Source organism: Prunus dulcis, chromosome 5 (assembly GCF_902201215.1).
Source record: "Prunus dulcis chromosome 5, ALMONDv2, whole genome shotgun sequence".
Lineage (NCBI taxonomy): Eukaryota > Viridiplantae > Streptophyta > Magnoliopsida > Rosales > Rosaceae > Prunus > Prunus dulcis.
In genome coordinates, this window is record NC_047654.1 from 1,202,193 (window position 1) to 1,274,281 (window position 72,089).

General features: G+C 36.8%; 5 protein-coding genes across 5 annotated transcripts in view; all 5 read right to left on the reverse strand.

Moving 5' to 3' along the window:
- The window catches only part of LOC117628851 (protein MODIFYING WALL LIGNIN-1), a 1,996-nt gene extending 1,828 nt beyond the window's left edge, over positions 1 to 168 (reverse strand). The window contains exon 1 of the mRNA XM_034361389.1: positions 1 to 168. This exon is cut by the window's left edge and continues 200 nt beyond it. The gene's annotated coding sequence lies outside the window, so the exon portion shown is untranslated.
- Positions 169 to 7,731: 7,563 nt separating this feature from the next.
- LOC117629369 (CASP-like protein 2A1) lies at positions 7,732 to 10,155 on the reverse strand. Its single transcript, XM_034361926.1, has 3 exons — positions 9,741 to 10,155; positions 8,633 to 8,750; positions 7,732 to 8,221 (listed from the first exon to the last, which is right to left on the reverse strand). Exons 1-3 carry the CDS (start codon positions 9,992 to 9,994, stop codon positions 7,943 to 7,945), a joined length of 651 nt encoding a protein of 216 aa, XP_034217817.1. The 5' UTR covers positions 9,995 to 10,155; the 3' UTR covers positions 7,732 to 7,942.
- A 10,369-nt stretch (positions 10,156 to 20,524) lies between these two features.
- LOC117629386 (mitochondrial import inner membrane translocase subunit TIM17-2-like) lies at positions 20,525 to 21,545 on the reverse strand. The gene has a single exon (XM_034361954.1). The coding sequence runs from the start codon at positions 21,466 to 21,468 to the stop codon at positions 20,782 to 20,784; it is 687 nt and encodes a 228-aa protein (XP_034217845.1). The 5' UTR covers positions 21,469 to 21,545; the 3' UTR covers positions 20,525 to 20,781.
- A 13,929-nt stretch (positions 21,546 to 35,474) lies between these two features.
- Positions 35,475 to 42,535, reverse strand: LOC117626897 (long-chain-alcohol oxidase FAO4A). The gene is made up of 4 exons (XM_034358694.1): positions 42,443 to 42,535; positions 41,976 to 42,314; positions 41,419 to 41,688; positions 35,475 to 37,424 (listed from the first exon to the last, which is right to left on the reverse strand). Exons 2-4 carry the CDS (start codon positions 42,267 to 42,269, stop codon positions 35,562 to 35,564), a joined length of 2,427 nt encoding a protein of 808 aa, XP_034214585.1. The 5' UTR covers positions 42,270 to 42,314; positions 42,443 to 42,535; the 3' UTR covers positions 35,475 to 35,561.
- Positions 42,536 to 67,021: 24,486 nt separating this feature from the next.
- Positions 67,022 to 72,089, reverse strand: part of LOC117628718 — a 5,572-nt gene continuing 504 nt past the window's right edge. The window contains exons 2-5 of the mRNA XM_034361221.1: positions 71,916 to 71,993; positions 70,639 to 70,720; positions 69,427 to 69,569; positions 67,022 to 67,459 (exon numbers count right to left, since the gene is read on the reverse strand). Coding sequence (XP_034217112.1) covers positions 67,256 to 67,459; positions 69,427 to 69,569; positions 70,639 to 70,720; positions 71,916 to 71,993 — 507 coding nt within the window. The 3' untranslated portion in view covers positions 67,022 to 67,255. The remainder of the gene's footprint in view (positions 67,460 to 69,426; positions 69,570 to 70,638; positions 70,721 to 71,915; positions 71,994 to 72,089) is intronic.

Below are 72,089 nucleotides of genomic sequence, written 5' to 3' on the forward strand. Positions count from 1 at the left end.
ATTTTACTCAAAGTATTGAAAATATAATATTTGGTGGCGGTGATGGTGGGCTTTTGGGTTTAGGTGTAGACAGTAGGTAGGTACCAGTCTTCTTCCTCTCTAGTTGTTGTTGAGACTTTCTTCTCCCAAACAATTCTTCCATTGCTTTGGAGGTGGAGAGAGATACCATTCGGTTTACGTATTAGACGGTTTTGGAATATTGTGCCAAGCTTTGGATCAGACTATAAGCACCTAAATATCTATTTTAAAATTGGTGCTAGTCAACGGCTTCACTAATGAGATGCGCAACTCATTAGGGATTTGAAGAATCATACCAAGAAAATAGAGGACGGATTTAACGCGGCTTCAGACTTGGGATGTCTCTAAAAAGAAGTCATTGTTTTGGTAGATGTACGTAGGTTAGGTCATTTGGCTAAAGCAGTGCGTCCTTTTTTTACATTTGAGTTCAATCTCTCTTCCCATACATAAAGAATACGTGGGATGTCAATTTGTCAAGAAATAAAAAAACTGGCCTTTCCTTTTACTAATTACCAGATAATTTTTTGTGTTATTATTATTATTTACATTATTCCGAGTAAAAAAAAGAAATATTTGGTGTCTCTCTCACATTAGTATGGTATGGGATGGGGACCATTGTTTTAGAACCGCACTTCATTTGGATAAAGTAGAATTTTGTAATTAAAAGCATTGATTTACTACGGTTCCCACCCTCTGAGGATTCTTCGGTGTTCTTTCATAAGAGTGAGAGGTGCAACTTTTGATTTCAATTTTATTCGTTTAACCTTCAAGGGAAAGATTTGTGGATGCCATAAAGGAAGGATGGCTGGCGGGTGGGTGAGAGAAAGTGAGATATTGTAATATTTATTCTATGAAACCGTGGATTTTGAAAACTAATTAAGAAACAACTCATAATTTTCCTAAGAAAAGAAACAATTTATAATTGAAAGAGATGTCCCTTCCCTTTGTCTTTCAGGCGTAAGTGCTCCACATGCTTCATTTCAGAACCGAAATTTAAATGTTTGGGCCCAATTTTTAGAGCTGATTTAGATACGAAGGAAATTCATTGAGACTTTAAAAAATAATAATAATAATAATACAAGCAATAATCTAAAGAGAGGGTGTGTGTTTCTCACACACACTACTAAGCGTGTCATGAGAGTCTGAACTTGAGACCACTGGTATGCAAGTTGAGTTCATTTTCCACTGGACTAAACCCCGTTTGCAAATCCCTTGAGACTTTGATATGTGTAAATTTTAGAATTTTAAATAACAGATAAAACTAAAGGGGGTGTATTCAATTGAGATTTTAAAAGACTATTTAAAAATATAAAAAATCCAGCGAATTTAATCAGAATGTAATGACTTATAATATTTTATTGATAATTTTGTATAATCAAGATTTTTAACTTTTGGATTTTAAAGATTATATCATAAGATTTTATAAGATTTAAAAGGACCACATGGATTTATATCATAGAATTTATATCTGGGTCTGACTAAATAGGGCCATAGCCCAAACCAAAATTTGAAACTTTTTTTTAAACACATAGCCCGACAAATATAGTGAACCCAGAACAGGGGAGGCTGCTAGTTTTACCATCTTAACACTGGCCTACTTAGGGGTGGCATTTTAAACCGAAAAACCGAAAAACCGCAAAAACCAACCGATATTTTACCGCAATAAAACCGCAATCGCGGTAAACCGAACCGCAATCGCGGTATTAAGAACCGAACCGCATTTGCGGTTGCGGTTGCGGTATTTAATTTTCAAAATTTGCGGTTACCGCAAACCGCAAAGTATATACCAACACTTGAGTTTGTAACATTGGTGTATTGCATTTTTCCTTTTAGTTTGTAACTTTAATTAACTTTGAATTGGATTTTTCTTTTTGGCTGTAACTTTAATTCATTTTGCTTTTGGTTTGTAACTTTAAAGGCTTTGGAATTGGAATGCTTGAGAAGTTTAACTTTAATTGGAATGTTTGGAATTGTAACTTTAATTTTCTTAGGTTGTGAATGCTTGAGAATTGGAATCGATTGTGAATTTATATATGCTTGAGAAATTGAGGTTATGTATTTATTTATTTAGGTTGTAAATTTATATTTTTGTGAATGCTTGAGAATTTGCGGTTTTAAACCGCAAATTCACGGTAACCGACCGCATTTTTGCGGTTTACCGCAATGCGGTAAACCGCAAAAAGCGGTCAGTTTGCGGTTTCAAAAATCACCAAACCGCAAATAGTCGGTCGGTTTGCGGTTTGAGTAAAAATTCGCGGTTACCGAACCGCAACCACCCCTAGGCCTACTACACAGCTGGCAACTCCAGTCAAATAGTATAAAAGGAACTTGCTTGTGTTACCTTATGAACTGTAACTGTTATGAGATGTGGTTCTATACAAGTGGAGTTTCTGCCCTATGTTTTTTTCGATAGTAGTATTTTCTCTTCTATCCCCTACCCCCTTCTTTTTCTCTTCTATCCATGTTGACCGAGGCAACAAGAACAAAAAAAAAAAACGTATTCTCGTTGGTCATCTTGTGTGTGAATTTCTAGTCTTGTTCGTCTAATGGATAGTTTCATTGAATCTCAAAGATCAAAAAGCATGATGACATGTATAGAGTAATAATATGCTTTGGCTGAACTGTATGCTATTCCCCAGGAAAAAAAAGGGAAAAGGAAAGAAAAGACGAAAAGCTACTTCCCTTGAAATTCTCCCAAACTTCCTATGAGTAAACAACATGAATCATGGCTATGTGCAGAGAAGGTGAAGTGGGTTTGCAGGTAGAGTTGCAGAGATGGCTGGTGGCGGTGAAGCTTTGGGTGTTGAAGTTGGCTTTGAGAGAAGGCGAAGTGGATGAGCACAAAAAACAATCTCACGTGAAAAAAAAAAGTCTCATGGGTTAGGGTGGGATTTGAGATAGGGATACATCTCACTAAAAAGTCTCACACAATTTTGCATTTGAAAAAATCCTTCGAAAATAACAAGTTTTTGAATACCATAAGACTTTTTGTTACTTGTTTAAAGTCTTGATTGAATACCACAAGATTTTGACACTCTCTTTAAAAAATCATAATAGTCTTAATGGAAAATCACAAGACTTGTTTAGATTATTTAAAAGTCTTAATTGAATACCACAAGACTTATTTATCCCAAAATAATCTTTTAAAATCTCAATTGAATACACTCCCCCTAAGAATTTGTATGAATTTCTCTCTCCTCTGACATCTCTCTTATGCAATTTCTCGCTTATCCTATACTACCTCTCCTCATCCCTTCGCTTTCGAGGCTTTTAGCCATACGACATTTGCATAGCAAATACATAGGGATAGACTAATACAAATCCACCCTATTTTTCAGTCCCCATACGCCTATGTAATTGCGTATTTTTGGTATGCCTAAGGTCCAGGATCCTGGAAGATACATTGGTTTGCCAACAGTTTGGGGGAGAGCCAAGAGAAATGCATTATCCTCCATAAAAAGACCAGATTCTTGCCAAAGTTGACAGGTGGAAGCAACAACTTCTCTCACGAGAGGTTGAGAAGTGGGCTCAAACAGTGGTGGATCCAGGATTTTACCCGAAGGATCATAGTGTAAAAGTTCTCAAAAAAAAAATTAGGACAGAAATAACACTCTTATATTGATATTAATTGCTAAGAAAGTAGACAATCCAAATATTGGTAAAGGACCCCGTAGTGTAGTGGTTTAGAGCAATTGCTCCCCCACGAAAAGTTTTGGGTTCGAGTCCTAGCATATGTTTAGTGTGTGTAAAAAGGAGGAAACACAAATGATTTAATTGCACTTGACATACATTATCTGAAATTTTATCCACAAAAACAAATCACCATTTTTTGTCACATAAAATAAACAAAAAAGGAAAGATTATTTTTCGATCTGCATGAAAAAGAAGGATTAGAAAAGAAAAAGCAAAGCAATAAAATGAATGCAAAAACAACTCGAAAAGTAGAAGGTTAGAAAAGAACTTGGTCTTGCAAGGAGTTGACGAGTTCCTTCCCAAGAATTAAAAGAAGAGGTAAATAGAGAGAAGAATTTGAGGGTTTTTTTTTTGGGTGAAAGGAATTGGGGTAAGGGTTTGGGTGGATTCATAGTCGGGTAAAGAGGGGAGATGCTGTTGTGCTGTTTTTTTTTTTTTTTTTTTTAAAATTAAAAAAATTTAAAGCTTGGCTCAAAATGATGTAGTTTTGAGGTTAGGTCATTAAGGGGTCGTTTGGTACGGCGGACTGTCATGGACTGGACTAAATCCTGGGACTATCTCGGATTAGCTCGGATTGGCCTAAGCTGGATTAAGTACTGACCTATGTTTGGTGCTGTGTCGGACTAAGAAACTGGATTGTAAAAATTGTGAATACCTATGTTTGGTGCTGTGTCGGACTAAAAAATAATTATTTTAAAATTTAAAATTAATAATTTTTAAATAATTAATGTAATTTTTTTTTGTTATTATAATTACCAAATTAACATGTACATTTCTTTCCTCCAAACCAAAGGCTTTTTATTTGTTGTTAAAATTATAAATTCCACCGATTTTATGCATGATTTAATCTTTATTTGTATGCAAACATAAAGAATGTAATTAATTGAATCTTTACCATGTGATTCGGACTAAAAAATAATTATGTTATTAATTTATCTATTTTTCTGTTTTCAGTTTTTTTTTTTCCAGCCTTTTCTCTCTCTCTCTCTCTCTCTCTCTCTCTCTCTCTCTCTTTCTTCTTTTTGTTATTTTCTTCTTCTTTTTACCTTCCTATTTCATTCAAAACTATTTTTTTTTTTTCTACTTACCTTTCTTTTTCCACTGTGACCACCCCAAAAAAAACAAAAAAAATCTCTCTTTTTCCAACAAAAAAGCCCCCAAACCATTCAAAAACACTTTTTCTTTCTTTATCTCTCGAAACCACCATATTTCTCCATACTAACCCAAAACCTTCATCTCCTTGCTGCAGAAAAAATAAGGAAGCTTGCTTCGTTGGCCTCCCTAGTTCAATTGGCCTTTGGGCTAGCTAGATCTGCTTCCGCATCCCCTTCTATTGTTGGAGGTCTTTATTGGCAGAGGCTTGCTAGATGACAGAGCCAACTCATTGATTTGAGCTCTTTCTCTGTCTCTTGAATTCCACCAGGAAAACTTTTCCTCCTTCCCTTTCAATTTGGCCAATGGTTCAATCATATTATTGGATATTGAACTTTTTGGTTTTGTTGGTTTCCTGAGTTTATGTCTATATATCAATCTGCCTTTTGACTAGCCCAAGCCAACTTGGAACGGCAACTATTGCTAATTGAGACTCATCAACAAGTTTCGATTGGAACTGTAGTGGTGGGGTTTTGAATTTGATTCAAGCAGTTCGGACTCGCATGTTCAAAATAGCGCTCTCGCTATTTTGCGAACCACATTTTGGCATCGCTATTTTAGACAGGCGAGTCCGGGGCTTTTTACACTGATGGACTATGCAATCCCATTTAACTTAATCCCCTTCTTTACCAAACATGGGTTTTGAGTATTATATAGCACAGTCCAGTCCAGTGAGGCATAGTGAGGCATACCAAACATGCCCTAAACTTTATAAAAAAAAGAAAAAAAGAAAAAAAGGAACCTTGCGCGCAGCGCTGCGCAAGGCTTTGGCATTTGGGGACTTCCGTCGAGCAGGTTGTGCGCACATTTGGGGTCGTGCAGCTGCTAGCCAAGGGGTTGCCTGAGACCTCCACAACCCTTTTTTTTTTTTTGTCATCCAAGGGGTCGTGCAACCATTCTTGTCCCTTAGTGCATCTGCCACTAGGCTCAAACTCTTAAAGCTCAGTATTTTCCTAATACTATTTTTTTAAAGCTAAAAAGGGGGATGTGCTTCTTGGGTGTGGGCAAGCCTATTGCAAGGGAGAGATTTGATAAAGAACGAGGCTCTCTTGCAGGTTTCAAATGGCAGTCATGTGAAAAGGAGGTATGGAAGCTAGTTTAGAATTTAAAAGCTCCCCCAAAAATTCAAAACTTTCTCTGGAGAACCTTGAGGAGCTGTGTTGCTACAAAGGCTAATCTTTTCCGAAGAAAGATTGGGATTTCTCCAATGTGCCCCATGTGTGGTGATGAAAGCAAATTCCATATGCTGCTTCGATAGCAAAACAGTGTTATCCCTGTTTCATACAAGTTTTTCTGTCTCACTTGAGGCCCAAATTCCTTTATGTCCCTTCTTGCAAATGGTGTCCGTAAAAATTTATGTAGATGCTTCTCTGAAATATGAGCACCACAAGGCATGTATTGGAGTGGTATTACGTGATACTATAGGTGTTTTTGCTGCGGGCCTTGCTTGCTCTATTACTGCAGATTCCGCCATTGAAGTCGAGACTGTAGCTATTTTGGAAGGATGTAACTTTGATGTCTAGCAGGGGCACACCAAAGTAGTCATTAAATCTGATTCCAAGGAGGCCATGTCTTGTCTAAATTGTTCAATACCGCAGGGCAAGTGGCAGCTCTATCCAATTTTATGCAATATCAGAAATTCCTGATCTAACTTTCGGGAATGTAATTGGTCATGGGTCCCTAGGACTGCAAATTGGCAGCCGATCACATAACCAAGTTAGCATTGTCGAGGATGAGCCCCTCTATTTGGGTCAACCGACCCCATCCTCCTTGATTGGGATCTTGGACAAGGATGGTCTTCCATGCCCTTTGAATCGTAGCGCTTGAGGAATGCTAGGTGTGTTGGTGTAGATGGCTCAATACAAGTCATGATGTGTAAATTCTACATCAGAGAATACAATCTACAGTTCAAATATAGGTAGTCCACTCTTAATTGCACCGAGAATTTTTAAGTTAAAACCCCACACTTAGAGGCCAATTCTACCTAACCCAACCCAAGGATTGGAGCTAGGTGGTTAAGGTGGGAGTAATATCGGTGCATGGTTTGAACAGATAGTGAACTCCTATTGGGCCTGTTGGTACAACCAGATGAACTTTCGACGTCCTTTGCCCATCTATGGCAGCGTCTGTTTCTTTTCATTTATCTGCTGTTGTACTTTAACTTGTAGTTTGTGTGTCGTTTTATGTGGTGTATGTTTGCTTGTAGTCCCCTCTTAATCGGACTCCTTCTGTTGTTTGCTATAATAGTTATTGGAAGTAAGCAACAACTATTAATACTTCATTGGAAACCAAATTAAAACCAACAACTCATTACTCAAAGCCACCATAACTTTAACGCTTGTGTAATTTATATTTGTTATTTTCTGTTTGGTTGGTAGGAAAGTACATGAAAGGAAAATAAATTATTGGAAAGTGGACTTTTAACAGTGATACCCTCTTTTTGTATTTTGTTTTTTTCAATTATGGGTCGCCTGAGATAAGTAGTGCGCACCCAAAGATGAAGGGTTCTCTGTTTGAAAGATTCATATTCCTTTAACTTTGAGTTACCTCGGGTTCTTCCTGCTAGGAACCAACTCAATCGTTGGGAGCTGGGTGGAATAAGAGACACAGATAGGAACTGGAGGTCATAAGGTAATAGAGAAGATCAAGATAGAAGGGACAATCTGCAGGAACAAGAAAATCAAGGCCAGCAGACAATCAATCAGGTGGAAGTGAATGGCCTGGATAACAGAGGGGAAACACAAAGGATGATCTTTGAAATGGCCGGGTTATATGCCAGAAGATATGAAAGGCCAGTTCACATAAAATCCTACCCTTCTGCTCATATAGAGCAGATTACATTTCCAGCTAGGTTCAAAGATCTTTCACTTCGTTTAATGGAGAAGACAAATACGCTTCTACTTTGTAACATATAGGCAGATTTTTTGCTCAGTGTGTGGCCATTGAGAACAATCAATTGCTTCAAGCTCAGATTGTAACATTTTATTTTATTTTCATTTTATTTGATGAATTCATTCAGGAAAAGAAAAAGGAAAAACAGAAATTGATAGTAATATGAAGGAGAGAGTGGCGGTGGTGATCAAGCATGGAAGGTGGCGATCGGAATGCCTTTGATGGGGTTGGCCACAGGGTGAGGAGCATCATACTTGCTGAAGAGCTTGTAGGAGGAAATGAGAGAAATGAGTGCATAGCAAGCCACCACCACAAATGTAACGGCGACAGAAGCTGTGGCTTTGTGGCAGAATCCCCCAAAAGACCCACAAGCTGCGCTCCATGTCACGTCTGAATTGCCCTTGTATGCCAAGTACAGCACCTCCATTGACACAGCTCCAGCACCCAGAATTAGGTACGTCAGCACCTAAACAAAAAAAGAAAAATTAAAAAAGTAACATATTCTATTTTTATCAACAACAAAAAAGCAAAGAGAAATCATTTTTTTTCCTTTTTTTTTTTTTTTTGCATGTTTCACCACTTTAGTCTCGTAGTTTCAATTCTGTCAATTTTGATTCATGTAGTTTTAATACATTCGCAATTCAGGGACACATTACAAATTTTTATCCAAAATACCCCCAAGTCAGCCACGTAGTTATTCGGTCACATAATTGGATGTGTACAAGTTGCGAGAATATCAAACTACAGGGGTCAAATTGTTAGAATTGAAACCATATAAACAAAAGTGGAAAATCCGACAAACAACGAGGACCAAAAATGACTTATGACCAAAATAGTAATAAAAAAAGTTGAAGTTGGAATTCAAGGAATTAATTACATGATCTAGGAAGAAGAAAGCCCAGGCTTGGGACATGGTGGGGGAACGAGGCTTGGCTGCAATGATAGCGGTGAGAAGGGAGTATCCGGCACAAATGCCGTTGGCATTCACCAAGTACCTGCATTGCATGCATCATCCATATATACTATCTATACAATTAATTATTAAATTACACACTCCAACAAATTTTTCCTAAAATTCTAATTATGCTCTAATTTACATTAATTATGAGGGAGTTGTTACTGACACTCGAAAATAATTATCATGCATTCTTCTTTTTGGTCTTTATATATATATTATAAATAGATAAGGAACAAGTGTATGATAATTTTTTGAAGTGCGGCGGAACTCGGTAATTCTTAAAAATAAAACAAAATAAGGGCCTGTAATTTTTTAAACTCAAAAACAGAATTTGAGTCCAAAATAAAGAAAATCTGTTTGGTAGAACAACTAAAAAACACCCCAATTATTATATATATATATATATATATCTGTTTTTTCAGTTTTTTTTTTTAACAACTCACAAGTTTTCAAATTTTTAATATTTAAAAACAGTTTTCAAGTTGCATACCAAACAAGTTTTTGAATCTTAAAAATAGATTTAAGAACTCATTGTTTTAAAGAAAAATCAAAGTTTTTGAGTTCCCTATTTGAATAGGATACCAAACGCACTCTAAAATTCTCCTACTTTTTTCTCTTCTCCCACTACGATCTTGGTAACTTTTTCTTTTCTTAAAAAAAAAAACATGTCACATGAATATCATGTGTGTGAAATTTCTAGCAGTAATAATAGATTAGTATGGGGAGTGTATATATATATATATATATATATATATATATATATATGTTTTTGGTATAAAAAAAATGCATATATATATATATATTTGTTATTCATGATGTATATATATGTATATGTTTTGGCTTAGTCATATTAAAATCTAAACCCAGTATAATCTTCAGTTTAGAATCACTAATTTCATTCTACTAACTATTCGGCCGATCATCTGTATCTTTGTCACAGTGTGGACTTAAAGCTTTACAAATTTTGAGGTTTTTGTAACCACAACCCTTGTGATGAAATGGAGAGCATGAAGATATAATAACAAACCTGAAAGCTCCGATGTGGGAGTAGGAAAGAGAGCCAAAGTCAGTGGTCTGGGAGTCATGAAGCATCACCACAAGAGCCGCCACACAAGGACCAATTGGCAGCAGACGCAGCAAAGTCTCAGCTGTGCGGAAACTGCTACTGCTACTGCTGCTGCTTCCATCTTCGTCTCTCGGCCCCATCCCTATGACCTCCATTGAACTGCCTGCAGCTGCTACAGAACTTCCAAATTTCTCTTTCTTTTCTGGCATATTCATCTTCAGTTTGTTGCTTTGTTTTCCCCTTTTTGGAGCTTGAGGTTCTAAATATGATCTTCTACCGGAACTAGCTAGCTACTTAATAATGGAAACTTTAGTTAAGGAGGTGGGTGAGGAGCATTCAATGTCATTAAGGCACACCACGCATTCCCATGTTATAACTTTCTCTTACATATACCCACGAAATTTACATATACACACACATCCCAATTATAGGGATGATTTTGGCTCTAAATCTCATCTCGCACACTTCTCTATTACTTTAGCAATACAAAGAGACTAAATAGAATAAATGAACTTGTGAAAATTTAGGCCAATAAACCTAACTTCTTCTACTCAAGGTTGACCTTGAGATTTTGAGGATCATGTGCGAATTTTAAATTGAGGCCATCATATGATTTAACATGAAAATACAACTTTTTTATATATAAAATTTTTTCATGACATAATACAACAAAACAATAATTTTTTTAAAACTAAAATTCATCATCAATGATAACATGTTAAAGTAATGAGCACTAAAATCTTCGAAGAAGAAAACTTGTATAATCTAGTGGTATGGTGTGGGGTCTAAGATTAAAAGCTCACTGTCTAATTTTAGGGAGAAATTTTGATAAATTCAAAAAGAGAAGTGAGAAAAGATATCATTGAAGCACAGTAGTGAGATTTGAACCCCATGACAACAATGAAGTTCATAGTGCAACAAAAGAATTCCACTAGGGCCACAATTGTTTAACAATGAGCATGCACTCACATATATATCATATACACAATATACACGTAAAACAATTCAGGGATCCTGTACAGTGGCACTAGTTGCACCACATTAGGGTCGACCCTGCTTGTAATCTAGTGAAGCTACTCTTAATCAAAGAGCTACCATAACAAAAATTTTAAAAAATTAAATAGAAAAAATATGTAAAGGAATCACTAGAAACAAGTTTTGTTGAATTCTGATCATCTGGCGACGAGTTCTGGCTGAACTGAGAAACAATCCTGATTAAAATTTGTTACAACCAGGATTGAATATTAATCAGCGGGAAATCAATAGACATAAAACTAACCAACTAATTCATTAATTGGTTTGTTATTAATATTGTTATGATAAGGTTGGGACATTCCAACTTACGTATGATTTGGGTTTGGTACCCCGCTCACTAGTTTCCTAGCTTGTTTTCTTTTGGGCTTTTTCGGCCCCAGTGCTCCAAAAACAATCATCATTGTATTATAAAATAGAGAGAATGTGAGTGCACAACAAAATCTATGAGTGGAATTTTATTCACTCTTGTGATTTATCTATCCTAACTGAAACCTTCTAATTCTCAGCTTTTCTCTTCTATGGACTTGTTCCTCCTCCAAGGTATGCGAGTGCCATTTTATAGGCATTTAGTATGTGGCAGGTCCGTGAAAAAAGCAAGGGCTTTTCACATGTAAGCTCATAAATAGGGTTCAAAATATAGAAAATCTTAGGAAAAACACCTATTTGACTTTTCAAAAATCGGCTAAATACACCATACAACCCTTGAAACACCACCCTAAACCTTAAACCCTAAATCCTAAACCTCTGCCAAATTGAGAGTTGTTGGCACCCCTCATTCCTAACCAATCATGGGTCTTCATCTTGTATAGTCATCTTCTTTTGTTCAATCCTCTCATATGTGTTTTCACCTCACCTAGCCTTCACATGCTTCTTTGCTACTGTTCCAATTTTTTATTTTTATTTTTTCATCTTTGTATGCCGGATGGCCTTTCTTGATGTCTCAACTTCTCTATCTTTGAAACTTCATAACAGGTCTCTTTACTCCGTCAGCCTCGTCACCGCTCACCGAGCCGTTGCTTTCCTCTGCGAGCCTTGTCATCGCTCGCCAAGCCTTTCCTTTGACTGTTCTGCCGGTCTCTGTCTTTTTCGGCTGCTCTCTTGAGTTGCCTTTCCGCTTCTCAGTTTTGAGCACCCTTTCTCTATTTCTCTCTTCGCTCTATTTAGCTTTCTTTTATTTATATTTATCTCTTTTTTTTGTCTATGCCCAATGGCTGGTGTTTGATGTGTTCCTTCCCCACGCCATCTCTCCATCTTTGTCACTCTAGCCTTTCCCGTTGGGTGTTTATTATTTAATTTTCTATCTCCTTCCCTTTTATCCTTATGCTTATTTTTTTCTAGCTTTAGCCTTTTTTCAATATTCATCCCTTTCTCTATCTGTCTATTTCCTCACAGGCACCTTCCTTTGTCATTATTTTCCTTCAATCACAGCATTATTCTCTCCTTTTTTCGATTCTAGCACCTCACTTTCTTCCACTAGTTTCTTTTTAAAACTTGTCACAAGCAATTTCCCATGCTTTACTTTTTAAATATCTTTAGTTTCTTCCTCTTTGATCTACCAATGTGGTTTCCCATGCTATGCAGCCGAACTCTTTTCAAGTCCTCTCTATTTCTCATCTTTCTTTTACCAACCTTTCCATTTTGGGTGCTGCAACTTTATTTTTCGGTGCTGCTTTCTCCCAATCTCGACTCTCATACATTGTCAAATTTGAGGGGGAGTGAAGATAAGTTGTCTGTGCGATAATGGAAGTATTTGTCATTATAATTGTTTTTGACTACTATGTCCTTTGCTGGTGCCAGTACCGTTGCTCATCCCTGTTATGTCTCTTACTGGGGATAATGTTATTACTCCTGCCTATTATGACTCTTGCTGGGAACAGTGCTGATTACTGATGATGCATGTTATGTCCTTGCCTTTTTGCTTTTGCTGGTGCCAGTGCCTTGTATTGCGGTTGTTTGGTACCAGTATTGTTGCTCCTGCCTGTTATGGTGCCAGTATTGTTGCTTATGCCCTTGCTGGTGTGGTTCTGTTGTGGTCGATGCTGCCTTTGCTTGCTTCGCTTTCTGTTGATGGGTTCATTGTTGTTGTTGTTGTGGCCTTGCCCTTTGCCTTTGCTTCTGCCTTATCTACTGCCGTACTCACAGGGTTTCGATTTCTGTGTTCTGCCTAATCTACTGCTGTGCTCACAGAATTTCTGTGTTTTGCCATACCTACTGCCGTGCTCACAGAGTTTCTGTGTTCTGCCTTATCTACTGTCGTGCTCACAGAGTTTATGTGTTCTGCCTTACCTACTGCCGTGCTCACAGGGTTTCTGTGTTCTGCCTTACCTATTGTCGTGCTCACAGGGTTTTTGTGTTCTGCTATGTGCCCTATTTTTTACCATTTGCTCTTGTGTTTCTGCTGCGAACTTTGCTTTAGTTTGTCACTTGTTTCACTCATGGTTGACGAAAAGACCTTCTCTACAATTGGTGCTTCTCAAGTATAGTATTCTGTGACTCACTTGTCAAGTTGGGAGTGCGAAATATCTTTGCCCAACTTGAGGGGTAGTGTTGGCGAGTCCTTACTTAGTTAGGATTTTGGTTCCTTATTTTATTAGAATTTTGGTTACTTACCAGTTATTATTTAGTCCTATTGTAATAGAGATTTACTTCCTATTGTAATTTAGATATATTTCCTATTTTATTTAGGGTTAACACATCTTTGTGCTTGTATAAATACTTCCACATTGGAGAAGAATAATAATATGAGCATATCTGAATATTTGCCCTACTTTGTTTGACACTTGAAACACCAAAAAATTACAACAACGCTATCAATTGTTTTTTTAATTTCTAAAAATCATATTGCAAAGATACTAATGATATTTCACACATTATTCAAATTAAAAAAAAAATTACATCTAGCCCATTTTGGGTTTTTCTTTCTTCAATTTATAGATTTTAGGGTTTATATAAAAATGCAATACAAGAAATGAGTTTTATTATAAATTTCTTAAAAGACAATTAGATGAAAGGAAAGTCCAAGCCTTCCTTAAGTCTCTAAATCTCCTACATTAGTCTTCACCTTGTATTCAATAGCCTCCAGATTTGGTGTTGTGGGCCATCAATATTTATAATCAATAATGTTACGGCCCAACTTATATACCAACTTAATGATATCAACTGACGTGGCATCCGATATGGCAATCCATGTCATTTTTCACGTCATAATTTCATCACCCAAGTTTTAACATTTGACCATTGAAAAAGTTGACTTTTTATCAAAAATAGCCAAAATTTACCCCCTCCTCTACTTTCATAAATGTCAATTTATATAAAAACTTTCAAAAATAGCAAAAGCTCACTTAAAAATACTCAAATGCCCTCAAAACTAAAACCCACATCAATCTAAAAGGAAGCCTACATCTCTGTTTTCATTTTGATTTAAAAAAAAAAAAAAAAACAAAAAAAAAACAAAGTTTCAATCAATGTTATATCATTGGAGGACTGAACCACGAATATGATTTCCAACTTGTAAACTCCCCTTTGTTTTGATCAATGTTCAATCAATGTTTTAGTTTTGAGGGCATTTGAGTCTATTTATGTGAGTTTTTTGCTATTTTTGAATTTTTTTTTAAAACACTAACATTTATGAAAATAAGAGGTAGATTTTGACTATTTTTTAATTTATAAAAACTCGAAAACGTTTCAAACTTAACTTTCACATCTAGGTAGAACAAGACAAAATCCTAGCCGCACTCTAGTCCCATTTCTCCTTGCTGACAACCAATCACAAGGAAGTTGGGGGAGAGGGGGGAAGGTGGCCACTGCCCCTCCTCCCCTCTGCCCATCTTCCCTTCCTCTCCTCATCTCCCCTTCTTTTTCTCCCATATTTTCCTTTCCTCTTATCCCCTATTCTCCTCCCATTCCCCTCCCCAGATAGTCTAGATCTATTTGGATCTAGGTCTGTTTGTCTGTTTGTGTTGTTTGGTTGTTTTTGCAGTGTTCCAGGTGACTGGTGTTGTCTTTGTCTCGGTGGAGGCGACAGTAGTGACACTAGATTGTGTCTCTCATTGGGAGAGTTGTGATACTTGGTGGCTAATGTTTTGTCTATGTTTTAACGGCAGTGGTAGCAACAACGCTGATGATAGTTGTTGGGATGTGGTGCTCTTCTTTAATTTGTGCTGACCGAAGAACTATGTTTGGTCATATGACGTTTTCTTTGTCAGGTTTTGAGTTGAAGTGGAGTGTTTCTCAAGGGTCCTTTTACTGTTGTTTCTGTGTTCTTCCTCTGTGTTTTCTCCTGGTTTCTCCTGTGGTATGCCTTACAGTTTGTATGGCTGTCAAAGGACTATGATTTTGCTTATAGAAGGTTTCTTTTAACAATTGGGATGTTCTGCGGTCCTCTCATGTGGGTTTACTATCTGGGGTTTCTACAATCCTTTCATGTAAGTCTATTGTGTTGGTCTCTAGTTGTGGTTCTCGTCGGAGGTCTTTGTGTTAGTTTTTGTTTTTGACTTGTTTTTTTAATTGTAATGGTCCAAAGTGACCTAAATTGGACTTTCTTGTTAATCCATGACATGTGTGGTACCCTTTTCTCCCATAGGGTTTGTCCCATGAGATTGTCCTAGGAAGATTTTAACGAGGCTATTGTATCATGTTGGCCTTTATATGTCTATGGTTTTATGAATGAATTCTCCTTATAAAAAAAAAAAAGAAAAAAAAATTCACATCTAAGTACTAATACTATCGTCAAAATAACCCACCTCCGTCCCACCCAACCTTCAACTTTGGGACCGCTGCTGCAGCCACTCACTCCGGCCAGACCATCATCAGATTGAGAACTCTAAGTAAACAAAGCCTACTCTCATTATTGTGTAACTTCCCCCATGATTGACTCCCACATCCACAAAATATGCAGACTTTCAAAGTAAACAAGAGATCTCTTGGAATGTTGTTTGTTGGGGTTCTTCCCCCCTGGTTCATTATAAATTTTTTAAATTAAAAAAAAAAAAAAAAAAAAAAAAAAGGATCTCATGGAATACTGCCAAGAAAAGCTTTAAATTCTCCTATAATATTGTTAGGACCAATTCCACTTGAGCCTAATACTCTTTCCAACCTATTTACTATCACCTTAGTATTGCCTTAGCATCGCCTTAGCTATTCTCACACAAAATAACGACTTTGTCGTTTCCCCATTGCCAGTTGGCCACGATCAGGAAGTGTATAAACTCTATTTTTCATTTGCTTGGGAGGCATGAATGAAATACAGTTGAATTTCATTTTCTCTGTTTCTCTGTTTTCTGCAAGTTTCTTTTTTCAGATCTAAGGTTCTACCATTTGTTATCTAAAGCCTGTTTCATGCTATGGGGAGTGAAATTACCTGTAGGATGTCTATATATGCCCAGAAGGGGTTAAATAGGCTAATTCAAGTATTTTAGCAATAAATAGAAATCGACTTTCAAAGAAGGATTGATATGAGTTATCAATCCTGAAATGTGAAAAGTTTAAAATAAAAGAACACGCAGATATTTATTTTACATGGTAAAATCCCACTTCTGGGAAAAATCCACGGGACTTCTTAGTCAAGAACGAATCCACTATAGAATTGAGATTACAAGAAGTACTCACACACACTTATCCTAGACTCAATCTATATAATATTTACCGACTTCTTCATAATTCAACTTCTGTCACGGGATAATCTTTGACACTCCTTAAGTTGAACGCAATACTGGTCACGATTGCTTCAAGCTCACCAGAGGATAAACGCTACAAACGTCTTGATACCCTTAACCATATGAGACACCGACATGCATATGTATGCAATATAAATGATGAATGAATTTGATAAATCACCAAGCAACAGAAGTCCTTGATGACTTACCGAGAGAAAAATAAATAGAACAGCTTTCCAAAAACAATTCAATATGCTCTAAAAATTAATGCGTTGAAAAGCTTACTCTATGAAAAGAAGACACCTTGGTTTTATTCAAAACAGGTTCTCTCACTCAAGAGAAACCTACGTGACCACCAATCCAATTCACCAAAGACTTTCAACCTTATTCAACCACCACACAACAAAACCTGATGCAATATGGACACTAGTTAAAAACGTCAAACAGGAGACCACTCATACTATTCAAGCATGAATATTTCTTTTGATTCAATTTACATACTATGTGATGATGCCAGCTAATGCACGATGTGAGAAGCCTTCATGACTTTCTACTACAGCCAATCTTTTAAAACAATATCTACCTAACAAAGTGATTAGACCAATCAAGTAGGAAATAATATCAAGAGGTAAAATTTAATCCCATTAACAATAGAATTAACATAAAAATGCTTGAGTGAAAATAATTTCAACTAGGAATCCTATAATGAATGCATGATTATGTTATGATTTACCTGTTGTCAAGTTTCTCATATGGTCAGGTCATGGCTTGGAAGTATAGGTTTGAGAGAGTTGTGCCAAAACGTCCAGCAACAATTCCTCACAAACTAATTTTCAACCTATGCTAAAGTCTAGGAAATGCCAATACGAATTTCGTACTAACAGGGAGGAAAGGACAATCGACCACTTCCATGGAGGTCTTACCTATGTGTGAATCCCTAAAAATTTCTTACCATCAATCGACTAAGCTTCACAAATACAATGTGCAAAAATATAAATAATTAAGTTTTATTTATATATTAATTGTACACACAAGAATAATAGAATTGAGTTAACATATTGTTCCATTCTTGAAAGAGAATACAAATAAAATTGAGAAAATAATATTTCCCTAATGTGTCGTAGTTGATGGTGAGCCATATAGGGCCTCTCTCTTCTTTTTTTTTTTTCCTTCTTCTTCTTATTCAAAAACCTTTTGTCATAGGCAGCAAATAATTTCACCAAAGAAAAAAAAGCGCTGCAGACAAAAAGAAAAGACACCAGACCTTGCAAAAAAAAAATCAAAATCAAAATCAAAATCAAGGCAACTTCAAAATCATGAAAATTCCAAAGGCACAATTCCACCATGTTACCAGCATCATTCACCCATTTTGAAAATGAGTATCATTCACCCATTTTGAAAATGAGTTTTTGTTTAGTTTTTATGTAACAGTAATACTAAAGGAATCAAAAGTTTATATGAATACATCAATGATTATAGTCGGTGCGAACCTGACCGAGTTCAATTCCCCTTCCCTTTGCAAAATAATTATGATTGGCATATGTGCATACTAATTACACTATAAGTGAAGGGATATAATAAAAACTTTACAATTGGAGGTCTGAAATTCTTGAGACTAGATCAAGTGGCAAAAAGTTCAATTACCACAAACGCTAAGTTCCACAGATTTCTTTAGCTTCATAATGTGGCGGTTTTTCTTTGACTCTGCAATGGCAACACTTATCACGACAACTATCACGACAACAAAGAGGAACCTCTGGATGGGGCTAAACAGCTCCCAAGCCATGGCTTGCTCGGGGTTCAAGCCACCTTTAATGGCTCGAGCCGAGCTGGCCTCGTTGGCATTGACGAGCTGACCATCGAGGGAGACCCGTGCCGGCTCGTCGGAATACAATGTCCTTGAATATTTTTTTGAACTTATTTGTAGTTAGATTACGGATCACTTAGAATTCATTCTGCAAACACTCCATTTTGTTTACTGGGTACAACACACATTGACCTGCACCACGCTTCCCCCTTTCCCAAATCATATGGTTATTAAGGTACATAATGCATTTGAGAAAGTGAGAACCAAGATGGAAAAGAGATGCATTACAAGAACTCATGCGCAAGTGTCAAACTTAATATAGCCTCCATTTATTCTCTCCTCCAGACCAAACCGGTTATGAAGTTAGTAAAAAACAACTCAATCAGCTGGAAAACCACTTACATCATCCTCAAAGTTCTAGGAATAGCTTTCAAAGCCTGCAAGTAGTTCCTAGGACATTTCTTCAGACCCTGCAGCTGTACGAGAACAAGGAACAAAAAGTTCATGATCGGTTACGAACCACAAGAAGAAGTAATCCAAAGCGGGAATTATCATAATTCATAAAAGATAAAACCATCATCATCCCAGATGCATGAGAAAATGACTGAAAAGACTGCATCAATTCAGCAAAGACAAGGAAAGGATTACTCATAATAACAAATAAAGGATTTAAATAATAGAATTTAATCTTTCAGGATAGTTTAGAGAAGCATTAGCAAGACCCTACAAAGAAGAAGTTATCCAAGAGTAATCATAGTTGCAGACTTACTATAGCTCTTTCAGCAACCAGATGTCGGGGTAACTGCCTCAGGGTCCCTTCAATATCATTAGTTTATTCTTTTGCCACAGGAATCGGATTTTTTAATTTTTTTTGTAATAAAAGATAATGTTCCATAAAATAAATACTAATGCTGCACTACATCAACATGCTATAAATTACTTTATTTAGAAGTAATCAAGTACATAAAGAAAAGCAAAAGTAAACTCACAAGTCACAACACATGAAAACATTAAAAAGATATCCCCTTCTCTTGGATCAAGGATCACACTCAGAGTAGACTTCCACTCTTCTCTGAGTACTACAGCTCCAATGAGGTAAGTTCGCAGAGAACCATTTGCCAACCGCTGAAATCAGATTGCAGCTCGATAAACCATCAAGCAAACTTTAATCCATCGCATATTCGAAAAACCATCTTTTTTTCACATGAAATCTTCTGGGTAAAAAAAGACCAGCTGGTCTTTTGCAACAGAACTGTCTTCTTTTAATGGCTTTGTAGTATCTTTGCAATTGTAAGAAAAAGAAACCTCTTATTGCAAAAAAAAGGAACAAGATATCCAATCTCAATAACATCTAGCCTTTTAAATACACCATTATGCAAATAAATAGTACAAGAAACAACACAAATAATCAGGGAGAGAGAGTGGTGGAGGGGACATGCATTACAAACCAAATGGATGGGAATAAAGATAACCTACAATTCTTGAGCCTAATCAGACATCACCTACTTTAATACCAATCAAACTATCATTAAGAGCAGTTAATTTACTTGCAAACTGCTTAAAACAGTTACCTGGAAACATAACAAGAGCTAATGGTGCACCGCCCTGCAACAGAAGTATTAGTTTTAACAAATTCACTAAATATTTTAGCAACCCTTATGCTGGAGCTAGATTAACTGATATTCAGAGGATTGGTACTAGAAATCTGTAATTCAATGACATTCGACCTATGGAACATGGGTCAAACCTCTGCTCCACACATTGATTCGAAAACAATTAAAAGATGAGCTTCTAAATCTTGGTTCAAAGATATGTAGTGTTAAACAGCTTTATCATAAGTCTAGCATATGAATGCCAACAAGAATAAACTCAAGCAAATATTTGCTCTAGATAAGCAAATACAATGTTTAGAGGCATAAGAAGCAAAGCTAGTGAGTATCAGTTACCCATTGAGTTGAGACAGCGCGCTTATCCTTTGTATCTGCAAACCGAAACATCTTCTACTTGCCACTTCTGCAAAATTACAGCACATACCACACTTTCCCAGTCTCTCACTGATGTAAGCTATTATGTTCACCTTTTCTTTCTTTTTCTAATACGCTATTATGTTCAGTTTCTAACCAAAAAATCTTAAGTTTCAGTACCACAAGGAAAAAATCATTATCATAATCATAGTTTCTCAGGATCTAACATGAGGCATGTTAGTTTAAGTTATTTGAACTTTGGCAAGAACACAGTCTAAGCATATATGATAATCAGTCTAAGCATATATGATAATTGATATAATTAACCATCATATTTCACTCTACTTAAGCAAAACTTGTCTACATTGACAACTAGATAAGAAAATAACAATAATCAGCAAATGGAGAAACAAATATGTAAAATGACTTTATGATTTAAACTATATCAACTACAACTACCAAAATTCATCATAGTTTTTGGTGTTCCCAACTTGAACAGGGTCAGGTCCAAGTAAAAATTCAAACAACATTGATCATAAGGCCTATTTGTTGTTGTACTCGAAGCTGGGCAAGGGCGGGGCATCGAAGCTCTCCAAAATCTTTGTCTCGCTTCCGCTACTCTTAGCCTCAGGCTCCTTGCTCTTCCCGAACCACCCTCCAAGCCACCCTCCCGAACTAGCCTCAGCGCCGCTGCTGCTCATCGACGTTGCTGGCTCCGAGACCGGCTGACCCGGAGCACGGCCCATAGGAGGAAGCCCAGGCAAACCGGCCACGCTCGCTGGCTCTTCAATCACAATAGGCATCTGCTGCTGCTGGCTCATAAACTTATTAAGCATGATCCCAGCTCCTTCGATCAGAGCCAGGAGGACCCCACCGAAGGCAGCCGATCGAGCCGAGGCGCCGAGGCCCTGTCGCATCTGGAGGAAGCCACCGGTAGCGGCGCCGGCAATGATAGAGTTCCAGGGGTCCTCCTTCTGGCGGACATAGACCATGGTGCAGTCGAAGGCGGAGAAGAGGCCACCCCAGACGGCGAAGCTACCGCCCACTCGCGGCGCGTTCATGCGCACGGCTTGCGAGCCGCCGATGAGCCGAGTGCCGGAGGGGGAGTTGTAGACGCCCTTGAGGAAGTGGAAGGCGGAGCCGCCGACAGCCCCCATGCCGAAGGCCCCGCCGATGTCGTCGAGAATGCGGTCGGGGCACGGTTCTCGAGAGGTTTCTGGAGTTCCCATGGTTTGTGTGATGGACGAGAGGGTTTTTCGCTGCTTTTGTTTGCTTCTTCTGATTCTTCTAGGTTTTAGTTTGGGGTGTTTTACGGAAATATCCCTCGTGAAATATCACGGGTTAATTCGGGTCGGGTTTCTTTGTTGCGGGGGCATTTCTTCAGTGGTTGTGTTACTAAATCAATTTGTGAAAAAAAAAAGTCCTAGTAACTGGCCACAAGGAGTAGCCGGTCACGTGCTTCATTTCTTCCTCTTTGCTCAGATGATCAGATCCTCTCTTTCTGTTGTTATTTGGTCAGATTTTCTCAACTTCCCAAATCAATTTGAGAGTGGGCTTTCTCTTGCTTCCTTCTGTAGCGGGACTTTTCTTCCGGCAACTGTAAATGGGCTGGACTGTCGTAAATGGTGGATTGCTGAAATTGTCTCCTTTCTCTGAATTCGAAAATCAAGCCCAAAAATGCTTCGAACGGGCAATAGAGCTTTAGGAAGCATCTTGGCTATTTTCACCAACCAGAACAACAGCAACTTACAGATAATTTCTTGATGCTTACAGGTACACTTTCTAGCTTAGCATAAGAGGCTTGTGGCATGGAAGCAAAATCAGCATGAGTTTAGCACCAAAGAGGAAAATATGGATTCCTAGGGAGAAATGAGAGTGTTTAAGGTAATGAAGAAGAGGTTTGCAGGCTAATTTGGCTGAGAAGAGAGAAAGAAAAAACAATGTTCTTCCGGCAGCTTGACAAAGCTTCTGACAGTTATGAAAGTGGTCTGCTAGAAGAGGAAAATGGTGAATAGTGTACGAAATTGTTGGGTTTTTGCAGGTAAGAGAGAAAGCTTGCTCCCTAAATATGAGTTGGTTTTGTTGGGTAGAAGAGGCCCCCTTTTATAGCCGCTGGAAGCCATCTTTTTTCAAGAAACCCTAATGGTTTCTATCCATTTTGGCCAAGCTTTTCCCTTCCTTTCTCATCTCCTCCCTTGACTTTTCATATCTTGGTGAAATTTTCTCTGCCTATTTGCACAAAATCAGAGATTTTGAGGAGCTCAAGGCCTCTTTCCCACAGCTGCCTCGGTGAAGAATCCCCATTGTCAGCCATCTTTCTTCCTTCTTTTCTCCCCTCTTCCAAGGCTAGGTCTGATGAGGGAAAGAAATGGGTATGTACACTGGTTTGAAGGGTGTTTTTGCTTGAAGGGTGTTTTCTTGGCCCATCAATGGGCCTCATGTCAACTTATTACCATCCATAACACAACCCACTCAAGCAAGCCCAGGGCATCTTGCATGACTTGGGCCCACTTAAGCTTGTAGCGCGGCGTGTTGCTTATTTGCTTGGCGTGACATGTGTGCAAGCACATATGACTAACTTTTGCGTGCCCAAATCGGGTTTCTTCTCGGTAAGGTATCGCATTGGGCTGAGAATTTAATTGGGCCGAACCGTGGATTTTTTGGGCCTCAACACCTTCCTCTTTGGATGGTTCATCTTCTGATACCGATTGGAGTTGATTGTTGTTCAGTTTTGGCCATATTCTTTCTTGTTAGGGTAGTTTCAAAGGTTAGGAGTTAAGAAAATAAAAAATTAGAATCTAAAGGGTTTAGCTATTATGTCTAGTTTATGAGTTGAAGTAAAAGTGAGGTTTAGTGGGTGTAATAGTTATGGTTATGTTTAATGTTGAGTTAATATTATGGCTTATAAATAGGCGGCGTATCCATTGTATGTAAGGTGTGTGTCAAGGGTGTATCAAGTGTGTGAATCAAGTGTGTATCAAGTGAGTATCAAGAGTATCAATCTTATCGAAATTTGTTTCAAGTAAGTTTGTGTAGGAGCTCTGTGTAGCCTTCGGGCTCACATCTCCAAAATTATGTTATTTCTTTAGTCTGTTACATTGTATTTCCCCTTTCACATTTAGAGTGTATGAGTATAAAGCTAAATCCACCAATAAGTGGTTCAGAACTGATATGATCATGAGGACTTGTATGAGAGGTGTGGCATTTGGAGCATGGTCCAATTTTTTAAATGATTTTTGGCCTGTAGCATGAAACGTTGGTTGTGGTTCTATATTTAAATTTTTTTGGCATTATGAAAATGTTTTTGGTTGTTATTAAAAAGTTTTATTGTGGGCTTGAGTAGGACTGGCAATGGGTCGTATCGTGTCGGGTTCGTGTCATGTCGGGATAATAAACGTGTCAAGAATGCTCAACCCGAACCCAACCCATTTAATAAACGTGTTGTGTCGGGTTCGGGTCGTCTTTTATCGTGCGGGTTTCGAGTCGTGTAACGAGTTCATAAATAATAACATGCATGTTACAAAACTCACAACCAAAAAAATTTAAATTTAAAAAAAACAGAGAGAGTAGAGAAAATATAAGGAAAAGAAAGAAAAAAAAAGATAGAGAGAGGAGAGAAGAGAGAAGGAAAAGAAAGAAAAAAATAGAGAGAGAGAGAGAGAGAGAGAGAGAGAGGAGAGAAGATTGAAGGAAAGAAAGAAAGAAAAAAGAGAGATGAGAGAAAACTAAAGAGAAAGAAAAAAAAGAAAAAAAAAGAAAAAAGAGGAGAAGAGAGACGGAAAAGAAAGGAAAACACAAAAGAAAAAGAAACATTATAAATATAAAAAGGCATACCATAAAAGCACAAAGTTGTTTGTAGCATGGTGAATAAGGTGTTTGAGAGAAATGAGGATGGTAGGGGTTCAAAACCCCTTGCGTGTGTGTTGAAGTGCCCATTTGTCTTTATTTTTTAGAGGGTTAGCGGGTTGTACACGGGTTGACACGACCCGTTTAATAAGTGGGTTAGTGGGTTAGAACGAGTTGACCCGAAATTGACATGTTTTTTTATCGTGCGGGTTGAACCCTCTAATTTCTCGTGCCGGTTTCGAATCATGTATCGGGTCGTGTTCGAAATTGCCACCCCTAGGCTTGAGATGTGTAGAAATTTATTTATTTATTTATTTATTTTGTGTTGGCTGTAAGTGAGAGGCATATAAATGCCAATGAAAAAGGCACATGGATGCCGAATTAAGAGAGAAAGACACATGGATACCGAAGGAAGAGAGAAAGGCACAAGGATGTCGAAGGAAGAGAGAAAGGCACATGGACGCCGAAGGAAGAGAGAAGGGCACAAGGATGCCGAAGAAAAAAAAGGAACAATGTTTCCTTTGAAGATTGGGGCAAATGTTAAAAGAAAAAAGAAAGAAAATGGAGTGTGTTTTAGAATTCATGAAGGAAAGTGTTTGGTTATTAATTGCATTCTCTCTTGCAGTCAGAAAAAGAAAAAGATGAGTATATCAGTCGTTGTGCTATTCAAACCTATTTTGATTGAAGCTGCACACAAGCTTAATGTTGAACCACATTTTAATTTTGCAACCAAGGGATCGGCTCATGCAATGCAATTCATGTGTCACATTAGTTTTGATGGAGGCGCACATCCAAAATTTTTCAAGCAAATGGAAAAACACGAAGAAGGAGGCAGAATACTTAGCGGCATATTTTTGTCTGAATTATTGGATTGAACATGACATCATTAAAGTGCTCGATGTCAACTTTAATGCATTGATGAATTTCAAGATCGAATGTGGAAAGCTGCAGGAAGATATTGAGACGCTACAAGATCAAGTGATGGATCTAGAGTTAGAAATTGGAATGCTAACACAAGATGAAAATCTAGAGGAAAATGGTATTGACCAGCCTCAAAGTATCGTGAACATAAGCGACATGGAAGAAGAGTAAGGGGCAAAATATCTATGTTAATAAGCTTTGAAATTACGGGAGAGATTGTTGGGGTAATTTCAAAGGTCAGGAGTTAAGGAAATAAAAAGTTAGAATCTAAAGGGTTTAGCTATTATGTCTAGTTTATGAGTTGAAGTAAAAGTGAGGTTTAGTAGGTATAGTGGTTATGGTTATGTTTAATGTTGAATTAATATTATGGCCTATAAACAGGCGGCATATCCACTGTATGTAAAGTGTGTGTCAAGGGTGTATCAAGTGTGTGTATCAAGTGAGTATCAAGAGTATCAATCTTATCGAAGTTTGTTTCAAGTAAGTTTGTGTAGGAGCTCTGTGTAGCCTTCGGGCTTCACATCTCCAAAATTATGTTATTTCTTTAGTCTATTACATTGTAGTTCCCCCTTCACATTTAGAGTGTATGAGCATAAAGCTAAATCCACCAATATTTCTCTGAGCAAATCATCTACATCCTTGAAAGGCTGGCGGACCAGCTGTTGGTTTCTTTTCGATTCTATGGAGATGGCTCTCTGCTCATCCAGTAGTCCCATATTTTTAATTTCATGCATTTTTTTTTTTGTTTGGTGTAATTTGGTCTTCAAAGAAGCTAAGATTCACTGCAACATAAACAACTTTAGCCTCGCCTAGCTATTCTCACACAAAATAACGACTTTGTCCTTTACGCTTGCCACGATTAGGAATTGTATTAACTCTATTTTTCATTTGTTTGGGAGGTATGAATGAAATACAGTTGAATTTCTTTTTCTCTTTTTCTCTGTTTTCTGCAAGTTTCCTTTTTCATATATAAGGTTCTACCAAATATCCACAAAACCAATGGCCAATTTCTCAAGGATGGTTTCATTTATATTGTCGATTTGCCTAAAAATCTTTTGGGTTTTAGCATTTATATTTCCAATTCATTTTGGCTTCTTCTAGAACTTGCAATTGCGTTGGGACTGAAGAGTCAATTTTCTAATGGGTGATGTTGAGTCTCTGATCAAAATCCAACACCTTGTGGCTTCATTGAGATTGCTAGGAAGTGAGAAACCATCAAAATAGAAAAGCCAAGACAGTTTTATAGTCATGTGAAGATGACAGTACATCTGCCATTTTGATACTACAACGATGAGATATTGCTTCTGTAAACTGGTGTGACAATGGAGGATTTGGTTGTTGAATTACTTAATAAAATGTATTGAAAACCCTAAAATAAAATATAAATTAACTAAATTAAAATAGATGATGTGACATGTGACATGGATTGATATGTTGTATGCCACATCAGTTGGTATTACTAAATTGGTATATAAGTTGGTGTCCATAGCATTATTGATTTACAACAAAATACATTTTATATTAATTTTAATACCATTAATTCTTGAAAAACTGCTCAATTATCAAATGCTATATCATAATAACTATCTTTTCTTCTAGTGGTGAGAGAAAAAAAGTTTGGTTTTGCTAAAATATGAATATAGTTTGAATGCATTAGGTTAATTGTATTTTTCTCTATAAGGGGATATATAAGAGTTTACAAGGGTGCTTTACAAGAAAATAGATATAGTAATTAATTAGGAGAATATCTCCGAATTATACAAGGATGTGTCAATTATATAAAACAAGGAAGTAAATCACCTAATTAACTTAGGAAATAAATCTCATTGATTTAGTCGGTTAACTCATGTCAACACTTCTCCTCAAGTTGGTGCATACACGTTACTAATGCCCAACTTGGTAAGTGAGTTATAAAACATTCGTCCACAGACAGTTTTTGTCAAGATATCTGCTAATTGATCTTCTAATTTTACAAAAGGTAGGCAGATGATCTTGTTCTGAATTTTTTCTTTGATGAAACATCTATCCACCTCCACATGTTTTGTTTGATCGTGTTGAATTGGATTATTAGCTATATCGATCACTGATCCATAATAATTTACAAACTCTTTGAGTCATACCTCGATACTTTGCTTTTACACTAGACCGAGCAATCTACCTTTTGTTTTTTACGTCGCTAAGTGACTAGGTTACTTCCAACGAAGATAAAGCAACCCGATGTAAAGCTTCTATTTGTAATGGAACCAGTCCAGTTAGCATCTATATATCCAACGACTTAAAGATTTCCATTCTTTGAGAACATTAATCATTTTGCAAGGGCTGACTTTACGTATCTAAAGATCCGATCAACTGCATTCCTATGAGAAACATGAACTGACTAACCATACCCACAACATATGCAATAAATGGTCTTGTGTGTGCCAAATATATCAACCTTCCAACAAGGCATTGGTATTGTTTCTTATTGGTTGGCAAATGGTCCATGTCTTCGCACAACTAGTGATTCATCTCAATGGGTTTGTCAGTAGGCTTACATCTCAGCATTCCTGTTTCAGTAAGTAGATCCATCACATACTTCCTTTGAGACAAAAAAATACCAGTTTTTGACTTTGCTACTTCAATTCTGAGGAAGTATTTCAGAGTACCTAAATCCTTCATCTCAAATTCATGAGATAAATACTTTTGTAGCTTATGTTTCTCTCATGTGTCGTTCCCAGTTACGACCATGTCATCCACATAAATAATTAATGCAGTGATTTTTCCTCCATCACGTTTCAAGAACAGGGTGTGGTCTGAATTACTTTGAGTGCATCTAAAATTCTTCATGGACTTAGTAAATCTTCCAAACCATGGCATGAGAGATTTTTTTTAACCCATATAATGACTTTCTGAGCTTGCAAACTTGATTTTTTTTATCATGAGCTAAATTATATCTTGGTGGTAAATCCATGTATAACTTTTCTTCCAAGTCTCCATGTAAGAAGACATTTTTAACATCAAACTGATGTAGTGGCCAATCTGAATTTGCTGCTATAGACAGTAGAAGTTTGATAGTGTTGATCTTGGTTGTTGAGGCAAAGGTTTCCTAGTAGTTCACCCCTTACCTCTATGTATACCCCTTCGCCACCAATCTGGCTTTATATATTTCAATGGATCCATCTGCTTTGAGTTTCATAGAATAGGTCCACCTGCATCCCACCGTCTTCTTTTCATAAGGTAAAGGGATGAGCTCACATGTGGCATTCTTCTGGAGAGCTTGCATTTCTTCATTCTTGACTTCTTTCCATTTTGAGTCTTCTAGTGTTTCATTCACACTATTTGGGACAGATATATTAGCCAATTGCTTCACAAAGTGTACATGTAACTCTGATAATATGCTTAGAGATATATAATTATTAATGGGATATTTTCCTTTGGCTTTAAGATCTACTTCGTACTGTACTCGAGGTTTACCACTGTTCTTCCTTTATGGAAGTTGATAGATAGAGGTATCTGTATCCTGTATGCTTTATGAAATCAAATCATCATGATATATTTCATATGTGTTATCAGTTTCAAGGAGAGATGTTACATGACATCTTCAGTAGGCGATTGGTATAGTTCTAGAGCTGAAGACGGGTGGAAAATCTCAGAAAAAGGATCAACAATCTCCTCGTGATTTTGGAAATTGGGAGGCAACCGGTTGCGTGGTCTTGGCGACCGGTTTTTTGTGACACAAATGCAAGGTGTGAAAAATTCGAGGGAGGTGACTGATCGTTTTGGGATGACGACTGGTCATTTGGAGATAGAGAATCCTCCTATGCATGGATAAAGGAAAGCGACTGGTCGCTTTGATGTTGAGTCTCTTTCTTTGTGAAAAAATCCAGAAAAGTTGAGATGTTTGGCTCTATATTCTCCTCATGTGCTTTTAAAAAATATACGTCGTGTTCCCAGAATACTACATCCATAGAGGTATATACCTTCTGACTTTGAGGGTGATAACATCGGTAACCTTTATGATAAAGGGCATAGCCAATGAAAACATACTTTTCTGCGTGGAGATCCAATTTGTTTAGTTAGTGATCATGTAAGTGTATGAATACAACATAGCCGAAAATTTGTGGTTCAAGGTTTGGGGTATGAGTTATTTGGATATAGTGGTGAAATATTTGAAGAAGAGTTTGGAAATTCAAGATACTTGAAGGAATCCTATTGATAAGGTAAGCTGTAGAGAGGATGGCCTCGCCTCAAAAAGATCGAGGCATGTTGGCACCAAAGAGAGAGGCACAAACGACTTCTAGTAAGTGTCAGTTCTTTCACTCAGCCACCCCATTTTTTTAGGGGAGTACATGGACACGAGCGTTGATGTATGATGCTATGATCCTGTAAGAATTTGTTTAGGTCATGATTAAGAAATTCTCTGCCATTGTCAGAATGGAGAACTTCGATTTGGGCATGAAATTGAGCTGCCAACATTTTATGGAACTGTTAAAACGTTAAACTCACTTCCCCTTTGGTTTTGAGAAGGGAACCACAGGTCATTCGGGTGCAGTCATTAATGAAAATGACAAACCATAGAGCTCCAGCTAGAGTAGCAATTTGAGCAGACCCTTAAACATTAGAATGAATAAGGGAGAATGGAACCAAACTTTTATTTGTACTTAATGGGAACGGAATACGATGGCTCTTAGCCAATTCACACATATCACACTAGAAGCTGGAAACATCAAAACTGTAAAATAATGATGAAAACAACTTCTTCCAATAACCGAACGAGGCATACCCAAGACGTTTATGCCATAACCAAACATTGTTTCATTGCCTCTCAAAACTAGCTCCACTTGTTATGAAAGCTTGACCAACCTTGGTCTCACTATCCGGTGCCCAAGTAGTAGAGTTTGTCTCGCTTAGTACCATAACCAATCGTCTTCTCGGTGAGGATGTCCTGAAAAATACAATGATTCGGCTAAAATTTTACTATACACCTTAAAGCAGTAGTAAGTTGTGCAATAGACAACAAGTTATGGTCCAATGATGGAACAACCAATACAAAATCAAGATTAATGAAGTTAGAGAGAGATAGAGATCCTTCCCTGACCACAAGGGAGGGAGTACCATTAGCATTAGACATCACTGACTGCGTGGTTGATTTGCGAGAAATAAGTTGGCAAGAACTAAATGTCATGTGATCCGTAGCACACGCATCAATAATCCATGTGTGCTTAGGAGGGGACGTATGGAAAGAAGAACCCGTGGTGGTGGGTATAAAAGCATGAGCCCATGTAGCCTATTAAGAAGGATTGATTGCATGCTTCTATGTATTTGCAAAGAGGGAGAAAATCGTAAGGGGGCATGACATCATAGAGAAAGGAAGATTTGATATGAGTGTGTGTTTGTGGTTAAGGAGTTGATTTGAGAATTTGCGAATTTGAGGAATTTCATTTGAAGAATTTTGATATGAGGAATTTGATTTAGGAATTTTGATTTGAGAGGTATGTGTTTAAGGAATTTGATAAGAGGATTTGATTTGAGATGTAAGAAATATGATTTAGGGTTTGGGTTTGAATTTTAGGATATGATTTGAGGGCATTTAGACGACTTAGGATCAACGGCTCTGATACCGTGCTAAAATATAAATATGATTTGAACACTTTAGGTTAATTGTATTCTTTTCCATAAGGAGGTATATATAGGAGTTTACAAGGGTGCTTTACAAGGAAATAGATACAGTAATTAATTAGGAGAATATATCCTAATTATACAATGATGTGTCAACTCTATCAAACAAGGAAGTAAATCACTTAATTAACTTAGAAAATAAATCTCCTTGATTTAATTGGTTAACTCACGTCAACAGATTTATCCTAACAATATACCCTTTGCTACTAAATTTCTTTTGTTTTCCTCTCTAATTCTTCAGGGTGGTGTTATTATTATAAAGGAAAAATGCTTATAAGAAGTCTTTGCTAAAAATATGAATATGGTTTGAATACTTTAGGTTAAGTTTTATTCTTCTCCATAAGGAGGTATATATAGGAGTTTACATGAGTGTTTTACAAGGAAATATATACAGTAATCAATTAGGATAATATCTCCTAATTATACAATGATTTGGATTTGTCAACTATATAGAATAGGAAAGTAAATCCCTTAATTAATCAAGGAAATAAATCTCCTTGATTAATTAGGAGACTCACATCAAAACTCCTCCTTAAGTTGGTACATATATGTCATCAATGCCCAACTTGGTAAGTGAGTCATGAAATACTCTTCCACAAACAGCTTTTGTTAAGACATCTGCCAGTTGATCTTATGATTTTACGAATGATAGGCGGATGATCTTATTCTCAATTTTTTCTTTGATGAAATGTCTATCCACCTCAACATGTTTGGTTCGATCATGTTGAATTGGATTATGGGCAATATCGATAGCTGACTTGTTGTCACAATGCAACTCCATTGGCTTTTCTGGCTCGAAGCTCAATTCTATCAAGAGTCTTATGATCCACAATAATTCACAAACTCCGTGAGCCATTCCTCTATACTCTGCTTCTGCATTAGACCGAGAAACCACATTTTATTTTTTACTCCGCCAAGTGACTAGGTTACCTCCCACGAATGTAAAGAAACCACAAGTAGAGCGTCTATCTTTAATGGAACCAGCCAATCAGCATATGTATATCCAACAACTTCAAGATGTCCATTTTTTGAGAACATTAATCCTTTCCTAGGGGCTGACTTTAAGTATCTTAAGATCTGATTAACTACATTCCTATGAGAAACACTAGGTGAATGCATAAATTGACTAACCACACTCACAGCATATGTAATACTGCTCTTGTGTGTGCCAGGGATATCAACTTTCCAATAAGGCGTTTGTACTATTCCTTATTGATTGGTTCTTGGTCCATGTCTTTACACAACTTGTGATTCATCTCAATGGGTGTGTCAGCAAGCTTAAATCCAAGCATTCCTGTTTCAGTGAATAGATCCATTACATACTTCCTTTGAGACATAAATATATAAGTTTTTGACCTAGCTACTTCGATTCCGAGAAAGTACTTCAGATCACCTAAATCCTTCATCTCAAATTCCCGAGACAAATACTTTCACAACTTCAGTTGCTCTTCTGTGTCGTTTCCAGATACGATTATGTCATCTACATAAATAATCAATGCAGTAAGTTTTCCTTTATCACGTTTCAAGAACATGGTGTGATCTGAATTACTCTGTGTATATCTAAAATTCTTCATAGATTTAGTAAATCTACCAAACCATGCCTTTAGAGATTGCTTTAACCCTTATAATGACTTCTTAGGCTTACAAACTTGATTCTTCTTGTCAGGAGCTGAATTACATCTTGGGGGTAAGTCCATATGTACTTCTTCCAAGTCTCCATGTAAGAATGCGTTTTTGACATCAAACTGATGTAGTAGCCAATTGAGATTTGTTGCTAGAGACAATAGGAATCTAATAGTGTTAATCTTGGCTACTGGGGCAAAGGTCTCCTGGAAGTCTATCCCATATCTCTGTGTATACCCCATCGTCATCAATCTAGCTTTATATCTTTCGATGAATCCATCTGCTTTGAGTTTCATAGTATAAATCTACATGCATCCTACTGTCTTCTTTCCATGAGGTAAGGGCATGAGTTCCCATGTGACATTCTTTTGGAGAGCTCGCATTTCTTCATTCATGGCTTCTTTCCATTTTGAGTCTTCTGGTGCTTTAGTTACACTGTTGGAGACAGATATGTTAGCCAACTGCTTCACATAGTGCACACGTGACTCTGATAATTTGCTGAGAGATATATAATTATTGATGGGGTATTTCTCTTGGGCTTTAAGACCTGCTTCATATTGTACTCGAGGTTTGCAACGGTTCTTCCTTTCTGGAAGCTGATATGTAGGCTCTATGAGTTCTGATATCAAATCATCATGAGATATTTCATTAGTGTTATCAATTTTAGGAAAAGATGTTACCTGAATGACTTCCTCAGCAAGTGATTGGTCTGGTACTGGAGCTAAAGCGGGCAAAATCTCATAAAACGGTTCAATTTCCTCCTCATGATTTTGACAGCGTCGGGACAGCTTATCGTTTTCCTTTGGCGACTGGTTGTTTTGAAGCAGGTTCTCTGTATTTGAAGAACTAAGGGGGGCGACCGGTCGCTTTCCACTGGCGACTAGTCATTTTGAAGCAGATTCTCAGTATTCGAACAGCTAAAGGGGGTGACCGGTCGCTTTCCACTGGCGATGGGTCTTTTTGATGTAGAGTGACATCCTGGGGAAAAAAATCTAGAATTTGAGCAGTGGTGGATTCTCGATTCTCCTCCTGGGTTGTTGAAAAATAAAGGTCATGTTTCTGAAACACAGCATTTATGGAGGTAAAGACTTTCTGACTAGGAGGATGATAACACCAGTATCCTTTCTGATGAGGTGCATAGCCAATGAAAACACACTTTTCGGCTCAGGGATCCAATTTGCTTCGTTCGTAATCATGTAAGTGAACAAATAAGAGCTAAAGGGGGATGACCGGTCGCTTTCCACTGGCGATGGGTCGTTTTGATGTAAAGTGACATCCTAGGGAAAAAAATCCAGAATTTGAGCAGTGGTGGATTCTCGATTCTCCTCCTGGGTTGTTGAAAAATATAAGTCATGTTTATGAAACACAGCATCTATGGAGGTAAAGACTTTCTGACTAGGAGGATGATAGCACCGGTATCCTTTCTGATGAGGTGCATAGCCAATGAAAAACACTTTTCGGCTCAGGGATCCAATTTGCTTCGTTGGTGATCATGTAAGTGGACAAATACAACACAACCGAAAATCCGGGGTTCCAGGTTTGGGGTGGGAGGTGTTTGGATATGGTGGTGAAATGTTTGAAGTGGTGTTTGGAAATTTAGGATACTATAGGGAATCCGATTGATGAGGTATGTTAAAGAGACGACGGTTTTGCCCAAAAAGATTGTGGCATATTGGCACCGAAGAAAGAGGCACGAACGACTTCCAATAAGTGTCTGTTCTTTCTTTCAGCCACCCTATTCTGTTGGGGAGTGTAAGGGCATGAGCGTTGATGTATGATGCCATTATCTTGTAAGAACTAGTTAATATCATGGTTGAGAAATTCTCCGCCATTGTCAGAACAAAGAACCTAAATTCTGGCATGAAATTTAGTCTCTACCATTTGATAAAATGTTGAAACTTGGAGTTGACTTCCCCTTTAGTTTTAAGAAGGGAAACCCAAGTCATGGATGTGCAATCATATATAAACGTGACAAACGATCGAGCCCCTGTTGGAGTAGCAATTTTAGCTGATCCCCAAACATCAGAATGAATAAGAGAAAACGAAACCAAACTCTTATTTGAACTTAATGGGAACGAGACACGATGGCTCTTAGCCAATTCACATGTATCACACTGGAAGCTAGAAACATCAAGACTGGAAAATAATAATGGAAACAACTTTTTAAGATAATTGAACGAGGCATGCCCAAGACGTTTATGCCATAACCAAACTTTGCCTCTCACTCCCTCAGAACGAGTTCCACTGGTTGTAAAAGCTTGACCAACCTTGATCTCACTTTCCGGTGCCCAGTCCAAGTAGTAGAGTTTGCCTTGCCGAGCACTACAACCAATCGTCTTTCCTGTGAGGATGTTCTAAAAAACACAATGATTATGCCAAAATGTTACAGTACACCCCAAAGTAGTAGTAAGTTGTGCAACACATAACAAGTTATGGTCCAAAGATGGAACAAGCAATATAGAATCTAGATGTAGGGAAGGATAGAGAGATAGAGAGCCCTCCCCAACCACAAGGGTGGGGGTACCATTAGCATGAGACACCACTGACAGAGTGGATCATTTGCGGCTAATAAATTAGTCAGGATCAAATGTCATGTGATCCGTAGCACTTGAGTCGATAATCCATGCGGATTTTTGAGAGGACGTATGAAAAGTAGAACCTTTGGTAGTGGCAATAGAAGCACAAGTCTGGGTAGCTGGGTCAGTAGGATTGACCGCATGCTTCTGTGAGTCTGCAACAAGGGGAGAATTGTACGGGTTCCTGACATCTCAGCGAAAGGAAGATGTGATATGAGAATGTTAGGAATTTTGATTGGAGGAATTTGATTTGAGGAATTTGATGTAGGAATTGGATTGGAGAGGTATATGTATAAGATTTGAGGGTACGTGCTTAGGGATTTTGATAAGAGGATTGGAGGACTTTAGATTTGAGAGATTTGGATTTGGGGAAAAATATGAGGAATTTGATTTAGAGTTTTGGATTTGAATATGAGAAATTTGATATAAGGGTTTAGAGACAACCTAGGATCTATTGCTTTGATAATATGGTTTGAATACTTTAGGTTAAGTTTTATTCTTCTCCATAAGGAGGTATTTATAAGAGTTTACATGAGTGCGTTACAAGGAAATAAATACAGTGATCAATTAGGATAATATCTTCTAATTATACAATGATTTATCAACTATATAGAATAGGAAAGTAAATCCTTAATTAATCAAGGAAATAAATCTCTTTGATTAATTAAGAGACTCACGTCAACAATCTTGACACCAACTCAGTTTTTATATTCTACCTTCTTTCTCCTAAGTACTTGGAGAATGGATTGGGAAGTGCAGTAAGCAATAGCCTGAACAGTGACCATTGGATTCACCCCTAAAGCCGTTGGGAAGACACTTGTGTCTGCTACAAAAAGTCCCTCCACCTCCCATGTCTCTCCCATCTGGTTCAACACAGACTGCTTCGAATCGACACCCATCCTGCAGCTCCCCATCTGATGTGCTGAACATATTGCGGAAGAAAGCTCTCTTAGTGGCCTTGAACTCTCCTCTTTCACAAACCTCTCAAACTCATCCAAATTCGCCTTCTTCACATGTAAACCCTTCCCTTTAAAGTGATGGGTTCCAATGTCTTCAGCTCCGGCCGCGGCCAATATTCTCAGTGACTTCTCTAGTCCTATCTTCAGATTGTTTTCATCAAGAGCTTCCATTTCATAACTGATTGAGTATGGTGGTGCATTCACAGTTCCTGACCCTTTATCTCTTGCCAATGCAAATACATGGGCAGTCCTAGAGAACCTGCTCATTCTATGTTTTATGTCTTTGCCTGAAACCCAAGGCATCACAACCGAGAACATACCTGGGTGCAATGCCGGTGTTTGTATCACCGCTCCATATCCAGACTTGTTGAACTCTGCCACTACAGTAGACATTGCTGTCATTATCCCTCCTTCGTAGCTCTTCTTCTCTCTCTCAGGCCATCCATCAAACACTTGTGAATCTGGAAAGTAGCCCCATGCCATTGCCACCGGATGCAAATGCAAGTTTTCCCCAATATTTACGTTCTTCAATCCGCTTCGCTTCAACAGTTTCGGAGTACAAAGTGCTCCGCAAGCAACAATAGTTACCTTAGACTCCACAAAACCTATTTCTTTACCCCCTCCATTCTCAAATTCGAAGGCCACCCCGGTAGCTGTGTTTCGATCTCTTCTTCCTTTCTTTCTCTTGTGCAGCACTTTTATAGCCTCACATCCAGTCAAAATGGCACCATTACCAGAATTCACCAAATCCACGAGCCACGTCTCCGTGGTACCTCCCTTCCTTCCATCCTTGCAACCAAAACAACACCAACCACAATAATGATTCGGTGGCGAGTTTCGAGGAATATTATTCACAGGATACCCCAATTCTTGGCACCCTTTTCTTAAAATTGCATTATTAAACCCTTCTTCTTGTACTTGAGATTGAACTCCCATTTTTTCACAGACAACATCCAGAGCTTCTTGGTATAATTTACTGTCAAACAGCTCTAGCTCATGGTCATTGCACCATTCCTTGATTACGTGCTGTGGGGTTCGAATCGAAGCGGACCAGTTGATGGCGGAGCCTCCCCCAACGGTAGAGCCAGCAAGAACAAAAACTCCCATGTCATCAGTTGCAATTAAGCCACCTGATAGGTACATTTGGTCCATTGCGGGTCCTTCAAGGAGTGTAAGATTCTTCCTGGCATGATAGTTTCCTTTCTCTATAACAACCACTTTGTAACCCGCCTTTGCTAAAACACCTGCAACAACACCACCTCCTGACCCCGAACCGATCACTACTGCATCGCATCGGATGGTTAAAGAAGGATTCGACGAGCAGTTTACGATTTTTTCAGAGTGAAGAACAGATGCTGGAATTCCAAATGTACTTAGAGCATCAACAACTAAATCCTTTGGTTTATCCAGATTGATAATGCCTCTGTTAAGTGGTCCAAACAGCTCTTCTTTGTGAGGGCATGCATTTTGTTCTTCATTGTTGGGTCGTTGGCTTCCAATTGTTGTTGATGCTTTGAATTTCTTGGTTTTGGTGATGAACTCTGGATCAGGCCCGGTGTAGTCAATTGCTTTCCAGGATAGATTCTCATTCTTCTCATTCACCTGTAAATGAGGGCATTGCTTAAATTATTATGTAACATTGTAACAATTGTTTGGCACAAGTACAAGATTGCGGAGATTAATTGTTCCACCCTACCTACCCACCGAGGATCTCTTTTCAGGAACTAGAGTTACATATTAAAAAAATTTCGTAAATTTTGGTCATCAAATGATGTGGCTTAACATGAACAAATAATATACAAAGGATCCATTAGTGTAGTGGTTTGGAGCAATTGTTAGGTTCGAATCCTAGTATCTATGTAGTGTGTGAGAGTTTAGTATGCTATCGTCCCTCTAAAGGTCTTAAAAAAAAATTAAAAAATTAAAAAATGAACAAATAATATTACACTGCCATATCATTTGAAATCCAAAACTTATGAGATTTGCTTTGACATTCCGAGCACTACTTAGTGAAGAAATCCATTTATTTTTTCTTTTCTGATTCACAATAAAAATGTGAGGATCAGTTGGGTGAAACTTTCAAAAATCCATAAAATATATTTGGAAAACTAATTTGCGGAAAGGCTACAATTTGATGCTATGCGGGCAAAATAGTAAGAATAAAACAAATTACAAAACAAAAAAGATCAAGTACAGATATATGGAAATCGCCAAGTATAGTTAACCCCTCCCCCATTTCTTTCTTTTAATTTTTAATTTTGTGTGTTCTTTTTATTTCTTACCATTTAACCCAAAAAAAAAAAAAAACATAAAACTCACTCACATCACATTACTTACACATACTTAAAAATGCCAATTAGGCACACGTGTGTGGGTGCGTGTCAAGAGGCTTCAAAAATATTTTAAAATGATAATTGGCATATTTGTGAGCGCATGTTAAATTGGGTATTTTTGTTCAAAGTACATCTTTAATGAAAGTAGTATCAACCTGTAAATGTACAGACTGACGGAGCTACCATGTGGGCTCCGGTGGGCTGTACCCGAAGGATTCTTTTTGGGGGAAAAAAATCAAACCTATATAGCCCAATATCTTAAACTAAAACTACATAGAAATACACAATTTCATACATTGCCAACAACAATATACAGTCACATGTCTCCAAGTTTAATCTTTTTCATTGATTTGTCTCCAAAAAAGAATCATTTTTCTAAATGAAATTCACCATTTAGTGCATAATAGACCCTAATTCCAATTTTTTTTTCCTTGTGTTTACAATTAGCATGGTTTATATGATTTAATGTATACTTTTATTTATAGAAAACTTTAGAAATTGTAAGTACTAAAAAAATTTTTTAAAAAATAACCCTTAAATTTTAAGCTAGTAATTTTAGCTACCCCATCTCACAAATTCCTGATTTTGCTCTTGAATGTACACATCGGCTAAAGAAATATGATGAACAAGTGTTCTTATATCACCAGATCCACCTACGACAAAAAGTTGGTGTCTGGTTTATTTGAATGCTACTCTTAGTTGTTGATATTACTCGCACATTTAATATCGAATAATGATTCTTCTCACGACTTATCAATACTTAAACGTGTATACACACAACCATCAAGTAATAGTCTTTAACATTAATGTAAACCCTATTAGCATAAGTTTGGATCACTCTGATTTTTCATGTCACTTTTACACAATCATATGTCGTATGCTAATTAACTTGTACTAATTTCATTCACTTGTTAAATAGGATTGGTAACTTGGTACGGTTTTTGGGTTATTTCTTTTTTCTGCTAAATGAAATGGGGTTGGTATGGTTAAAAAATGGCGGAGTCAGAATTTCATGTGTGAGGGGGCCTCTTACAAAATATTTATATAAAAAAATTCAAACTCACAATACATGCCAAAGTAACCGAAAAGGCCAAAACATCATACATTATGTATTATACATATGTGATGAAATCTTTACACCTTTTTTTCTTCTGGTAATCTACAAATTAGTTAAAAGATCCATTGAACTCAATAGAGAATAATTCAAAGTTTCCCAAACCCTAACAAACCATAGACAAAGAGAAAACAATAAAAAATAATAATAATAAGAGAAAAATTAACAATCTTAATTAAGTGAGTCAACCCAATTGAAACTTAATAATTTGGAAAAATAATAATAATTTAAAACTTGATAATATATTATATGGAAAATAAGAGAATAAATAGTCACAAGTCTAGATAAATGGGGTGAAAATGACTCTTAGATTTGAAGAACTTGTGTTATATTTTTAGAAAATTGATCTAAAACATTAAAAAAGATTTAAACTTGAAGAGAAAACCCTAAAAATTATTAGAAGTATCATAAAAGATATTAATATATAATATTTTTTTTATGTAAAATGAGGGGAGGCCCTGGACCACACTGGTCTCTTAGGGGTCGTTTGGTACGGCGGATTGTCATGGACTAGACTAAATTCTGGGACTGTCTTGGATTAGCTTGGATTGGACTAAGCTGGATTAAGTACTGACCTATGTTTGGTGTTGTATCGGACTAAGAAACTGGATTGTAAAAATAATGAAGACCTATGTTTGGTGTTGTGTCAGACTAAAAATAATTAATTTAATAATTAATAAAATTCTATTATTTAATTTTCATTAAGGCTTTTTTGACATAAAAATAAATAAAAAGAAAACAAATAAATTCTAACATTTTTAGCAGGCTTAAACTATCTTATCTCTTTTTTTTTCTTTTTTTTTCTTTTTCTCCTTTTCTTTCTTCCTTCCTCTTTTCCCCATTGACTTTTCTTCTTCCTTCCTTCTTGGCCCGTTCCTTTCTTCTTCTTTTTTCTTTCTTCCTCCTTTCTTCTTCCTTCCCAAGCCTCCTTTTTTTTTTTTTTTTCTTTCTTCCTTTCCAGGCCGTTCCTTCTCTTTTCTTTCCTTCTTCTTATTCTTTCCTTTCTCTTTTCTTCTTACTTCCTTCCTTTTCATTCTCTCTTCATGCCTCACCCCAACTTTTAAGAGAGCCAGATTCACTTCTGGGTTTGTGGTGGCTGCAAACACCCACCCACCTCTCTCTCTGGTTCCACTAATTAATAGTTGTGGTGATTCAATTTGGTGGTGATGGTTGTTGAACTGAGTATGTGGTGGCTGATTATGGGTAGTTTTGATGCTTTGTTTGACTAACTGGGTGGTGATGATGGTTTGATTGGGTCTGTGTTGCTGGTTATGGGTTTGATGGTGGTGGTCTGATGATCGTGGACTTATAGTGGTGGTGGTCAAGCTTGTGTGTTTGATGGTGGTATCTAGTCGGACTCGCATGTTCAAAATAGCACCATCGCTATCTTGAGAACCATATTTCGGGCTCGCTCTATTAGCCAAGCGAGTCCCTTTTTTTTTTTTTTTCCCCCTTTGGACTATACAATTCCGTTTAAATTAATCCCTCCCTTACCAAACATAAGTTTCAAGGACTATTTAACATAGTCCAATTCAGTGAGGCATAGTGAGGCATGCCAAACATGCCCTTAGTGACTCCACCCTGATTAAAAGTAGGTTGTTAATTGTAATATTAACAAAAAGACAGGGTGGATCCTCAAACATTTTATGGTTTTCCCCAACCATTTGTTGTAAAAAGCAAATACCGATTTAAAGGTTGTTTATTGTTTTTTCTTAACACATAAAATAGTCAACATAAAGGTAGATTATTTGGCTAAGAGATGGGGCATGATTTGGAGTTTGGCACCAAATCAGCATGTACTTTGGCAGTTTCGCCTACCATATACACAATAATTTCTTGTGAATTCAACCATGATAGAGTTATTTCTATCCTCGAAAAGTGAATAGTTTGGTCTTCCTAAAACAAAACAAACGAAAATACATGATGATATATATAATTAAAGCATCATATCTAAAGCAAATTTCTGTTTGGGTGAACACAGGACATGAATTCTGCTAGTTGGTTAAGAAAGTGTACCTACTTACTTGCATTTGAGTTCGATCCCCCTCCCCGTGTGTTAGAATAGTTAAGATATATATGTAAAAGATAAGGAGACAAGGAGACAAGGAAAATAAAAAGAAATCAATATTTTAGGAATATTTGACGGTACCTGAGTGAAGAAGACAAGGAGAGTGAGAAGCTTCATGGTCTTGAACAACATCCTAAGGAGATAAAAGTAACTAAGAGACCATGACAATAATATTTCTTCTCGTTTCTGTTGAGACATCTGAGGAAAGCTCTGAAAGTAGGGAAATTGGCTTGAAAGGCTGGCTCTTCCACACAATATGAAGCTCCCTATCCATGTGGACAAAAACCACAACGCCAATCGCATCAACCATAGCTTTGGGTGCTTCATTCTCTCACTTATCAGTCCTCCTACCTGCACATGCATGCATATTTATAGTGAGAAATGAAACTCATCAAATTCAAAAAGTAGATTGAGCAACATCTTAACAATAACAACAAAAACAACAAAATGTTTATATATATATATATATTTATTTATTTATACAAATGATGAGTTGAAACAAGAGAGAAAATCGAACACAGGACCTGGTGCATGTGTGAATTCTATTAACAACTTAAGCTACAATTACTTTATACCAACAACAAATAATTATGTAAAGATGTGTTTAAAAAAACTAATAAAAGTGCTTAATATATTACTCGTTGTGGTGTTCCTGCCATGGAAGCCGAAGTCCGGTAAAAGGCGACCAGCGATGCATTTGTGGTGGTATCGGAGACGTCGATGGAAGGCAAGAAGGTGTCACAGAGGGCAGTGAGTGACTCCATTTCACGGGAGGAGAGAGAGTTTGGGTACAGCTGCCTCTCTCCTCCAAGAAAGAGCCTCTGTTTGTCAACACTATCAAGTTCATCAATAAGTATTGCATGTTCTTGCCTTCCATTGATCTCCAGCGGGGAGGAGCTGCTAACATCTCTAGCACCATTTATTTGCTCCATAGTTAAAGCAAAACAGTTTGTGACAAACAAAGAAAGAGCTTCAGCCTGCAGGTTGATTTATATAAAATGGATGTGTTGAAAGCACTAAAAATTTCAGAAGCAAATTAATGAGAGAGAGAGAGAGAGAGAGAGAGAGAGAGAGAGAGAGAGAGAGCGTGGAGGGGATGACAAACCGAATTTGTGGCAATCAGAAATGATGATGAAGTAAGCAGAGCAAGCAAAGCCAAAAGGCATGTAACGCATAACCAACCCTTCAATTAAGTCGCTGCATCTACCATACGCGACTATTAATTATTTAGGTTCCTCTTTTTGAATTTGAAGTTATCTCGAAAATAGTTAGGTACTTTCACTTCACTTGACACTTGGTCTCTATCGGTTTCAGTGGCCTGGCTCTATTTGCTACTCCAAAACCGATCATGCATTGGACATTCAGGTTTCAGCGCCCCAACATCTTCCACATGTTTTCTAATACAACAGCCTCATCCTATTTTTTTAGTCTCCTTTTTCTGCTTCCTGAAAATTAAAATCTCAACCTTTTAATTTTAGGGTGTTTAGATACAAGTCCAAAAAGTTTTGATCTTTATTAAGTGAAACTCATGTCTTTTTTCTTGTTGATTCTACACCCATTAGCTTTCGAGTTTCATATCTAATTTTTATTATCCGTTTTGCCATTTGAAATAATTATGACAAGAAACTGAAAATCGTCATACATCTTTTAGCATAATTCAACATTGTTGTCATATATGGATAAATTTTCTTCAGTGACCAAACACAACAATAAACTGAATTGATCTAGAGAGAATGAAGTCTGTGAGCACGGTAGTAGATAGGCAGAACACAGAAACCCTGTGAGCACGGTATTAGATAAGGCAGAACACAGAAACTCTGTAAGCACGACAGTATATATTTGTTGCATTTATAAATAAGCACTGAATAAGCTTCACAAATGCAAATGGAAAAATATAAATAATTAAGTTTCATTTATATATTAGTTGCAAACACAAGAACAATATAAGTTAACATATTGGTTTTTTTTTTTGTGTGGTCAAAATTAACATATTGTTCCATTCTTAAAAGAGAATACAAATAAACTTGAGAAAATGATATTTCCCTAATATGTTGCTATGACACCCCGACCCAATTTTAACCTTTTATTCAATTTATTTATTCGTCAAATTACAATATTGCCCTTAGGGTAGGGTCACGTTAGTCACTTTTCGATCCGTAAGGATTTTCGGGATTTAAGTGGCACCAATGCATAGAGCTCACTCTCATGAGTTCATAGACAAGTAATGGGCCCAAATCGAAGTTTTAATGAAGAAGTGGTCAACGAAAGTGCAGTGGCACAACCGTAAATTTTTCGAAGTTGGATTTGAAAAACTAACTAGCTTTCTCTCTCCCCATGCATTTTCTCTCTCTCCCCCGGCTTTATCTCTTTTCCCTCTCTCTCTCTCTCTCTCTCTCTCTCTCTCTCTCTTTTCGTCGTGACACGCTGAATCAGACAGCGTTTCCGGACATCAAATTTGACGCCACAATTTCCAAAATTCTCCTCTCCTCCTCCTCTACCTGACCCACCCAATTTCTCTGGTCAAAAACCAGCCTAGCTTTGTCAATTTCGAGGGGAAAATCTAGCCAAAATTGCCATTGACGCTGGAGATTTTTCTGGCCACCTCAGGTCATGCCTCCACTTGGATTAGGTAGCTCCCTATTCCCTCTTGCTTCCCCTATGTTGGGCGACATTGTTGGTGGCTACTGGGGCCGTTTCGAGGCCGAGAAGTTCCGGTCAAACACGTACAGTTTCAGCTTCGATTAAGCTAGCTTTCGGCCACCATTTGGCCATGGTCCAAGAACCAAAAAAGCTCCCATTGTTAGTCTAAATGTGTTGGTATATGTATTGTTGGGTGTTTCGATAGATTTTTGTCGCTAGAATTTTCTCAAGACACCCACGCACTGTTGGAGCGTGTGGCCCATAGTATTCAAAAACACTCCCCACGTCGTCCTAAGCACCACGGTATGATCGAATTTGGAATTGATTACTGTTTGTCTTATCAAACGTATATTGCGCCTAGTATGCGATATCCTGGTTCGGTAGGTTCGGATCGTTTGATCAGTTCCAATTTCAAATACGTGTACCTGTTCTCTGTACCTCTAGGATCGTGTAGGAACTTACGAATCGAGAATCGGAGTCCTGGATATTCCGAATCAATGATTCTAGGGTTAGGTAAATCGTTGGCGATCCGACCTCTTGATCGAGACCGATTCAACCAGTCGATTGAGACCAAACTTGTACAAAGTGTTTAGCAGACTTTGTTTGAACCCGTAGGAACTTTCGGATTAAAAGTCAGAGGTCGTGGGACCCGCGGGCCCTGTTGACAAAATTGGGGAAGTTTGACCACTCGGTTGACCGAAAGTCTTCCGAGGTTATTCCACCTTTTGAAATGCGTAGTTGGACCTTAGAAACTCCTCATTAGTCGTACACACACTTTGACTCCCGGGAAAACTAGGAGGTTGTTTTAAAGTTCTCGTTCGAAGTGCTTTATTTAATTTAGTCTTTGTGTTCTCTAAAATAGGTACTCAAGCTCCACATGCTCAAAAGGCAAGACCCTTTTAGGGTCAAGCAATTTTGGATTATCTGTGAGTAGACTTTGTTTTTAAATTATCATTATTTTCAAAATGGAATGTCATGCATTTTTATATTTGATTTTTGACTTTTGGTACTACGAAATTTTTATAATGTCATGACTTTGGTTTTGCATCGTTTGTGGGAGTTGGTATCTATATTATATATAAATATTGGGTATGGAGTTATGGATGCTACTATTGTCCGAATATCTATGTATATAGGACTAGGTACATTGAGATTATTTTGGAAATTGGATATGGTATTGGTTGATGAGTTGGGATGTGGGATACATTATATGGGAATGTTGATGGCACCACCCTATGTACCTCCCCGATACTTGGATACTTGGAAACAATGGATACTTGGATATGTCGGAACTCGGCCACCCTTGACGGGGTGTTTCGTAGGCCCTTGGCGGGACAGTTTGAGGGCGTAGGACTTAGTTCAGCCGCACGAATATTGAGGATTCTGTTGTGCGTGTCAGCGAGCCCAGTCCCCCGGTTGGACGGCTCATTCCCTAATCACATGGTTATTGAGGATTCTTCAGTGTGGTCTAGTCAAACAATCTCCCAGTTGAATTGTTTTCCCGGTACAAGTTTGGTAGTGGTCATACCTATATATATACCTTTATTCTTATTTATTGGTGAGAATCCTTCCTCTCGCTCATTGTGCCTACGGGCATGCGTTTTCGAAGAGAGTGGTCTAGGAAGGGAAAAAGGTCTAGTTTGATTTTGTATTATATGCTATATCGGGATATTGGATTTACTTGGTTTTCAAACGATTATGTATAAATTGGTTTTGAATGCATATTTGCCATCGTTTTCTAATACGGTAGGTTAGTACGTTGTTTATAACTATGTTCAAACTTGTTTTTGTCCACTCAAAATTTTCTGTTTTGCACCCCCACAGACAGTAGCTTGATCTGAGCCGAGCAGCCGAGCCAAGATTCGTATTTCCGCACCCTGAACTTATGTAAGGCAATTTCTATTTGTTTTGTTTTCCGTTGAATGTTTGTTTCCATTTGTAAACTGAAATTCCTTAGAATTGCTCTATTATCGCCCATGTAAGGTTGAATGTAAGGCCGGATGTCTATTCTGTAAACTGTGTGCCTTTGTATTATGTGTGCTGCCGGTTGGGAATTTTTTTATTACTGTGTTTTGACACATTGAAAGTTGGGGAAAAGTCCGTTTTTCAGGGTAGACTATGCCGAAATTTCGGTAGAAGTCTCGACCCCTTTTTCCTTTGTTTCGGAGAAGGGGATGTTTTCAAAACTTATCTAGGTTTACAGTCTTGGCTGTGGTTCCCCCCCTGCCCAGCAGGGACCCATATATACCTCCTACTTAATTACCCTAAGTATTAGCATAATATTGATTAGTCTTCAGTCTAAACCCACCCACCCACCCTACCAGAGACCCTTACCTAATTCTTAATTAGCATAAATTTGGATCACTCTGATTTTTCATGTCACTTTTACACCAATCATATGTTGTATGCTAACAAGGGCAGAACGAGGAATTTTTCAATGGGTAAGCTTGCTAAAGTTAATAGCTTAAAATCTAATGATAATCTTTTCTTTTCTTTTTAGGGTACTAACAATTTCTATAATTTTTCTAAAAATAAAAGTATACATTAAATCATATAAATCGCGCTAGTTGTAAACACAAGGAAAAAAATGGAATTTTGTTTAGAAAAATTATTCTCTTTTTGAGATACGTTAATGGAAAATGATTAAAATTGATGTTTGGGACAAACTTTAACACCAAATACAAATGTGGAAGACCTTTAACTATGACTATTGGTGTGGTAGCACTGGCGAACCCATGAATTTTTTAGCGGAGGTGCAATTTTGAAAAGCTAAAAACTCTTCGTGAATTGAACATCTAAGACTTTTTACCTAGATTGACCTTAGGTCCCTTCATGCATCATAGCATACGTGAAAAATTGTTTTATGTAAAAATATTGAAGGTTTTTCGGAATAATCACTTCTCAAGATAATTTTTGACAGCTTTTATTACTTACACATCAAATAAGAAAACTTGATTTTATGGGATTTTAGTATGAAGTATATATTGACTTAATGAGCCATCATTTTTAGCCTAAATCGTATTTTGCACTAAAACTGATTTTTAATATTTTGATTTGGTGGGAATTTGATTTTCTAGTATTTTTATTTGAATCGAAATGGGGGGTACGTCCTTATTTACATTGCAACTTAAGTAAATGAAGTAATATAAAAATAAATGAAAGTAAAAGGAGAAAGACATTTACTTAAATGCTAAAAATGGAAATAAGGTAATCTATACACCTGGAGTGCACCGCCACCAACTGAGCAAATAGGCAATTTGAAGCACCTACAATAGTTTTTCCTGCGAGATGAAGTGCTTAATAGGTCCGCCACTATGTGATAGGATATTTTATATTTATATTTTTAGTTTAAAATATTTATATTTATATTTTAGTTTATTTTAGTTTAAAATATTAGGCTATATATGTTTAAAAAAATTTTCCCCCCCAAAAACCTTCCCTAGGCTACAGCACGGGGCAACCCTTGGACTAGTTCCGCCCCATGTTAATTAACTTGTTTTAATTTCATTAGGTATATCAAATAGGGTTGGTAACTTGGTACTGTTTTTGGGTTTTCTCTTTTTTCTGCTAAATGAAATGGGGTTGGCACCGTATGGTTAAAAGTAGGTTGTTAATTGTAATATTAACAAAAAGGCAGGGTGAATCCTCAAACATTTTATGGTTTTTCCCCAACCATTTGTTGTAAAAAGCAAATACCGATTTAAAGGTAGTTTATTGTTTTTTCTTAACACATAAAGTAGTCAACATGAAGGCATGATTATTTGGCTAAGATTGGGCATGATTTGGAGTTTGGCACCGCATCATCATGTACTTTGGCAGTTCCGCATACCATATACACAATAATTTCTTGTGCACCACTATCCTCGAAAAGTGAAATATCTGGTCTTCCTAAAACAAAACAAACAAAATTACATAATGATATATATAATTAAAGCATCACATTTAAAAGATAAGAAAAGAGGTGAGTCTAGTTGGTTAAGGCAATGTACCCACTTATTTGTAAAACTTATTTGTAAAAGACTGTGTATTAGAGTAGTTATGATATATATATATATATATGTAAAAGATAAGAAAATAAAAAGAAAGCAATATTATAGGAATATTTGACGCTACCTGAGTGAAGAAGACGAGGAGAGTGAGAAGCTTCATGGTCTTGAACAACATCCTAAAAGTAGATATAGTTAGCAATATATCCATTCTTAACACTAATATTATAGATAAATTCTACATCATTGAATTTCTATAAACAATCCTAAAAAAAACTTAAAAAATGACAGCTATCTTTATTGAATTTAATATTGATTATTAAATTACTTTGATGCCCTATTGAGTGTTTTGGGTATTTTTATGAGATTTTGGGGTTGGGTTTGTTTTAAGAAATCGATGGTAGTTTTGTAATTTATAAGAATTTAAAAGCTTATTTGTTATGTTGTAAATGAAATTTGGGTGAGGCATCTAAGGAAAGCTCTGAAAATAGGGAAATTACTTGAAAGGCTGCCTCTTCCACATGATATGAAGCTCCCTATCCATGTAGACAAAAACCACAACGCCAATTTTTGGCAGGTTGGTCCGGTTTTTTAATTCAAATTATTGAAATTGGTAGGAAAACTTGCCGACCCGATTATGAACCGGTTTGAATTTTTTTAAACCGGCAAAACTCGAACTGGACCGATTTCATTAAATTGCCTAAAAATTTAGACAAATGCCATGATGGGGAATCGAACTCTGTTCACAGTTCATATAAAAAGCTCAAATACCACTGGACTGATGTGCCTTCTCGTCTAATGTGTGTATAATTGTATTATTTATTACAATCTAATTGTTTTTTTTTTTTTTAAAGTTAGGGTTTTCCCTGCCCCACATACTCTCCTTTTCTTTTTCTTTTCTTCCACCCCAGCCGACATGCCTTCTTTCATCTCTTCTCTATCTTTTTGTCATTCCTTCTTTCTTCTCTATCTCTCCATCTTTTTTTCTTTCCTCTTCCTCCCGCCGCTGCAACTTCTTCTTCTTCTTTCCCTCTTCTCTCCATCGTCTTCTTCTTTTCTTCTTCTTCCTCCCCATACCCTCAACCAGGAAGTGGTCCTCAATCTCAGTTCAATCATTTGCCATCGATGCTCACCAAACCAAACCAAACCATACCGACTTCTCGGCGTGTCGATTATAGTCGGTCTTGCATCTCCTCGGCGCAGCGGCAGTCTCCAAAATAAGTGCGCCTATGACCTTCGATTTGGTGGTCAGCAACTCCTCCAAGACAAGGTTATCGAACCGTGAACACCCATAATATATTAAGAGAACATCCATTGATGGGTTCCTCAAATAAGCTTCTTCGAGGGATACTCTTATAAGGCCCACTCTGCATTATATTTCACTAATCCAAACCATCTAGTTTTTAGATAATCATTCAAAGATTATCTCTATAAAAAAATCACTTGAATCCGATATCATTTGACCACTCAATTGAGTTATTGAAATTTTAGTACTTTTTTGAAGCACCATGTTCATTGATTTTGTATGACACAATTGGATGTCGAAAAGGTTTATGATTTGTTTAATTTTTTGTATGGATGATCTATGAATGAAGACCTAAAAATGGATGGTTTGGATTGCTAAAAAAATATTCGTAAAGTACCCTAAAGGGTGTCCTTTTTATTTGAGGGATCCCTCAATAGAAGTGACGAGTTGAAATAAAAAGGAGAATCGAATACATACCTAGCGCATATGTGAATTCTATGATTTTGAGCCAAAATCTAAGGCTTTATGTATTGGACCACATGTTTATTAAGTCTTGGGCCTTGATATTTTCAATATAGGTGAGGTTTTGGGCTAAAACCTTGAAGGCTTTACTTATTTAGGGTGCTGAGTGGGGATTTTGCATGCAAAATATTAACTAAGTGTCTTATTTTTATTGGCAAAGTGTTTGGCTAGATGGGTGAAGAAAACACTTGAGTGTGGGCAGCTGCCCACAATAGGGATGTATTGGGTCCATCAGTGACTAGCGTAGTGGTTTGGAGTATTTACTCCTTCAAGTAAGGTCTTGGGTTCGAGTTATAGCATCCATATAGTGTGTATGAGTTTAGTATGCTATCGCCCCTCTCAATATAAAATGTCCTATAAAAAAAAGGTCAAAATCAATTTTCCATTTTATTTTATGCATTTTAAAATATAAAAAGGGGCTCTCTGAACTAGTATTCTTTTATTAGATTATCATTCTTCACTAATACTGTGTGGTTTTTAAAGTATATTTCCTTGGTTTAATATTAGATTTTTTTTTTTTTTTTTTTGTTTAACTGTTACTTTTCGACAACTCCACATTCATTCATGTACTTGTTAAGGTATCATAATGAGCCAACTATCTGATGGTGTAATTTTTCCAATGGCAAAGCCAAAAAGCAGAAAACAAAATGACGGGGGTGCATTTTCAAGGGCATTGGAAATGCTTTTTTTTTTTTTTTTTTTTGGGTAACAAAGAGATTGCATACAAAAAGGGGACTAATATTTTTTCTTGCAGCTCTTATAGCAGGCTACCGCATATAATACCTCAATTTGTCCAACTCTGCCACATTAAGAAAAGGAAAATTGTGTTAGACATTTGCATTTTTGGCAATGAGGCAATTCACTAGGCCACAAAATTTTAACTAAAAAAAATCGAAACATAAAAATGTTATATGGAAACTCTGTTGTAGCTGGTACTTTTGAGTTCTACAATAACTGAAGCTTTTGACCAATTCGTCTTAATCACTGTATTCTTCGAATTGAGGGTGATTCTCAATTACTTATACAAATGATCAAACCTAAAAGCCATATTCGTTGGAAAACGAGTTCTATTATACAAGATATTTGACATCCTCTCTCTTAAGGCTGTTTTTTTTTTTTTTTTTTCCCCCCCCTAAATAGAAGCGATAGCATAAGCTACAAGGACAAAAGGGTTTCACACACACACACACACACACTTCCAAAGTGCCAAGAAACGCAATTTACTAAGTGGAACTTTAAAATAAGACAACTTAACTGACAAGAGATGAAATACTAACAATCCAAACCGTTATATTGTAATTGGTTCGGCCGTGGTTTTGAGGTGAAACCGATTTAATCCAGACCGTGTCCACCCCTAGATGGTGGTAGGGTTCAGTTAGGCTCTTGGGTTGCTTCAGGGTTTGACTTATGTTGGGTTAGGCTTTGTTTGGGATTATGCTTAATTGTGGTGATGTGAGCTAGATGTTAATTTGTTTTTAGCATGTTAATTGTTGACCTCTTAGGATTGTTGCTTTAGATGCCATGTTGATTATTTTGATAGTATTGTTAAAGTTGTCTAATGAAGTTTCTCTTTGATAAACTCAAATAAACTCAAATTTATATTTAATTCAAAATATTTATTTCGTTCCTTTACTTCGTTGTTCATCTTTGATTTAGTTCCTCTTATTGCAATTAAAATACATTAGACTACCTACATTAGATTTAAGATCAAGGATCATGTTTTTGTATTGTTGAGCTTAATAACAGTTTCCTAACACCAGAGTTAAACACATATTTTGAGAGAGAGAGAGAGAGAGAGAGAGAGAGAGAGAGAGAGAGAGAGAGGAGTACCATTCTCAATTTTGGCACTCCTAAACTTGGCACAAGCAGCAGTACACATAGAAATGGTATCAAGATTTAATCTGTGAAGAAGGTGATCAAGATTCCTGAAGTGACGATAGCATTGGATAGGCAAACATACAGTAAGACAACCCAGATACGTTGGGAGGGGATATGCTTTAAGACACACCAACCTATTTTCCTGGGGAACATGTAATGATGATGTAGTGGGAATCTAAGGAATAATCTCACATCATCTTGTGGAACTGTGGAAGACAGGAGATCATCTAGTATTGGTTGTGGGGAGGGAGAGGGTGATGGAGAATGAGAATGATCATCTTCATCTAGGAGAGAATCATCAGCTGCAACCATAACTACCCTAAGCAAAAACACAATCATTAAGCTCATTACTTTCCTCCTCCAATGTTCATTCATTGACCCTAATTAAGATCTCATAAGTTTTCCTCTCAATAAATTGACAATAATAAACCCACTATTTATAGGATTATAAACTATCACGAGTCCTAGGTTTGACTAACTCCTTGTACATTCTAAATGTATTTTTCTAGCAGGGAATTATGTGGAAATTTTTTTTTTTTCTCTGGTTCAAATAATTAGGGGATTTTTTATTTAAGCAAAATAAATACGACTTTTGAGTATAATGTAAAGAAAGTAAAGTCTAGTAAATACAATATATTGTCTTTTAGCCAAAGTGATGAGGTTTTTTTTATCTCCTAAGATGAGCCATGAGCTTTTTCGCAGAACCTGACTTCGACCCCCATAATTTCCCTATGAGCTCGTTGTATATAACTTGCTTTTAAGAGCAATAAAACAAAGGGGAATGTTAAAGAAAGAGGAAGAAAAAGAAACCAGCCCATAGAATGTTAAATTTCTTTCAATGTTAGACTTCACTTGAAAGAAACTATTGTTTTATAAAGATCATTTGAACAAACATGCAATACATATAAATATGGCGAAAGAGAGGAAGAAATAGGGGGTTGGATAGGGGTTGGGGCGAATCTGTGCGGGTGGGTCGGAGAAGGGTGGCTGGGGGAGAGAGAGGGAGAAAGAGGGGGTTTCTTGGGTTGGGAGAAATTTGTTATTTGTTCGTTTTAAAACTATTAATTTTATAATAATTTTAAAGAATTCTTCATTGCTTTAATTTTTTTTTTTTTCACACATGAACATAAAAGTGAGTATCCCATTTACCACATCACCAATTTAACAGAAAGTCAAATGGTGCAATTGTCGGAGAATGTAATTTAGTTAGATTTAAAAATATTAGGTTTGATATTAATGAAACTGAAACCTCGTGACCCATTTCATTAATGACGCCAAACATGTAGGGGGTAAAATGATGTTAATTAATCATAATATATTACATTTTGCTAATTAATTGCATCGAAGAATGCTATGGACATAGAGAAATAGAAATCACAAATGAAAAATACGTTTGGGATGAAACATCTTGGTGAAGCGAAAAAGATATTTGGTGTGGAAATTACGCCTAAACCAGAGAAATGAGATTCTCAAAACAAAAACAAAAAATAGAGAAATGCTTGGTATACCTGAGGCAGTAACAATATTTGAGTAATTTGCTGCAACTCTTTAGTGTTAATCATGCCACCATATATGTAATTACTTCGTTGGCTCTTCATTTCAAGTTAAAAGCTAATTTGGCATTGTTGTGCTGTGAAAATATAATCACAGTCGGATTTTCTGTGAGAAGGTTTAGGATATTTGGTACATTTTTGTATAAAGTGTTGTCAACTGTTTATAATGACTAAAAAGGGCATTACGTTGAAATGATTTTCTATTTAAGTGTTTGATAAAAGAAAAGCACTTTCACTTATATAATTCTTGAGTTAAATATATTTGTTTATCATCACATCCTAAAAATTCTTTTAATCATAAAATAAATAAAGTATTATGTTGAAAATTAAATATTTGTCTTGAAATACTCTAAACTAAAGTTTGCAATTAAACCCATTATATTACAATAATTATCTATATATATAAAGTAAAAGGCAGAAAATGGTGAAACATTCAAAATACCAGAAAATGCCTTTAGTTAATTGAAACATTAAGAAATAAAATTATTAATTAAATAAGAATAATATGGTAAATTCACATTTTTTATATTAAAAAAATTAAAATTAAAAGAAAAATCAAATAATGAATTCTATTTTTATGGAATACAACTACCCATTATCTTTTTTAATTCTAAAATAAATTTAATTTTTTTTAAGTAAAAGCCTCTCGCAAGCTTCTGCCATAACGTATCTATTTTTGTTCTAGTGTAATGAGAGATTATGTACGCTTTACGCTTACGCAGTGTTTAGTAATGGACTCAGATTCAAGAGTGCGGTTTTTAGCATTTAGAGCCGTAATTTTTTAAATGAACTCGAAACTTTGGTGGTTTAGTAAGTGGCCGCCACCTTGATAGATAATGCGTATATGGCCTAGGAAGAAATATTTTATTATCAAGATCAGATTCTGGATAGAGGAGCTTTATCTGCAGATATATATTATTATACACCCTTAGAGACTGTGTCATCGAAGACAAAAATATTGCTGCACTAGTCTTATAAAATAACAATAAAACCCATGCTTGCTTTCAGAAAAACCTTTATGTATCAGTTAAAAGAGAGACAAAAAAAATATATACAATCGATTGCACTCGTGTCTTTCGTGTAGATTTTTTTTTTTAGTGATTGAGAGGGATTGAGCGGTTGAAAGTTTGTTAATGCGACATATCAAGAGAGATATACATAAAAGGATATATATAATTGCACCCATCTCTCTCGTGCGCATTTGTTTTTGAGTGACTTAGAGAGATAGAGGGGCTGAAAGTTTGTCAAATGTCTGTTCAAAACATGCAAATGATTGTGTCTCATTTCTTACTTAGTGTAATTAGCAGTTTCTTATGTCCTTTGTTATATAAGGCAGCTTTGAAATAAGCGGATGTTCGACACACCTTGGGAGCACATATAGGAACTTCTGACATAAATTTGAACCCCCAAAACATAAGGGACGCATTTTCAAATAAAGGCAAAAGTTGGTGGACTATCGAGCTATATTTCAATTAAGTCAAGTGTATAAAGTACGTGGAGAAGTACATAAAAAACAATATTATGTTTTTTCCTGCTCTCATTCTATCTCTGTCAGCTCATGATTATAATTAGTATAGACTTATTATTATTCACACATCAACTTTACTTTTTTATTTAGGGGAGGGGAGAGCGAGATTCACACTCTTGTACGGCTTATATGACATCTAAATTGTATCTTAAAAAAAACTAATAACATAGAATTTATGTGTATTAAGTGTTCACAAATTTAAACGGGTAAAGTAAAATCATTAATATTTGGAATAACATATAACTTGATTGACTTATTGAGCGCCAATAGAAAAAGAAAGTGATCACAATAATTTTCTCAAAGCAATAAACAAACTCAATATACGTAAAATATAACCATATGGCATGCAAGTACATCCTTCACAAGAAAAACCCTAACTCATCGATTCTACAAGAACCCACACGGAGACATCTTGGTACTGGCATTACAAGCCATCACTTGAAGGATAAAAATCTTCTTGTCTATGTCTAATTGATATATGTATATGTATATATATATATATATATATATATATATATATCCTTCAAAGAACATGCAGATCACAGTGGTGCACCAGGTGGATTTTCATGGCCAACGCCAGGACTATGGCCGGGACTAGTTGGCCGGAAGGCATCAGCGCCTGACGACGACTCAGTCATCTTGTAGCGGTTTATAGTAAACCGCCCAATGGAAGGAGGTATTGGCTTGTTCAGGGATCCTATATGTATGGCTGGAGGATGTGTATGTAGATGTAGTGGCCTTGATGCTGCTACCAAATCAAAGTTTTGGCCTAGAAGGAGGGCAACCATGAAAAAGGATACCATGATGGTTGTGGGTGTCATTTATATGAAGGGATATCAAAAGGATGGCGACGCAAAACTAGTTGAGAAGAAACCAAATAGAGAAGAACTCAAGATTCTTGAAGCAATGATCACGATTAGCAGTGATGCTTGTGACTAGCTAGATGAGCCTACGGCGGCTATTTAACAAGTTTGTAACGGTCGCAGGTGAAGCTTTCTTAACCTTCAACTTGAGCATAAAATAAGGAATAGCTCCACGTGATGATGTTTTTGAGATATTATTGGAATAATCAAGATTAAAAAGAAAGTAAGCACACTAATAATTTTCATACCAAAAACGGTAAGGAATAATTTCCAAAATTGGCAAGTACAGCATTTCTTGACTCAGATCATTTCTGTTGAAGTTAAACAACTTTCGCACGGCCATTCATTGCAATGTATATATAAAATATTTTAAAGGGGAGACCATGGTTTTTGATTAAACACCACCAACACTTTGCTTTAACATTAACTAATAGTCTTTATCATTTCTGTTTTTATTTTTTTGGTTAGTTTAGTATAATGTACTCATGAAGCTCGCAACAATTAAGAAACATCCTAGTCTTTAATTATAAAGGAAATGCTTCTTCCACTGAGTTCATTGGGCATTGTTCATTTCATCAAAAGCAATTTATTAAGCTTTTCCTTCACAACTTGAGCGCTGTAAGTTTAGGTGTTCTTTGCGCCCGCGTTTACTACTTTCTATCACCACTTTGTTAGAAGAGGGAAGACGTGTATTTAAAGCTTAGTATCAATTGAGAGATTATAGAATAGTACGGTAGTACGGACAAGGTAGTACAGTCACGTAGTATAACTTGTCCGTACTATTTTCATGCACTTTTCTCAAATCATGTCGTCCACTCGTATTATAACACGTATACATACTATACCACATAACTATATCACCGTAATATTTTATAATTTCTCCAATAGAAACACACGGATTGAGATCATACTAGGTGTGTATATATTTTTATTCATATATATTTGTTCTAGGTTTTCTGTCCATCCCTGTGCACGCACGTGTCCACCACCCTTGTGTTTCTGTATACAGAGAGGTGTGGCTGATTAGACACAGAGGTAGGCTTGATGTCATGACACACCAATGTCGCTAAGTTGGAAGTTAATTATAGTGGGTCTAAAATATTTTTTAGTATTTCTCTGAGAGAAGTATTTACTATGCCATGAACATGGCCTAGCACTTTAGTTGAAAATATCCTGAAATTTTTACAATAATGTTAAAGAATATTTGTGTTTATGTTGCAAGTGATGTTTCAATTACTAATTGATCATATAATGTAACAATCGTCAGCACATAATGTAGTTTGTTAAGCATGGAAATGAAGTTTTCTATATAGTAATGATATAAAAATGGTGTAAGTCATTCTTGTTAGGTCAAGTTGGGAGAAGATGAGAAAAGTGCATGAAAACAAAAGCTTTATATAAAAAAGAGGGACATATTTCAAATTGATTTCAGTTTTTAGTATTTCAATTTGTTCACCATTCTACGAACATTTCATCATAAAATCTCTCACCACAATTCCTCCATATTGCTTCATCCCTCCTTCTCCCACATATTTCTCGTGCATTTCTAACAGAAAAAAATGAAAATAGACCATTGCGAGATGCAGTTAGTTTTTAATTTTTAGCTTTTATTGGTGTACTATTTCATATACATTTTTTTCCACTTCCCTTTCACCACCATTTCTTCATCCCTCTTTTCTCCAATGTACTTGTCCTTTATTTTTAATTGAAAACAAAAACTATAATTAATACGAAATGATTACAAAACAAACCCTAATCTTTCAAGTTCCTTGTGATGTAAAAATAAATAATAAAAAACAGAAACTTAATATTCACGTGATCATAATAAAGGCACCCTTAGCTAAGTGGTGGTACGTATACGTGATCTAGACGGATACCTATTGAAATTTGACTACTATGCATGTCCTCTCTCGGCCACTTGCACATTAAGGAAATAAAAGTCAAGCTCCACCACTGACCATTATAAGAAAAATCATTAGCACTCGATCAGCATCTGTCGGCCTCATATTCAATGACATCAAAGATATATATATATATATATATATATATATAAAATAATTTCTATACAGACGTTTAGATGTTATTACCGTGTGAATGTCATTGTAAATATGAAAAAAAGTAGAGAGGGATAATGAAAAATAGAGAGCGTCCGCACGATAATCACGTCCAAATGTCCAAATAAGAGAATTTTAGTACATATATAAACATACATTGAGAGAGAGAGGAAAACTCCTTGCGTGATAAGCTTTCTGCCCTTTCCCTTGCTTTTATGCGCTTTTGCTTTTCTTTTCTTTCTGATCATGAAATGCTTACCTTTCTCGCCCATAGCACATTTGAAACTTGCCGTTGAGCAAAAAAAGAACATTAAAGAATGCATCCAATTAGATTACACTTAATTCACTATCAATTGGATTCCCTTTGTTAAAATGACACCTTATTATTAACCCTAATATATGTACGGTGATAGCCTAGGCCAGGCCACACGGTTGGGGAGATATATATGTCCTTTTTCTCTGTCTTTGCTTGACCATTCAGCACCATGTGATGTATTAAGAATAATATTATTGCAGCATGTCCAGGCTAGACATTTGGAATATTTCAACAGTAGGCCTATCCTTTGGGATCTTTTCTTTTTCCTTAAAAACTGTTAACTATGCGAAACTAGCTCCACTAGCATCGGTAGGCCATGGTAAACTATACTAGGTCACCAAATCTGTGATACTTAGATTAGATAGCTCCCATGAACTGCACTTTACAACAGAGCATAAGATTCTGTTGGGAGGACAGAAAAGGAGGGTTTTTATAATCATCCTCGTATTTAGTACAGATTTGGTCATTGCAACCACTACTTAGGTTGGACATGTACATGACATCTATATATATATGTATCATCTTCTGCAATATTGTCTTTGTCAAACAAAGCCTCGCCAACAGTCTTCACGTACGGTACTCAAATGGTTTGAAAATTGTTCGAGCCAAAGTTTTCCCTCACAGTGAAGAATGGAACATGGAATTTAAGCCACAAAACGATGTCCTCAGACCATCTCTAACGGAGATAGACTCAAACCCAAATTTTCCCTCCAAAAACAATTGTTCATGTACACAACAATCTCACCTAACTTTTCCCCTAACCCTGAAGGATGCATTAAAATTTGAGTCCGCAGTTTTTAAATTTTTTGTTTGTTTTTTTTTCTCGGAATGAAGTTCTATTAAAAAGGAAAGTTTAAGTAGACATAGATTTAGCCAAATTTGTTAGAGCATATGTACTCCCCCACTCTGTCAAGTTGGTTAGAGCGGATGTGTTTCCCACTCTACACCCTAGTTCGAATTCCCTCCCTGTAATTTAGATTAGATTACAAAAAAAGATCAAAAAAGAAAAAAACAAGAAGTAAAGTTTACTATAAGGCAGTTATACATAAAAGCCTTCTGATAAGTTCAAACAATTCAGATTGAAGCGACTTGGACACCGGGGCGGATACACAGTTGGACCAACAAAAAAAAAGGCGGTGAAGTCCTCAAACGACACTATGGGCAGCAGATGGGCGACCCTAAGATGCACACAAGGTGCTTGACGAAAGGCCAGCACAACACAACTTTTTTTTTTAAAAAAAGTTTGGACAAAACGACGTTGTTTTGAGCCAGGTTATTTTAAAAATAAAAAATAACAATTTTAAAAAGAAGAGAGACTCCCTCACACCCCACCTCACCAACCGCCACAAACCCCCCCCTCCCCCCCCCCCCCCCCCCCAAACCCCCCCCCCCCCCCCCCCCCCACACAACACCAAAACTCTTCCCAATTTCAAGTGAATCCAATTTATATTTTTGATGAATCCAATTTGTGTTTAACCATGATTGGGTATTATTTGCGAGAGGTGCACAGTATTGTGTATGTACTTTGCTTTCGTTCTAGTATTTGCCACTGACATTGTAAAGGTGATTGAAGTTCCATTTTTAAGCTGCTGGACAAAATTGCATATTTACAGAACCCTCATCGCAATCATCAGTTTCTATTAGCACAATCTTTGAGAGCAAGATAAAAGAGGTCCCCAGCACTTGAGGTCCGGTTTTTCGAATTCACACTCCCCCAATATATCTTGCTTATTAAAAAACAGTTAATAAAGAAACTCAATTGGAATTCAAAACCAATTGAGGATTTCAAACCCCAACACGCACATACACATCCCCTAATTTCAAGTGAATCCAATTTATATTTTTTATGAAATTGATAGATATGTAGAGTGGTTTTTTTATGAATTAGAATTTATTGATATTGATATTGTATTTTGATTAGAGGTTATAAATTAATTGATTGATGGATTAGAGTTTATAATTGATTGATATTGTTATGGTTTTTTTTTTTGTTTTTTTTATATTGATATTGTTATGTTGATAATGTGTTTGGAAATTATTTATTAGTAGTGGGTTATTGATATTTCATATTCATATGATAATTTGGATAAAAATTATTTATTTATTGAATTAATTGATGTGTAAAAATATGGAACGATACTTTAAGAGAAAATTGTCTACGGCTAGCTTGTATTGTTAGTTTTGCCATGAATTATGAATTGAAGTACTATCTTTTTGTTTTAGTAGTATTTTATTCTTAAAAAAATTCGAGACTTTTACATTATGACCTTATGAGGTCACAATCCTGTGTCTGCCACTGCCTAGACAGTTGTCAACAAAAGCCTAAAACAGACATAAAGCCCAAGCAACAACTAAGGCATGATTTTTGTCAAAACCTAGAATAAGATAAAAGGAGTCGTTGCCATCAACATAAGGATCAGATTGTTGTGCGTGGAAGCAAAAGCGTCAGATATGAGACCGCAGATGCAAAATATGGCAAATACAAAAAAATCCAACAAGACACAAGGAATTTATATTGGTTTGGTCTATAGCCTACATCCAATTGTAAGACGATGAGGAAATTCCACTAGTAACATAAGGAGATTACATATGAGTTAAGACCACACTAGGATATTGCAGAGTTCAATTCTAATAATCCACAATCCACAATCCACATCCCACATACACCCAAATCACTCTCATACAGATGAGCCAAGAATAAATCTCCTATTATTAATCACAAATACAAAGACCAAAAGAGGAACAATACCAAATTTGAAGCCGCTCAAACAAAAGAGAACAAGAAATTTTCCTTGCAAGAATACTGCAACAAACAAACTCACAACGAAACAGACGTAACATACAATGTGACATCATCCAAAACAAAAAGGAGAAGATTTCCTTCACTTAAAAATTATGTGAGTCACACTTCCTTCGGCTTAGATGCTTCTGGCTCTCTTAAATGGTTCCATATGGTGGTCTCCACCCAAACAAAGGAGAGAGGTTTTTCTCTCACCAAATGTGGAGGCACACCCATCAAATGAGAATAAAATGGCTTATATAGGTGGGGACCAATGGCTAACTTTAAATGGTTGGGCTATAATGAGGGGTTTTTGTAAGGGGTTATAATGAGGGGGTCCTTAATAGCCGTTCGATCCAGTGTAAAGTTATTATTGGACTGTTGGATTGAAGCCCTTTATTATAATCCCTCAACATAGCCCCTCATTATAGAAGCCCCCAACTTTAAAACCCTAAGCCACCAAGCAAGTGGGCCAAGTGGGCTTTCTCAAACCCATACAAATGGGCTTTTAATTTAAGCCAACAAAATCCAACATGGAGGGACAACATCACTATAGCTGTGAAATTTTATAGGGAGGGTGCCATATAGCTAATGGAAGTATCTACCCCCACGAAGGAAAGCAAAACAGAACTGGAGAAAAAAAAAAACCCAAAAATCTGCCATATAGCTAAAGGAAGTATCTTCTTCCTCTTTTTATTTTCTGTTTTGTATGTTCTTGTTGTCTATTTAAATTATGGGTAACTAAGTATTTTAATTAGGGCTTAATTGAAGCCCTAATCATGTTTTTTTAAGGATTTCGATATGCCTTTGCTATAAACTACTTTTGTGATGCTTAATAGATTAATTTCATATTATATTTTACTTTTTAAATACGTTATGTTATGCTTGACCACCATATGCATGCTGTGTATTAAGTTTGTTACATAGGTAAATTTAGATGACCGAGTCTTGTACCTATGAGAGTAACAAAAGAACTAGTCATAAGTTCTTGAAATTAATCATCATGAATAACTAGAATAGATACCATGTTCTAGGAGTTGTGTGTTTGTCGATTTCCATTGTGTTATGCGTTCTTAAAGTGCAACTTAGTAGATACCATTCTAAACACTTTAAGAATGAAAAGAGTTAGCGTAGGTACCCATGCCTAACTTGTTGCTTAGCGAAATCAATCATTTAAAGAGTAGATATCATGCCTTAGGTTGACAAACATGAGCATCTAAAATCTGTTTTTGTAGCATTGTGCATGTCATTTCCTTAAGGAAGAAGATTAGCGGTGAACATCGAATCCCTAACTAGCTTTCTCATTGTTTTAACCTCAATCCAATTATATTTTTAATCAAACGCTGTTTTTAGTATTTTGTTTCGAAATTTTCAATTTTTAAAATCATCTTAAAATCATCCTTTTGAACACTTTGTCTACACCTAGTGCCTTTGTGTATTGTTTAACTTTGATTAGAAATCTTAGGGTATTGAAATAAGTTTTTTTTAGGGTTTTCTTTCACTTTTGCATTCTTAGTTTGGGCCATTTAGTTAGTAGTTCTAGGAAATTAATTTTAAACACATATTAATTCAATCCTCGTGGGAATGATCTCGTATTTGCTTTCTATACTATTTGTCTAATCTTGTGCACTTGCGAGTTAAAACACGTATAGTTGCTTAATTTTTAGGTTGCTATTTGTACAACAGCCACGACAAGGCTCACCTCTTTTGCCTTGAATATGGCAAGGCATGCCATGGCACGACAAGGCTCCAATATCCTCACTTTCTCGGAATGCCTTGAGATCATATTCTAATTATGGGAAGCTTATTGTGCAAGGAAATTTCAATAAACATGGGGTTTGACAAGGTTTGAAAAATTATGTCGACATTTTCAAAGGGATTTGCGCACATCGGGGGCACCCTGTGCGACAGGCCTTGCCCAGGCTTTGACAAGGCAAGCTACGCTATCCCAAGCCTACAATAGCCTCACTTTCTTGGAATGCCTTGAATGAGGTGCAATGCCAAGGCCAAGGCAAGGCAAGCGTACCTTGAATGGCTTGGTCTAGGCCACATCTTGGGCACATCATGGGCACAACAAGACAATTTAGGCAAGGCAAGGCCATATGATGCAAACGAAGCGAAGGCAAGGTAAGGTAAGGCAATGCAATGCAAAAAAGGCCACGCAATGCCAAGACAAGTGAAGGTCGTGCCAAGAGAAGGCAATGTCGAGGTAAACCAAAGATACCACTACATAAAAATACAAAGTGTCAGGTCGGTAGCCTTGCCAAGTTTTGGGGCAAAGTTGAATGAAAAATGAGGGAGAGGCAAAAATCGAAGCGACGTAGGGCTGAATCTCAGTGGATCATGGCAACAAGGCCACTCTACCACTTACAATACCCTGTCGCTTATTTAAGTCATCTGCAAAGGATTCTACCAGCCGCTCAATAGACATTGTAATTTAAGGCGGCCCTTGCAGCTCGTTCGCCGCAAAGGCTTCACCACCGACACGTGCCTTCAGTGGCCCAAGGCCCCTACTGAGGGTAGGCAAACAGGCCGCTGGCGTATGCGTCTCTTCTAGGCCGAATTCTGACTTAGAGGCTTACAGTCATAATCCAGCTCACAGTTGCTTCACTAGGCCAAAGACCCTATAGCATTTGAGAAGTAGTTCCTAGCTATTTTGTGAATTTTTTTTTTCTCTCTTTCTCTTTCTCTTTCTTATGGGCTTTATTTCCTAGCTAGTTTCCTATTATCTCTCTCTTTATGAATTGAGTTTTTATTTTTTATTATTATTAATTTTTAGGATTTGAAAATGAGTTGTATAGTATGAGTTTTGGTTATTTGTTGATATTGATAATATATTAATACTTGTGGGTGTGCTTGTGCTATTATTTTTGTTACATTGCATTACTTGTTGTTTTCGTTTTTGTTTTCTATAAGCTTTTATTTATGTATAGAGATACATTTGAGGGTAATGTTTATTACGTTAATTGACTAGTGTATCTTTCTATATGTTTATTAATGAAATTCACTCATACCATCGAGTTTTTAATGTAAGTTTCGTCCGGCCGGCTTTTGAATCTTGGATCCGCCACTACTTCCTCGAAATCAAATCCTCTAATGCACCATGTAGAACGCGGCCACTGATCAGTGAACGGCAATGGGAAAACCCAACCAAAAGCCCAAAAAAAACAAAAGCCAAAAACATGATGAGGGAAGGAGGTGGTGTAAGCACCAGAGATAGAGGTCTTAATATCTACTCGAGAAATCACGTTTAGGACTAGCAGCTCAAACCATAGAGTGCAAAGGAATCGAAAGGGAATATGAATGATAGATGGAGAAGGAGATACAAGAGAGAGAGAAATGTCAAACGGGGGGAGGAGATCAAGGAAGGAAGGGGAGAAGAAACAAAGTTAGGCGCTACACATAAAGGGATGAGTAGGTGGTTAACTTGGAATGCCACAAATGGAAACAACAAGAAAATGAAAGGAATGAAAATAAAATTAGGCATCTTGCCCCATATCTGAGCAAAAAGCTCGAGAAAACACCCACAAGGGCTGGGATGGGGAGTTGTAGTAGTAGACGTAGTCAGACCTACGTGCCGAGTACAAGACCATGCATGCTTCACGTGGACTCTTCTCAAGCTCTAGGGTAACAGTTGCAGAAGTCTAGCATCCCTATATAATCTTAGGATCGATTTGGACAACTTTTGGGGTTGTTAGAAGATGAAGCCAATGTATGTTAACAAAAGGAGTAGTGAGGTTAGGGTTGAGATAACATGACTACACTTTATTGAATCCAACGATTCTAGTGAAATGAAATCTTATTTTCTTTTGATTCCTAATCTTATCTTATGTGAGTTGTAAGGCCCATGTTATTTATGAACATTTTAACCTAAACAAATTCAAGTTCTGAAAACAAAATTTTATTTCATAAACATTAAAAACAAAAGCATAATGGATAAAACAACATACGAGTACAACAAACGACTTAAGTATACGTGCCTCTGAACTGCTTTCTTAAAATGTGCCAAAACAGAGTCCACATCTTCCAGACCGGTACTCATTGGTGCTATTATTTTTGCGTATTCCTAGAACAGTTCGAATCCAACCTCAAACGCAGCCATTGCCATAACTAGTTTTTATTTGTTCTTTAAACTTCTTGGGCATAAAATGAAGTGTCCTGTTTTCAGGCTTGGCCTCAATCAATTTCCCTCTATTTCTTAATGAGCTATCCTTCCCTGCACCCATCTCCATTCCCATATTAGCCCTTGAAGTGAAGGGATCGTGGTTCTGGTTAGGGTAAACACAATAGTCAATGCTTGTGTCCCCATTATTTGGTGGAGTACATAACGATGTAAGCATGCTTTGGCATATGTATGCTGTTACATAAAGGGAACAAACATATCAGCATTCTTGCTCATTCTTCGTTGATTGATGCAGTTGTCAATGGTCATGCACTCAAGATCTAATATTTTGTCAACAAAATCATTACAAATTAGGTTGTTTATGCCTAAATTTGGTTCAACAACGGGATGACCTCTTCAAGGTCGAGGTCGGGTAATTCGTTCAAACTAAGTTAGCGTCACCAACCAAGTCATCCTCCATAACCTGCGTAATCGCCCACGGAGGGGGAGACTGATACGGTGTGAGCCAAAGACCCTTTGATGCCTAAGCAAGTCGACTGCTTCATAACAAAGTATATGAGAGTTTCTGGTGCTTAGAATTACATACCTTTGAGAAAGGGTCATGAAACCGTTTCATAATGGTCTCTAGATAACCTAATCCTTCTAAGAGCAATATTCTGGGATGACCACGTCCTAACTCCTAGTAGACACGAAATGGCCTAACCCTTTCCAAGAATAAGACTTTTTTCTCGTACGTGCATTAGGAGTCTTTTGGGTAAATACCACGTACCTTGGAATCTACTCCAAATATACCTCAGCTCCTACTTTTTATACCTCAGCTCAGCTCCTCCTTACGAGTAAGTCTAGGCTGAGGTAGGCAATATTCATGTGGTTCACTCTAGGGGTGGGCACTCAAACCGGCAAACCGGAAATCGGAGCCGAACCACACCGAACCAAACCGGAAAAAAACCGAGTTGACCAAAAAGTCAAAAACCGGTCAAAAACCGAACCGGACCGGTTTGGACCGGATTCGGATCCGGTTCCATGTCTTCAAAAACCGAACCGGGCCGAACCGAACCGATGAAACTAAAAAAAATATAATTTCAATATATATTTATATTTAATGCTATATTTTTAATTTCACTAAAAAAAACCTAATATTTATCCAAGTTCAATGTCAAAATATCTCTCTTTTCTCACTTTAATATTTATTAATTATATGAAATTGAATAATTTGTTAATTTTCAAGTAAAAAAATAATATTTCAGTTGAGAATTGCATTACAAAACAATTTAAAAAAATAATTTTTATAATCCGGTTCAAAACCGAACCGGAACCGGAACCGGACCGAAACCGGTTCAAACCGAACCGGATGGTTTTTGAATTTTTTTAATTAAAACCGAACCGAACCAAACCGCATGAATAGTATCGAATCGGTTCTAATTTGAGGCAAAAACCGGTCCAAACCGAACCGTGCCCACCCCTAGTTCACTCTTTCGAGCCCTTTAAACTTGGATCTTTCGCTTAAATATCGGGTTGAGATACATTTAATCCTACGTGGAGATAGGCTTGAATATTGGTCAACATACATTTAATCGGACTGGGAGTTACTAGCCCAGCCCAAATATTTGGGATTTAGATCAGCTTGGCTATCTAAGTTTAAACTTAGTAGGGATGGCTATGGGTTGAATTGGGGGTGAGTATGCCATTTCCATCCTCATCCCCATCCCCATTAAGCATTTTTCCCTTATACTCACATTCATACCCGCAATCTTCAAATTTGGAATTCTCCATCCCCGTCTTCATTGGGGTACAGATTCCCCGACCCGCCCCATTACGAAAAAAATAAAAATAAAAAGCTACCTTGTTAAATGATAAAAAAGCATTATGAGCACGAAATATGTATCAATTTCATTTTTAACAATCCCAATCTCTTGGACCACAGGAGTCTAAGAAATTGTGATCACCTACCGTTGGATATTAATCTAATGATTCAAAAAAGTTTCTTAAAAGGAGTGTAAGAATGAGTGAACCGTTGAATTTACATCCAACGGTGAGTGACCACAAATCTCTTGAACCCCTATAGTCCAAGAGATCAGGACTGTCCATTTTTATTAACTAAACATCTAAACTAGTTTTAAAAAAAATTAATACATGTCATAACTACATGTTCAAGACATGATCATTACAGAATCTTCCATGGGCTAAATTGTGGCATATATGACATGATTTTATTAACATTTCTGGTGGCTTAAAACAGGTACATGGTCCCGTAGACGATTCTGTTGTAGAAACTTCAACATTGTGCTAGAAATTGAAAGGTTAAGATATTGATCTCCACTAAAAGTAAACTGTTCACCACATAGGTGTTCTTTACACACATTTCATTCACAAGCTCTGTGAAAAATATATACCGTGTATTCACAAGCTATCTATCGTGGATTTTCAATTCTATTCATTGAGCTTAGACAATAAAAACAGGCAACCAGAAGAAAGGAGGACACAGGCAGAAAAGCAAAGCAAGTCAAAGGGAGATTGTATAACTGCTTTCTTACTCTTCTCGAACAACCCAATTAGAAGTAGCATCACTATGACATGGCCAAGCTTCGTTTTCAGCTCGTTCACAGTTGTTATATCTAACCATTTTGGTCGTTCCTGTGAAAAGAAGGAAATCAAAAGCTCAATACATTTATACAAGTCAACTTAGGCCTACAGATGTTGCAAGTTAAACCACAACTGTAATTATGACCTTTTGTTCCAACAAGAAGCATCCATGGTTTCATCCGAATCCCAACGAAGAGGGTAAAAATTTATAAAATTAACTCTACTCTGTAAAATTCTTATTTTTACATATACTAATACTGAAAACTTTCACCTATTTCCCTTGTACTTTGGCCTGTGTGGCACTTTGCCTCCTGGAAAAATGAAAAATCATTGCCAGTGGTGCCCCCTGAAGCTATTAAAGTTTCAGTGTAGGGCTGCCAAACCTGTCCAATTTCCTATGAATTTTGATGTGTGACTCCCACTCGACCCCCTTTTTAGGGGATTCTCATCAGTTCCTCTCTCCTCTCTTTTCTTTCTCCTTCCCCTTTCTTCTCTCTTCTGCGAATTCTCAGAACAAGGGTGAAAGACCTGTGTATCTAAATGGCTACGGTGGAGTGGGCATGCCAAGACCCATCTGGTTGATATTACCACTGGCTCGGACAACAGGGGAAATCTGAATGAATAAGAGATGGAGCAATGACCAAAATAACCACCACCATCCCCAATGGATGTCATAGGGAAGCTGGAGCGGTTGAGAAGCCACCAACGTTTGCTTCTTGTCTGAAACCACAGTTCCAAAAATTCAGGACCTTGAAACAGATCTTCAGGAGGAAGACAGAGAGCACCCCGAAGAAATTGAGAAGCTTGAAAAATCTGGGTCGGAGGGACTGTTTCTTTAGATTTTGCACTTATCCTTTCCATTCTCTTCTACTTTGTTTTGAAACATTAGTTAGGGGAGTTTGTAAATAATGTCCAAGTCTTGAAGCATGGTTCCAGATTATTGGCATAGATTACCTTACATTGTTCTTGTTATTCCTTTTAAGTGCTATTACTGTTCTTCTCCTCTGGGACATAAAGTTGTTATTATTGTTGGCGCCAGCAATTTTTGAGGTTTGCATTCATTACACTTCAAGCATATCGAGGCAACTTCTGGGTATAGCAACTGTGTCTCTGAAGTGTTTCAATGACTGTTTTTAGTTGTGTTTAAAGGGTAAAACTTGTGTAACTCCCCATTCAATTCTTGTTCGAGCATCATATAGATTCTTCCCTTTAAGTTATGTATCTCGTGTTGAGTACCCATATGACTCCTCCATACATTCATAGACTGGTGAGAAACAGAAATGGAATTCACCTAAAAAATATGGGTTTCCCTGATAGGTCAAAGCCAGTGATATCATCATACGATGATCTTAGAGGCATGGCCATTCCATAGATAGCCATTGCAAATGTACAAGTCACCATACCAATTCCAGATGCAACATCCCTTTACCCCTGTTTTGAGAATTCGCAGAAGAGAGAAGGAAATGGATATGGGAAGACAAAGAGAGAGAAGAAAGGAGAGGGGAGAAGGAAGAGGGAAGTGATGAAAATATCCTCACATATAAAAAATTCAACAGAATTGGACGCATTCAGATAAACTCCATAATTAGCCAAGATACCCAACCTAACAAACTACTTTTGACTGAAAAAATAAATTAATATAATATAATATAATCAAGGACCTACCCTAAGGGCATGTTGCATAAGAATTTTCAACTTTAGTTAGTGTTTGCTAATATAGGCTGTCTGCAGCGTTTTAGATTTCCTTAATTCAAGGCTACTTTCTTTGCTTTTCTTGTCGGCTAACATAATTCAAGGCTGATTTCTAGATCATACTACTAGAAGATTGATGTTAAACACCTATTTCATGGGCAATAAAAGTCCGCCTCTTATTTTCAAAACTTCAGCAGTTAGTTGGCCACTTTACAACATTTCATTCATGTATCTTCTGGCATTGCCCACTAATCCTAGAAAGTAAAATAGTATTTCTAAAAACATAGCTACGAATATTGCTCGGATATGAAAAAATTCAGTCTGACCTTCAGAGTGAACATGCCTAAAAGATTTGATCTGTCAGTAGGTTTATTCTCTTGTGAAGACTTCACAATGTCGAGATTGCTGATAAAGAGCTCATAAAGACCCATTCCAAACACCAACATCACTGTTCCCAAAAGATAGACATCTAAAAATTCCATAAAACAATAGTTAGCGAGTCATTTGCTGAATATATGACTGTATAACCAGAAAGCAAACATGTATGAACAATAGAATTCAACAGATGGACGTACGCCCTCATTCTTATTTTATTATTCTGCATCACCTACATTCCCAAGTTCATAGAGAAGTTCAATTTCTAATACTGATGGTGTCGAGTCTAACTCTAATTGCAACTCATTAAGGTGCTTTTAGAAGTAGTGGTTCAATTTTTGTTTTTGCTTTGTTTTGGTTCAGGTTCAGGATAATACATGTAGGCCAGGCATTTGCAAATGGTATATTTGTTTTGTATAACCAAACACCATCTATGACATCCTTATATCATTTTTTAATTTGTAATCACAGCGGACATGTTAGTCCTACTTTTTAAATATGAAGGAATTATTTGATAACAAGTTTTGCATACAAAAAGTTCAAAGACATGTGATTACTGAAACACAAACGACCACTCTCTGTATGTAGGGAAATCATTATGGCAAAAGTTTACAATCCAAACTGACTAAATGGATCATATATCCCAGAGAAAATGAAAAACAAAAACATGAATTCAAATAAACTCTCATGATGGAATAGCAAACAAAGCAACTGTGCTCCAAATACACCACATAGCACACAAAGGAAATATCGTCTGACAAGAGAGCGAATCATCAACTGTCTTAATCATAACTCCACTAATCTCAGTTAAGCCTAATGACTGCAAATTTTTCTAATTTTAATTGTACCTCTATGTCCTTAACTTCAGAATATCAACACTGGATGAGTGAAAATGCATAAACTTTAGGGGCTAGTATAAAGTTTTATAATTGGAAATTGTAAATCTCTAACTAAATTCATTACTCCAGAAGTTAAAAGCTCTGTTCTTTTCTTGTCTGTCAAATCAAAGATAAACCATTTCTTTGCATGCTTCCTCTTGCTTGCTCTTTCTATAGATTGAAAAATATCTTTAGTAAAACCAATATTTGTTTCATGGTTCTTAAAGCACGGACAACAAAACTTGAAAATGTAAATCGGGACAAAAATAATATTTATACACTCACCAATGGCCTCAACCAGCGACCAGATCACTTTACTGCGATTTACAGAATATTCCATGAAAGACCGTACAACATAAGTGCAGCCCTGCATATCAGGGTAAACATTGTAAATCAATGCTACGAGGAAGCTTACATGTGTAACAAGATCAATGTAAAAGCAAGATTCTATCGGATATCATGTTACTCTTAATTTCTAATCCCTACTTCTAAAATTTCAATTCCTTATTTTTTTAAAAAGGAGGGGGATAAAGAGACAGCCACATCAACCACCATGCATAACCATGCCAACGGGAATGCCACTTCAGAAAGAAGGAAAAAAGTATTAGAATAACCGAAGTTGGGAAACAATCTGATTGAACAACCAAATTATATCACACTGGGAATACCAGCAAATGAATGCAGTCAATCAAATTTTCCGGTATCCAAAGTGGTTTCACAATGGGTAATATTGGTTAATAGAAACCTCATACCCAAATTGTTAGGTATAACAATTGATATTGGGCAGGATGCTAGATACATAACAAATCCACAACTGGTTATTGCACATTTGTTGGAGGAAACTTGGTTACTTGAAGAGCAAAAAATAGAATGCTGTTGAAACAGAATATATGAATGGCATCTAAAACAAAGTGAGGTAATTTAGCAGTACGTCTTTGATAGCCTATAGAATTGCACGACCAAGCTACCATGCATATAGCTTCATATCCAGTTTTTCTTTAAAGAACAGAAGATGTGGTAGATTGTCATCTGTACTGGAAAAGGTTCAACGTGGTGATGAACAACTAGCTAGGTTATGACCAAAGGCATAACCAACAGCTCAAATTCAAGAGATACTATCCCAGCTTGGCTAAACTGAAATTTTCGATACCAGAACCTTCTTTACATTTACTAGAATTTAGAAAACTAAAGAATCTAGGAAACTAACAAATACATTAGGAAACTAAAGATTCACCCTTTTTGTTATGCTATATTTTCTACCATTAGCAAAATCTTCTTTTTCTTGCATTCTATAAATATCATCCATGCCAAACTGGAAAACCATCCCACTGTGAGACATCTCTCATCAACAAAAGAAAAGTGTTGCCTTATACGTTGATAACAAGAGGAAGGAATTTGGAGATGGCAATTACAAAATAACAATCATTCTTAACAACTAAAAGAACAAACAAAAGCAGAATCAAACAAATTAGTACCAAAAAAAGAAGAAAATAAAACCAGAATCAAAACATGGTTCGGCTACAAGTAGAATAAAAGCTACCTCAGCGATTTGATAATCATACCTTGATGAAACAAAGAAATGACCCAATCAAAGACCCCAAAACTCCCAAAAACGCCATGAACCGAAATCTGTATATTACCTACATATCCAGCAAAACACCCAAAAAAATAATAATAATAATTTGCTAAGAAGAAATAAAATCAAAACTATGCCCAACCGAATAGAGGCTACTTGA

Excerpts from the sequence above, each read along its gene's own strand:
- LOC117629369 (XM_034361926.1), bottom strand. The coding sequence starts at position 9,994 with ATGAATATGCCAGAAAAGAAAGAGAAATTTGGAAGTTCTGTAGCAGCT. Across the intron at positions 8,751-9,740 it reads TCCCACATCGGAGCTTTCAG|GTACTTGGTGAATGCCAACG; the intron begins GTTTGTTATTAT and ends CATGCAATGCAG. Across the intron at positions 8,222-8,632 it reads CTTTCTTCTTCCTAGATCAT|GTGCTGACGTACCTAATTCT; the intron begins GTAATTAATTCC and ends TTTTTTGTTTAG.
- LOC117626897 (XM_034358694.1), bottom strand. The coding sequence starts at position 42,269 with ATGGAGCAAATAAATGGTGCTAGAGATGTTAGCAGCTCCTCCCCGCTG. Across the intron at positions 41,689-41,975 it reads TGGCAGGAACACCACAACGA|GTAGGAGGACTGATAAGTGA; the intron begins GTAATATATTAA and ends ATGCATGTGCAG. Across the intron at positions 37,425-41,418 it reads TCCTTGTCTTCTTCACTCAG|GTGAATGAGAAGAATGAGAA; the intron begins GTACCGTCAAAT and ends CCTCATTTACAG.
- LOC117629386 (XM_034361954.1), bottom strand. The coding sequence starts at position 21,468 with ATGGGAACTCCAGAAACCTCTCGAGAACCGTGCCCCGACCGCATTCTC.